This window comes from Tiliqua scincoides, chromosome 5, assembly GCF_035046505.1.
Source record: "Tiliqua scincoides isolate rTilSci1 chromosome 5, rTilSci1.hap2, whole genome shotgun sequence".
In the NCBI taxonomy this organism is placed as follows: domain Eukaryota; kingdom Metazoa; phylum Chordata; class Lepidosauria; order Squamata; family Scincidae; genus Tiliqua; species Tiliqua scincoides.
In genome coordinates this window covers 122,831,095-122,882,153 of record NC_089825.1, presented here as the reverse complement: position 1 = coordinate 122,882,153, position 51,059 = coordinate 122,831,095, and the positions used below count along the sequence as shown (strand labels likewise).

Here is a 51,059-nt window from a genome sequence, read left to right as displayed (position 1 = left end):
TTGCATCTAGCATTCAGTGATAGGCTATTTCTAAAACCCAGAGGTTGAATTTACCCATCATGGCTTGTAACCTGTGATGGAATTTTCCTCCAGTAATTTGTCCAGTCCCCTTTTAAAGGCATCCAGGTTAGACGCCATCACCACATTCTGTGGCAAGGAGTTCCACAGACTAATGACAAGCTGGATAAAGAAATATTTTCTTTTGTTTGTCCTAACTCTCCCAACACTCCATGTGAGTGCATGTCCCCTGGTTCTGGTGTGTTGTGTGAGAGGGAAAGAGCATCCCTCAATTCATTTACGCCAGACGCCCTCTCCACATCCTGTGGCAAGGAGTTCCATCATGTCCCCGCTCAGGCATTTTTTTTCTAGCCACCACAGAAGAGACCATAAACCTGTCTACTCAGAAGTCCCATTATTGTCAATGGAGCTTACTCCCAGGAAAGTATGGATAGGATGCAGCTTCAGAGCCCGAGCCCAAGCATGTCTACTCAGAAGTAAATCCCATTACAGTCAATGAGCTTACTCCCAGGAAAGTGTGGCCAGTATTGCAGCCCTAGGCTTACTTTTTTATGAGCCTGCAAAAGGCAGACCAACTGCCAAGCCCACCCGCAGCGCAGGCTATAAACACCAACCACCACCTTTCCCCCTCACCAGCTGATAACGAGACTTTCTAGCCGCAATCCTCCGAGAGCTCTATGACTTGAGTAACCCACCAGGAAGGAAAAGACAGGGAGGAGCCTTTCTAGGCGGGCGAGCTCTTCTGCTCTCCATTAGGACCAAACCAAAACAAGACGGGGGGGTGGAGGCCAGGATTGGTGATGCCCAGTAGGGGAAGGAGGAACGTTCCAACTTGCAATTGAAGACAGGAGCTCCCCCCTTTTTTGCTCTTGGTACAGTCCAGCTGTGAATCATGTTTTAAAGTGACAGCAGGGGCTTGCCTTTCTCTTTCTTTCTTCCCCCAACCTGAGAAGAGCAGCTGAAGGTTGCAGAGACTGGGTGAAGCTGGTGGGTTGGGGCAAGGGAAGAGGGGCAGGTGGGGAGGGGGGCTGGGAGTCCTATGGGGTGACAGTGGTGGGTGGGATGGGGTAGAGTGTGTGTGTGTCAGGACTCCTGGGTTCCCTGGGAGGGTCCTGTGCACACTTGGTGTGTTGGGTGTTGCACCATCTAAACATTGCATTGGGCAGAACTTGCAGCAAGACTTGGACCCCTGCAGAGCAACCGCTGCAGCCAGGATGAAGCAAGAAAACATCTTCCTCTTTGTCCCCAACCTCATTGGTACGTATCATTATGTTTGCACGATGGCACAGTCCATGACAAAGTGCTTTGCAAGTAGCTAGAAGAAGGGTTCTTATCTCCAGGCAGAGGCGTAACCAGAAGCCCTGCACCCGGGGCACTGACCCTGTGACATCACATGACTTTGTGATGTCACTTTCTGGTTCTCCCCAGAGGAGGAGGTGCTGGCAGCTTCATGGCTCCCTTCGCGGAGGCTCCACAGGAGAAGGAATGGGGGCGCGAAGCTGCAAGCAGCCCCTCCTCTGGGGAGAACCTGGGAGTGACTGCCTTGCATATAGCACCCCCCAGGCGTAGTGCCCAGAGTAGGTCCCCCTCAGGCTCCACAGTAGTTGCACCTCTGCCTTGAGGGGCTCACAATCTGAAATTGAAGAGGGAAGAAAATTGAACCCCTGCTAATTGGGTAAGAGGCACTTTTTCAAGTGGGTGCTCCTTTTTTTTAGCAGGGGGAGAGTAACTGCCCACCTCACCCCAGCGCTGTCTGTTCTAGTGGCTGTCTGCTGGTATTCATTTGCATCTTTTTAGATTGTGAGCCCTTTTGGGACAGGGAGCCATTTAGTTATTTGATTTTTCTCTGTAAACCGCTTTGTGAACTTTTAGTTGAAAAGCGGTATATAAATACTGTTAATAAATAATTAATAATAATAATAACAAAGAGGAGGGAAGAGCAACAGGGTTAAGGAAAGGTCTATGCAAAGCAATGAAATGTGCCCTTCTAGGGCAGGAGGATGCCTAGTTCCAGATATGGGGACCTTGTCTAAAGCTGGCCCCAACTAAATAGGTGTGCTGTGTTGCGAGGCTTATCTCCAAACACCAGATGCAGGGCACAGGTAAGAGTGTTGTCCTGTGATCATAGGTGTCCTGGAGTGATCTGGTTGTTGGCAGCTGCTAAAGGCAGGCTGCTGGGGACCTCAGGTCTGATCCAGCAGGGCTTCCCTTAAGATTTTGAGGTGCTGGGACTGGCACGTGTCCCGGAGCCCTTTTCTCCTCTCCTGGCCTGCCTTCCAACCCCTCTTCATCAGCACTCTGCCACCCAGTCAGCCCAGAGCCCACTTCCTGTGGTGCTGCTGTTGCTGCTTGTGTGTTCCTAAGTGGTGGTGCTGCTGTCATGATCACCACCACCTCAAGAGTTTCCTTAGAGCTTGCAAGCGACCCACCAATTGATTATAGGGTCCAGCGCGGACACTGTTGTAGTGCCTTTCTCTGATTAAAAGAGACAAAATTCCTCCTCTTGTCCAGCACAAAATTGCGGCCAGGAAAATAGCAAGTGAGAGCTGTGTGTAGCGGTAGGGGAGACTTGCTGAGATTTTAGCATCTGGGGCCCTTGATACAAAGTCAGATCATCAGTTCATCTAGTGTAGCCCAGTGCAGTCTGTCCTGGTTGGCAGCAGCTCTCCAGAGATTCAGGTAGAGGCCTTTCCCCCATCACCTACTCCTTAACCCTCTTAGCTAGAGATGCTGGGAACTGAACCTGGGTCCTTCTGTCTGCAAAGCATGAGTTATACCCAGTGAGGGACTGCTGGTGTTTTGGGGTAGAAGATTCAAAGCCATTGCCTTTCACCCCTCTCCTTCTGTTTGCAGGTTATGCCCGCATCATCTTTGCTTTTGTTGCTTTCTATTTTATGCCAACATCCCACCTGACAGCAACATTTTTCTACCTGCTGAGCAGCTTCCTTGATGCCTTTGATGGCCATGCAGCCCGGGCTCTTGACCAAGGTAGGCTTCTTCCTGGTCGCACATCATGGCAGAGGGCAAGTGTGTGTGATCTGTAATTTATTTGTTAGCCGCCTTGAGTGCTCTTTCTGGAGTGGAAAGGTGGGATATAAATTCTACTAATAAATAAATAAATAATGGGAAGGTATGTTGGGAAGGACTTGGTATGTTGGTTGTTCGAGAACTGGTATCTGGCACCAATAAAGAGCATGAACTATGGGACCCCTGACTCAAAACTCAGTTGGGTTATGAATTCACCAGTAGTGACACCGAGCAAATGTCACTCAACCTCATTCTCCACCTGCAAATGGTGGTAATATTGGCCTTCCCTCCAAGGTTTGTTTTTATTTTTCAAGTTTTATCGCATCTTTTATCACAGCCCCAAGCACAACACAGTAACAAATGCATTGTGTGATAACTTAGAAAAAGTACATTTTCATGTAGCTAACAGCACAGTACCATATATTCAAATAACTATGCACATTTACTACGTGTACAATGTACAACACAGTGCAAACAGTAAACCTTGGTGGGGGAAACACAATAGGAATCTTTCATAGAATTTGGTACATAGAGCAGAATTTTTGATTTTAATCTCTTTCATTAAAGCTGGTTTCTGGGTCTCATGATTATGAATATGTATTTGAAACCTGGAGGGACAGCAAAAAAACATTAGAGTACATGAGGCAGGAAGGCTGTGTCTGCCTTGCACAATCCCTTTATTTCCACTTATTTTTCCAACCCATCTCCTTCTTTACCCCAACTTGCCTTCTCCTGACAACATTGCTCTTTGTCAAGCCCCCCCCCCCCCAAATCTGCAAGAACATAGACATCTGGTTCAGAATAAACCATACCTGTTCTGGTGTACCCCTTATAGAGCAGAAAGGACCAGCAGCAACCTTAGGCAAAATGAATATTTCTACATATGATTTTGCCCAAATATTTGTGAAAAGAGGGAAACATTCTTAAGGCTCTGTGGTGTCCCCGCCACCTCCTAGGGGTTGGGGAACAACATCTCTTCCCTAGCTGGGGTCAGAAGGAGGCATGGTAGGTTCCAAAAAGTGCATTGCAGAGGCTTATTTGCGAGTGCAGGAAAGGGGAGGGGTTGCAGATATGTTTCCCAAGTTCTTTCTCACTCCCCTGTGGTCTGTTGTCAAGCGCCAGCCTGTCAGTGTCTCGTGCAGGGGACCTATCCCTCAGTGGGATTTTTTTGGCCCACTTGTTGCTCCTCACAGGCTCCTTTAAATTGAGTCCCTGTGGCAGTGCCTAGCAGCCTGCCAAAAGGGGGCACTTGATTAGCCATGCCCCCCTCTGGCCATGCACCACATTCTGGCCATTGGCTTTTGCAGGCTTCCATGATCTTCCTGCGGTATGAGGCACTGATAAAAGCATGTTGCCTTTCTTTCCATTCATCAGGTGCAGTGTACCCACACAGTTCCTTTTGTCTTTCAAAGCATTGCTTCAGCATGGGAAAAGCGGGATATACATTTTTCAATTAAATAAACTTGCATCCTCCCAAGCTCAGAGTCCAGTAGCTCTTAAAGACAGCCTGTTAGGGGCTGAATGAACTGCATGGTTTTGCTGCCTGCCTGGCACTCCAAAACTTGGTCAAGCTCTTGACAGGGCACAAGACACAGCTACTGAACTGTGTGTGACTTGACAGGTCATGAGTTGCATGGCCAACAGCCTAGGGTATGTGCACCTTTCTCCCCATGTGTATGTTTTTTCAATCACCTATACAGTTCCTTTTCATTCCTAATGTCTGATGTTCCTCCCAGGCACCCGCTTTGGCGCCATGCTGGACATGTTGACTGACCGCTGTGCTACCATGTGCCTGTTGGTGAACCTGGCCATGCTGTACCCTGAACATGCCCTCTTATTCCAACTCAGCATGAGTCTTGATGTGGCTTCCCATTGGCTTCATCTTCACAGGTATCATCTGTGAGAAATGAAGGGATTAGCACTGGGGGGAATGCTAGCACTGCATGAGACTCATGGTAGGACCGGATCAGATCAGACTCCTAACCTGAAACCAAGGCTTCAGTCTGGTACACCCTCCCTTGGGAGTAACACACTGGGGCATACTTCTCAGGGACCAAGCATAGGAGCGAAGTGTACACTCTTAGGCTGTCTGTTAGCTTTGCAATGTGCCAGAAAGCATTGTCTGTTCCTTCACGGTCTAGAGGGCAGGAGGTCTGGTCTAGAGAGTAGAGCCTCCGTTAGCTTGAAGATAACATCAGAAGGCCGCAAGTTCAAGGACACCGGCAGCTCCCTCAACGGCTGAGAATGGCGAGACCTTGAAGCAGCTGACAAGCCGAGCTGAGTGATTCCACCTGCTCTTGCTATGAGCAAGAAGCGTCTTGGCTGCCCTCCACGTGAGAGATGGAGCTGCTTGCCAGCCTGCGTGGGAGAACTGGAGGCCAGAAGTGAGACCAAACCAGGAAGATCCATTCTGAAATGTGGTTGGTTCTTGAAAGAGAGAACCTCTGTGATTGTAAAAATCCCCTTGAGGGATTTAGAAACACCTGCCTATGTAAACCGCCTTGAATAAAGTCAGAGGAGTAATCCGATGACCAGAAAAGCGGTATATAAATACCTAGTTTTTATTTATTTATTTACTTTAAGATTTGGTTGCAGCTGTGAATTGATTCAAACATACAGGGAAAGCACCTGGTATGCGCCTTCTTGGACGGTACCATTTCACATTGCAGATTGTGGAGCTGCATGTTTGAATGCTGTGCAATGTTAAAAAAAAACTTTATGAATGTAGTAGTTAAGAGACTGTGTTTATGAATCAAGAAAACCCTGGTCTGCCATGAATTAACGTAGTGGCGTTATGACATCTACATGCTCTCAAACTTAAACCCACTACCCACCTGCATTTCATTTACAATATGGAGGTAATACTGTCCTACCATATAGGGTTGTTGTAAGGGCTACAAGAAGATAATATATCTAAAGCACTATATAATTCTGGGGGGGAAGCTATTACCTTCGGCAAAAACTTCGTGGAACACATTTATATAGGTTGCAACTTCCATTCTTCTTGGTGAACATTTAAAAAAATTAAAAAGCATAAACAGACCTGATTTGAAGATGCGAAGAAAGAGGCTTGTTGTTGAGCAGAGATGGTTTTATTAGAAAGCTCTAAGAAAGATAAGATCTAGGCCAAAGTAGGGAGGGAAAATGAGAGGGGAGTGCTTGACCTTTGACTGGGAGGAGAAGCTGACTGCCCTTAACTCCTGCTTCAACTCCTGTCTTTGTTCCAACCAGCACAGTGGTGAAAGGTGGCGAGAGCCACAAGACCATTGACTTATCGGGGAACCGGATCCTACGGGTGTATTACAGTTCTCGGGTAAGTGATCTTTCAGCTAATCTCTTTGATTCCTCTCCACCTTTGGCCCTTTCCCGTCACGCATCATGCATTTAAAATCTCCCACCTCCCTACCCCCTCCCTGGCCCCCTCCCTTATTTCCATATTTTCTCCAAATGATGTCCCATTAATTCACTTCCCACTGCCAGCCCCCCATAGTCTGAATGGTGAGATCTTCTTCTTTCCTCTGGTATTTGGTGACCCTTTTAGAAAGACATGACAAGCGTGATTTTATTGGGAAACCTAGTTTTCTCTTTCATTTCTTCCCATTTTATTTAACTGCCTGCTAGGAGAGGGTTTCTGTCCACAACTGTGGCTGCTCTATTGTATACGTTGTAGCAAAGGACACCCTCAAAATTGGAAGGGGTAGGCTGAGAGCTTGGGACTGCCAATTCTGTAACCATTTTGTCTGAGCCCAATTTAAAGTGCTAATTTGACTTTTAGAGGGTCTAGAGTAAACCTAAGGTACTTTTTTAGAGTTTCCTCCCATTTGAGTCCACCCATATGTTAAGATCCTCCTTGGAGGTCTTGCACCTAGCACTTAAGTGCTCTGGTGGTGACGTGTAACAAGGCCTTTTCTGCAGTGACACCAAAGTTGTTGAACTCTCTCCCTAGGAAAACTTCCCTTGCTCTTCCCTCATTGACCTTCAGACAACAGGCTAAAAGCAGCCATTTCCCAAAAGTTCTTGGGATAAGCTTACTGCTCTTCTTTGTTAACAGGCTACCATTTTTATTTATTTTGTTGGATTTTGTCAGGTTTTTAAAAAATATAGTAATAGTGCAATACTCTATTACAGGGGCAGCCAAACATGTTTAGTGTAAGAACCGCATGCTTGAGAACCGCAAGAGAGATGTTTGCGAGCTGCAATGTCTAAGAAGCATTTAAATTCTTACGTATATTAACTGTGAACATTAATCTTGTGTTTTAATCCAATGTACTCACTTTACCCAGTAAATAATTATGAAGCTCAAAATTTTTTTATTTACCCTTTATATTAAGTGTGATTAAAAAAGCAGCGCAGCCATCATATTTCTGTGTCACTATGTATCAAAAGACCTGTGTGTGGCTCGTGAGCTGCAGTTTGGCCACCCCTGCTCTGTTGCTTTTGGTCATACTTGTAAGCATTGCTTTTGTTATATTAAAAGGCTGCCAATATTTGAATACATAAACCCAAATACATTTTCCTCTGTGTGTGTGTGCATGTGTAATGCTCACTCACTCTGATTCTCCATCTCAATTATCGCCATTACCCTCTTGTTCTAGCCTGGTTTGTCTGATGTAGTTTCTTCTGCCTCTTTCTTCAGACTGTACTCTTCATTATGTGTGCTGGTAACGAACTCTTTTACTGTATGCTGTATCTGCTATATTTTGGTGAAGGACCAGAAAGTAAGTAAACAGAACTAGAGGGATTGTGGGACAATGAGTTGAAATTGTAGGGGATATGAGTTCTCCCCCCCCCCCGCCAACCACCACTACTTTTTTCTTTGTACCTTCTAGTCCTTCCAGTACATCTGGGTCTCTACCGCCTGGTGCTGTGGGTTTCTGCCCCCATTGCCATCACCAAGAGTCTCATCAGCCTCGTCCACTTGGTCTGTGCCTCCTGCAATATGGCCGCTTTGGATGCTGCTGAACGTGCAAAGAGAAAGTAACACTTAAGGCAGAGATGGATGAGAAGGAGCATCACTTCCCTTGTGCTTTCCGTGGGACCAGCTGCCAATCGTTACTGTGATGGGACGGGCTTTGCCTCAGATTAGCCACTCCAATTGTGCAGTTGCTGTTGCTGTGATTCCCACCCTCCCTTCTCCCACTTGTGGCCTGTGGAATTATGGGACTGGTCCTCCTCCCCGCTTCATTCCCGTAATGCTTTTCATTCTTTGGCTCACATGGAAGAATTTACCTCAATTATGGACTGAAAGGGAGGAATTTAATCTGCCATTTGAAGGCAGCTCCGTGTTTTGGGATTTGCAGCTTCATGCTCCTCCCACCATTGGTGTATCTTTTGGGGATGCAAAATTCATACCAGAAGGTGCTCTGTGGGGTCTTCCAGAACTACACAGGAGTATTGCTTTGCAGGGGGAATGGAGCACATCATTACTAAATTCTCCAAGAATATCTAGGCCTTGACAGGTTGTGGATCAACCATGTAGTGGCCATTTACTTCTGACCATGCTAATAGGATATTAGTTTTCAAACGTTCTTATGGAATAGTCTATCCATAATAGTCTATCCACAGAGCCTTGAGGTCTCAAGGTCCCATATTTTCCTGGTTCAGTATTACCCCTTTGGGATTCTCACTGACCAGTTTAATCTTTGTGCATCATTTGCTGGCCCAGGTTTTCCTCCCCTGCAGTATTTTCCACCTCACACGAATGTTTCTGAAGAAGTACTTGACTGCAGCCGGCCGTATAGAAACAGCTGTTTGGGATCCTGTCCGGTCTGCATTTTCCACCCAGTGCTTGGCTTTCAGAGTGTCTATATGACTTTCTCATCAGCTGTTCTCTATATCCTGGGGGAGTGACAGGCACAGAGGAGCAGTTATGTGACAATACCATTGAGAATTTTTCCAGCGGTTTGTCTCTTTACAACCCTTCCCAAAATTTCACATACAATTTCAGGCTAACCATAGTAAAAACCTGCTAATTTTTTTCCTCCTCAATCATGTGTTTACATTTTTGAAGGTATGCTGTCAAATACGAGGCAAATTGTGATCGACTTTAGGATCCCTCTTGCTTACCTACGTTTCCTCCATTCTTCCAGTTTGCCCTGCAGCTTCCTGGCAGGCAGCAGATATGGCTTACCTTTATGTTTGATGCTGAGTTTTCAACGGTCCCTTGAGATAGTAGGGACCCCAGTCTTGCACTCTTGTCTTCTCTCTAATTTCCCCAGTCATTTGTATAGTAGCACATGTTGCCATACTGCATTATAGGTCTCTTTGTCCCATGTGATTTGCTGTCAATAATGGCTAGGTTTACAATGGTATAGTAGCCATCTTAGAATCGCCTCCTTTTAGGGTTCCCTCATTCTTTTTCTTGCAAAAGTCAGTTTTTCATATTGACAGTGGGATTTGGTAGTAGAGACAGAAGAAGGAAGAGGGGCACCAGGAAGAGGCAAGTTTGGGAACTGGAGTGGGGCTTAAGATTTGGCCCTGGTATTGGAGGAGCCAACTTTGAGCAATTCACCTCATATATTGAGCCAAAATAGATATATTTGCCACACACAGCTTGAGGGAGGGGGCTATTTAGGGTGGGAAAATAATTCCTCCTTGTTCCCCTGGAATGTCCAGCATTCTCCCCTTCAGAATGGGGATCCGTGTAACTTGCAATGCCCTCTCCTACTTTCATAATGTCACTGCCGTACTCCTCCTCCCCCCCTCCCCGTGATTATGTGTAATTCATAAGTGAATTATTTTTAAGAATAAGACTTGGTGCAATAAAAAGCCTCTCTCTCAGTGGAGTGGGAGCTGCAAAAATAAAGACAACTGTGTGACCATCCAATTGTGTTCCTTAATTTGACTGTCTCTGAGGTGATCATTTTATGTGAGGATCTGTAAGCAGAGAATTTAACTCCAAAGTTAACTTCCCACTGGAGGTACTGTCTAGAGGGGAGAGACGCACAGGCCTACAACGGGTTGTGATTTTGGCATGGTTTCTAACCCAAGTGTAGTCATGGATTATGCAGGTGCCTCTGGTTAATTCATTAGCCCTTCCCATGGTTCAAACTAAGTGGTGGGGTGGGATACCCATTGCGGACATTCAGTATTCAGGACCATGGAGAGAAAGTTTCCTTGGGTGCAGCATTTGTCCACTTTGATGTGCTTTTGCTATTACATGATTTGATCTGCATGTAGCTAAAGGTCCAAACAAGGCTTTTTCTGATTAATTACACAAGGGTAGAGACTCTGGATGCCTTCAGTCTAGTTCACGTAAACAGGCAGGGAAAACTCTTCATGGACCTGTTATTGTACAACTTCAGAACTGTAGTTATTATTATTATTATTATTATTTATTATTAACAGTATTTATATACCGCTTTTCAACTAAAAGTTCACAAAGTGGTTTACAGAGAAAAATCAAATAACTAAAAGGCTCCCTGTCCCAAAAGGGGTCACAATCTAAAAAGATGCAAATGAATACCAGCAGGCAGCCACTAGAACAGACAGTGCTGGGGGGAGGTGGGCCAGTTAGGGAATTGTATCACTGAATGTTCCTCCATGATGGTTGTGGGTTTGTTTTTAAAAAAAACAAAAAACCCCAACACATCCTTTATGTTTAAAGTTAAAATGTATCCTTCCTGGGTTGTTCGTTTGGTTTTTAAGTTTTGTATCTGCAGGGAATTCTTTTTTTCAGGGGAAAGCATTCAATCATGTCATTTGTGCTCCTGTAAGGGAGTTCAAAGCATGCAAGCATCCCTATCTCTATAAGAAAGTGGGAAGCTGTGCCAGAAGACCATACTGGCCTAGGTGGACCGTTGGTCTGACTCGGTCTAAGGCAGCTTCATATGTCTTTGTGTGGTGTAGTCCAGAAATACTTTAATTGTGTCACTGGCAGCTCGAGTGCAGTAGGCTCTTTTTTTTTTTTTTTTTAACAAGGTTGAGGGTTGAATGGGGGGGGGGTTAAGTGGAGAGCCTGTCAAATTGAAATGCTTTGTGTCAGTGGACATGTATAGGTGCAAAATGTGTATGAAGGTATGTTAAACCAAAGGTTCACTGTGTTTACACAGCAGCCCTTCTAGTTTGGTAATGATTCCTTATTTCTGGGACTTGTAGATCAGCGGGGCAGGGATGGAGAAATCTCCAACAGACTATGCTTAGGATTCTCTGGAGAGAAGCTTTACTAGGTAAACTAGTATAGATCTGGTATACACACCCTTCCCCATTTTTTTCTTTCTAAAAAAGAAAGCAAAAATGATGCCAAATACAATGTGGTGTACCATAAATCAAACCTCAGGTTGAAGAGCACTGGACTGATTAATCTGGGGTATAATCCACCAAGAGGTTATCCTGGGTAAACCCCATGGTTTCACCAGGTGGCAAAGAGTGGGCTTTGCTATCAGCTATGTTGCTATAGCTCCTAGACCTGACTAAAGCAGTTCAGCTGGGCTCTTATTTGACCATTATCCAAACCATCATATAGAATCTTCCTTTGTTTCTGTTGTTTGATCCTCTGTTCCTTCATAGTGTAAGAAATCATTGTCTGGATGCTGAAGGCTGCTTCTCCCCCTCCCCAGTGGCATAACTAAGCCATCTAGCACCCAGGGGCACAAAAATTAACACTCCCATAATACATACCCCCAAATTTTTAACATCCCTCCATATGACATATTAGAGGCCATTCTGAGGCCCCAGGTACCACGACTTGAGGGGGTGTTTTAGAGGCCTCCGAAAGGCACTTCTGATTTTCGGCAAAAACCAGAAAAGCCTTTGGAAACCTCTAAGAGGCCTTCTGAGGCTCAAGAAGACCAAAAACTTAGAGGCCTCTAGGACACCCTCTCAAGGTATGCAGCCTCCTCAGGCCTCTGAAAGGCAATTCCAGTTTTCACTGAAAACCAGAAATGCCTTTTGGAGGCCTCTGAAACACCCCCTCAAAGCATGGTACCTGGGGCTATCTACCCTCCGACCCCCCTCCCGGCTATGCCATTGCCCCCCTCCTTTGAGTTGCCTCTACTTGAGGCACGGATGAAAATAAATGCTGTCAGTTAAGTCACTCTTATTTTACTGCTTCATTTAGAGACCCTAGAGAGAGACTTTTTACCCCCTGCCCTTTATTTAGGAGGGCCTTGCTGACATCATGGTATGCATAATGCAACTGTAGAATCCAACAGAATTCTGCAGTATGAGGATTTATTTTTATTTTTTTAAATCAAATTTCTTGCCAGGTCACTGCAGCCATAAACCTGAAAATGTTTGGATTGCATTTCAGAAGCCAAAATGGTTTGGCAGGTCAGGCGGCATAATCTGTTTTTGTGGCTAGCAGAAAAATATGATGGTGTAAATTAAGTATTGTCCTTATTCTCATGATCTAATAAGGTTATAGAATTTTCATTTTCCATGTTGTGAAATTTGAATTATATGATTGTTTTTCATTCAAAATTTACCCAGCCCCAGCTAGGATAATTGGTGGAGAGCCCATCTTGGAGTGATCCTTGAAAGATGAATAGACACTGGATTCATGCATCTGAGTTTATTTACTCGATTCATGCATTGATACAAAAGTCTGTAGCAGTTTATAATTTGATCATGTCCCTTCTCCCACCCCCACCCACTTTTTCTTTATACAAACTGGTATTAGAATTTGTTCCATGAATCTCCCCCCCCCCCGCCCGCACATAATTTTAAATAACATGAAAGGTTTTTATTAGTGTTAGGTTCAGAAAGACCCTGCCCTTCTGTATTCCAAATAAAATCATTTTAATCAGCAACAAGCAACATTGTGGCATTGCACAACAAACGGAAAAAGTAAGAAAATGAACTGTAATTGGTAAGAAAAGCAAATACAGTACAGGATAGTAAATAAAAGTGTGGACCAGTTTTTGCTCAGTGCTGTGTATGTTTATGAGCACCGCAGAGATAACAACAAACTGTGCTTTGCTGTCAGAACGATGGCATGATTCGGAGTTGGTTCTTTGAGCAACAAAATTCCTGCTTCCGCACCTTCAGTGCGACAGTGTTGCAGAAAGACAGGAAGTAAAAGGCAGAGACGCTTCCTGCACATTCTGCAACACCGTTGCTTCTAAAGCTGTGCTCCGCACCCTGCAAAGCACTGAAATCTTGTAGGGGGAAAGAAATAAAAAATAAAATCTCCCTCATGATCCCTCCCCCTAAAAACCTTATCTCCCCATTGTATATTAAAGCGTACTTTTACTCTCCAGCATCCAAAACCTTACAATCCTCCCAACCAAATATGAAAACATCTATCAAGCAACTTGTCAAAGATATAGGTTATGTGGTTTTTCATTCAATAGCTGATATGTGTAAATGTAAAATCCCTCCCCCAATTATCTCTGCCCTTATATCCAGATAGTTCAATATCCTTCCACCCAAATTCTACATTAATCCCCTTTAATGCCCTACCCTCTTCTTGCCCCCCCCTCCCAGCTCTGGTTGTTGCTTAGGGCAAGTTTCTGAGGGTAAAACTGAAGGCAATCAATTAGTTTAAAGAATTGGAGGAAGGCAAGGTAGCTTTGAGCCAGCAATAAACTCCCTGTTCTGTAAATTACATCCTGAAGCCAAATTTGATGCAAAGTCAGCAGTTACTTTTCCAAAATGTTCCTTTTGAGTGGAGGGTGCCGAATGGCTGAGCCAGGCCCTTCCTCCAAGTAGACTCTGGATGAATCCCACAGCAGCAGATGCTATTCCCCTTCACTTACTCTTTTTTGGGCTCTGGGCTGCAGAATATCCTTCAACAGACTTGATTTGGCCCAATGGCTGCCCTTACTAATCCTATTTCTTCTCTCAGGGGTGCCTCTGTGAATTTCTCTAAACAGCTAATCTGTGTGTGAAATTTTGGGTTTAGGACTGGAAGGAACAGTTCTGTTCCTTTCTTCAGTCAGTATTCCTTTACCCCTCTCTCCCACCAGCTTGATCCCCGTTTTCTGCCCACCGAAACCCACAAAGCCCAGGCCCTCCATACTGAATGTCACTCACACCGTATCAAACCCTGAACTCTCTGCCCTTCCAGCTTCTGATCCCTGCCCTTTCAAGATTTCTTTTCCCCTTCATAACCCTGAACATTCTCTCCTTGCCCCAAATATAAGCATATAAAAACATGCAGATAGAATACTTGCATTTCAACATCAAAATACAACAGCCGTAACCCTACCATCTCCTTCCACCTAGAGATTAACCATCCCCAGGATGGAAAAAAACAAAATTGCCCTTCCTTCTATGCCAGGCAGCCATCAAAGGAAGGACAATTTTTGAGAGAGAGAGAGATGGGTGGGGGAAGGTTAGAGGTTAATAATTCGTGCAGATTCGTGCACCCTAAAGAAAGCCCTGTGCCTCCCCCAAGCACAGATTTTAGAGGAGGAGGACATTGGTTCACCCACCCTCTCCACCCCCCCAACCCCATTGTGTAACAGTCTGAGAAAAAAAATTAAAGTCACATTGTGCCGGGTGTAAATTCGTGTCTGACACACACAATTCTTTGCTGGTGCCCTACCCCCAACCCCACCCCTGCATCCCAGTTTTTTCTGTCCAGTGACATACACTGTTGTCCACCAGGCCCTTTTAATTTTTGTTTGGTATGGAGTGCATGCTCTCTCAGTGCCTTCTCATTCTTCCTATTAGTCCACCCTTCTGTACTCAAGACTGGTGCTCCACATCTGAATGTGCAGTTCCTGTCCTTCCATTCTTTCACTCTGGAACACTGTGCATGCTCCTCCCAAGTTTGCCTTATCGGTTTTGTTTTAGACAGCCATGCGCCTTCCTTCTCCAGTGGTTTTGGCTCACCTGTGCATCCCTCCATCAGTTCTTTTCTCGTTTCGCCTACTCCAGATTGTATTTTGTGACCAGCAGATTTCTCCTTTGGTGGCTTCTTCGCTCATCCATTCCAGTTGGTACCATGTGCACCTTCTAAATCTGCCTTTCTGATTTTGGCTGGTGTTTGTAGACCTCTGTTAGGTGCCTTTTATCATCCTGCATGCAGGTAGCTTCTTCTATCCAGCACTTTCTGATTCTGTTGCTCCATGTGGTGGTATATGTCATCCGGATCACTATGACACACCTTTTTCTTGCAATTCATGCTCAGATGACAACACCACATTGATATGTCTCTCTCCACTACCCCCTGCCCACTTTGCTATCACATCTTTTGAGGTTCTGTTGGTCCCCATTTTCTTTCTGATTATTACATTTCCAAACATTGATCTCTGCCTATTGTGTCTCTTACAATATCGACTTCCACTATTTGGTAAAATATACCCTTCCTACTTTTTTTTTTCTGGCCTTCCAAAGATAGGCATGTGTTTAAAATTAGCAAATGAGTTCCCAGTTCCGAACTTGTGGGCTAATATCAAGAAAAACTTGATGTAAACAGATTCTTGCCTTATATGCCATCCTACCAGCCACCGCTCTCCCAAGTTTGCCTATCGCTGTCTTGAATTCTTTCCATTCCAACATCCTGGCTGCCTCTTGCCCATGCCTGATGCTTTCGCTTTCTCAAAATGGCATTCATCTGCGATTCACCTCTTCCTGTAGCATTCTCCTAACTTGTTGACTTTTTCTATTTGTCTCTGTACTTCATTCATCTTTGTTTTTTTCTGCCCAAGAAAAAATGTTGTCACTCTACTTCCTTGCTAAATTGGTTCAATAGAAGAAGAAGAGAGAGCCATTTTGGACCACAACCTCTTAATGTTCTCTTATTTCAAATGGAAGTCTTGCAAACACGCAAACTCTCCACCATTCTGCCAGTCGCTTCCCTTTGCCACAGAGCTCTTAGATTATTCCTTCACTTCCATTACCGCTTCCACAGTCTCATCTTCATGCTCTGGCCACTACCACTTTTGGTTAAATTCTTTTACTCCAAGCTGTCCTTCTTTAACATTGATTTTACTCTTTCCTTCCAGCCAATAACAGGAATTCCTGCATCATTCCTTTTCCCATTAACTGGCTGAATGAATTTGGTTGCATGCACCTCTCTTCACACCTGTTATGTAGGCAACCAAATCTGTTCTGGTCACTCCTCTTGGTTAGCACACCTCCTGAGGCACAGGAACTCATCACGCCTTCCACGCCATATCCAATTTATAAACCAACCAGTGGCACTGCCTCATTCCCGTTTGTTGTCTTTGTAAACACAAGGGATGAGAGCAGGTGATCCAAGAAATGTTTTCTTTCTTCCTAAGCTGGTGCTGTGCATTTGTTTCCAGCAAACATGTAAACATGCTCCCCACCTCCTCAGGGGGATGAGGAAAAGAGCTTTTCTCCGGCAGCTTCTTGTAAACATGGAGTATCGAAAGAGTTTTATGTGCTGTTGAAATTTGGCAGTGGATGGAAAATGGGTGGGTGGGTCGTTGGCTGATCATATGACAGAATGAATGGAAGGAGAATGAGAGAGAGAGAGGGAGAGAGAGAGAGGGACGGATGGACGGACAGACGGACAAGAAACCGGAAAGATATACTTATTTACATCCCCTCCTTCTTTTGCTCCATCTGGTCTTTTTCTGTTTCCTCTTATTAGGTATCCAAGATCTCTAGCAGGAAGGGACATGTCTGAGAATAACAAAATGCTTTTTCCTCTCAGTTTTACTCTCTGGTGTGTCTCTTTTCTCTATTTTTGGTTTCTTCTCTGTCTCTGTCTCTGTCTCTCTCTCTCTCTCACTTTTCTCCATCCTTGTGCTCCTATTTTACATGGATCAGGGATGAATGGGGACATGGGATGGATGGATATGTATTGTAGTCATGCTGGCTCCCAGCTCCAAAGATGGAAATTTTGGTGCTAGGGTTGAGGTGGCAGCCGAGTACCACCTTCACTGGAACACTGGCGAAGGAAAGTTTAGGGCCATGGGAACAAGGGGAAAGGAGTTTGGAAGGGGAATAAAAATACAGGGAAGGAAAACAGAAAAAGGAAAAGTTTACTATCTGGAAAGAAACATGAGGAGGCATATTTCACACATGCCCTGATTCAGCCCTCCCACACCTGGCCACATCTGGAATCTGGAGCATGTGAGAGCAGGCTGTCAGGGAAATCAGTGTAGACATTGATGAGGGTTGAGGACGCTTTCTTTTTAACTACTTCAGCCTAAGTTGATGCTGGCAGTGGGAAAGGGGTAGATAAGAATGGGAGAAAGTTCTGAGGAGATGTTGTTGGCTACGAGGATGGCTTACTACACAGAATTAGGCTCCAATCTTCTGTGCACTGTCTTCTGGCAGCGCACCTCCTGTACTGGCACTGAATGCCATAAAACAGCATCAGTAGTAAAAGGCGCTCTGACAACGCACCACTCAGCATGCTGTCAGGGTTCCCAATGGGAAGGCCTGTGTTGCCCCATTGGCTCCATTACTCCTCTCACCTCTCGCTGAAGCATGTAAGTCAGCAGGAGAGGCGGGAGGATGGAACAGCGTGGGGGAGGGCGGAACAGCGTGGGGGAGGGCGGAACAGGGCGGGGGGAGGGCAAAATGGGGCAGGGACAGAGTGGGGGTGGGCAGATCGGGCCTGGGAGGAGGAAGGACTGGTGGCACCAGTGCAGCCAAAATCCTATCCCCCTTCCTAGACCTGATGATGGAGTGCAGGTCCACACAAACATTCACCAACTATTTAGCTAGTGCAGGTCTGAGTAGATACCCCCCACACTACAGAGGCTTACCCCCAGGAGTAACCAGTTTCCTCTGCAACTGCCCCCCCCACAATAGAATGCAGCTGCAGCGGGGGGGGGGATTGATAGGAATGGGCTCTTAGGAGCATGGTTATGGTTGGCAGTTGTAAGCCAATATATACCTACAAGAAGCCCTATGCAATGTGGAATATTTGAATTAAACATATCCGCTAGGATGGGAGTAGGGATGTTTCGCTTTTCTGAAGGCACAATAACTGACTTGAAATGCAGAACATTTAGCAAAGAGGGAACTGGACTCCTCCAGGAGACTCCCCCCTTCTCTAGATGATGAGGCCAAAGTGGAGAGAGTTTAAACCTCTTCATGGGGAAAAAGAATGTTGCTTTCTTAAGAGAAATTTGCTTCACTCATTGGACTCCTTTGCCAGAACTCTCAAAGTACCATTGTGGGTACCAAATTACAGGACTGAGTAGTTTGGACTGAATGACTTTCTGAGTGGTTTGGTTTCTTCATCACTGCACTCTTCATGGTGAGTGCTACTGATAGAAGGTCTGGGTTATAATCTTGTCTGGCAGCCACCCATACCACACAGGCTTCTTTGGAGAAGGCCAGCTGCGACTGACGCAAGAGCAGCCATCTTGAAGCAGCTGTGAGAATTCCTTGTGTTCAGCCCACCTTCTCTGTTCCAAGAGATCTTAGAGGAGAACAGTCTCATACTATATAAAAAGGTTGGCAACCTTCAGTCTCAAAAGACTATGGTATCGCGCTTGGAATGGTGGCTCCTAAAGACTACCCCTTTGAGCTTACTTCTGTGGTTGACTACTGCCAGAGCAGGTAGTTGTTTTTTTTAAGAAGTGTTTGTTTTTTGGTCCCTCTTGGCACCTCTCAAAGGTCATATAGTGATCAGTTTGCAAACTATCTGTGAGGTCTGGTGGACCCTATGAAGCTGAGCGACATAAGGTTCTTCCTCTGAGAGAGCAGGCTGCCATGCTTGGTTCACCTCTAGGAGCCCTGTAACTGTTTGTGCTTTGTGTTTTCTGGCAAGCCTTTCTTTGAGTGCCTAGATTTTCTACAAATGTACCTTTAAAAAAAAGTCTAAGTGTGCATTCTTCTGGGTTGAAATAAATGATTTGGCAAGGGGGGGCGCAAGGGAGCTGGAGCACAAAGGATGAGGTATGAAGGATGCAATAAGACTGTGGCAATAAGTTCATCCGCCTCTGGTTTGCTGCATACTCACCGCCATAGTTGATACCGATAGTGGCCACAATTATCAGCACACCCCCGACCAGCGCAACAATACTCAGCAGTTTCGCTACCCGTGCCAGGCGCCGTGCCCCGTCAATGTCTCCTTGCTGAAAGCTGATACGGGACTGACAAGGAGGTAAAAAAGAAAAGGGGTGGAAGATCAGGTCATTGTTCTGATGTCCTTTCTAGGAGGAACAGGGAGACTAGGAAAATGAATGCCCACTTAGCATTATCCAATATAATGGATATACGTATTCTGGAAAGGGGCCATGGCTCAAAGGTAGAGCACGTACTGGCATTCAGACGGTCCCAGGTTCAGCCCCCGGAATCTCTTTATAAATGGCTCTCAGACTCCTTTACTGAGAAAGACCTTCGCTGGGGCCTTTGCCACTGCCAGTCAGGTTACTAGGCTGAGACAGACCAATGGTCTGATTTGAGTAGAAGGTGGTCTGGAAGCTCCTAATTCTGCAGCAATGGGAAACTGCAGAGCGGTGATTTTAAGCAGTGCTTGAATGGGAGATTGCTTTTCAGTCCATGTGAGCCACTCTGAGCTCTCCAAAGGAAGAGCAGGGCATGGGAAATGAAATGACTTAAAGGGCTCACAGGTAATAAGCACACAAAATTAGATGTCTATTTTGTGGTGAGTTCTGACGGTAGGAGCTGCCCAAAGACATTTTTAATATGACAAAAACATGTAAACAGGTTGACTTGTGAGTGGCTGGAGACTGGACCTACTTATTGGTAAGTAAGCTCATTCTTTGTTTGCTGCTATTTGCACTTGTGAATTGCAAATGGACAAAAAGAAGGAGAGCGGACCAAACAAAGACAGCAAGGGAAGCAGAAATGAAAAGGAAAGTGACCAGGAACACCATTAGAGGAAACAGTTTTGGGGTGGGGGTCAGAGCAGTACATTGTTCTCCCATTCAATGGGGGGGGGGTAGGTCCCATAGTTTTCAGGGCCAGCCACTCCCCTTACGCTCACCATGATGGAGTAGACGAAGGCGACAATGTTGATGGGCCAGATTGGGCAGAAGCAAGAGAGGGCGGCAATGAATATGTAGTCTCTGGGTTTCTCCCCAGCCTCCCCAGCCGCTGACCCCGTTGTAGAGGGCTGCCGGCTCAGGCTGGCCCGTGGAGATCCTGCTGCTCCTGCGAGTTGGACTTGGGACCCAGAAAGGCTGCTCTTTCGCCCAGCCCGTGGGCCTCCATTGATGCTGTTCTGGGGCTTCAGATCGTTCAATGATGCCGACTTGGAACGGGTTGGGGGGCTAGTGGGTGGGGCTGGGGTGCTTCCCAGCTCTTCAGCTGAGCCAGCCCTCAGTCCCAAGGGCTCCCCATTCTCCTGTGGTCCCCCCACAGTCTCCTTCTCAATTGTCACTGTCACCATCATAGGTGATGCAGGGACCTCTGGTGTTGGGGGGCTCTCAGGAGGTGGCTGACATTTTGGTGACTCTTCTGGCTTCTCCTGTGGTTTTTCCTGCTCCTGCTCCGGCTCCGGCTCAGGCTCTTGCTTTTGCTCTGGCTCCTGCATTTGCTCCGGCTGCTCCTCCCCCTTGCCTTGCTGCTCCTGTTCTGGAGGAGCCTCATTCTTCTCAGCATCATCTGACATGGCAGGCAGGTATCTGCACTCAGGGAGAATTAAAAGGGGGGTGTTCAGTGTTCAGAAGAACCACCCAATTTCCCCTGCCTGACCGTTGGTTGAATTTGAGCCCCAAATCTACTTTGAGTCAGTGGTATCGCTAGGGGTGTGCGGGACACACAGGGTGACATGCACAGGGGGGAAGCTGACACTACCAGTGGCCAAAATTGTTAAAATCGCAGTCTCTGGGAATAATACAATCACCTTATATATCATTCGATACGTAATTTCATTCGGAATGTGAGGAAACAAACCGCATTGAAATATCTCTATTCTATCAACAGTTATAGCCAAAAAACCAGCAGGGGTGGGACGATGATGCATTGCCACTCCCACCACCGCTCCCTCCCACCACTAAATGGGAGAAGGTCCATCATGGGGGTGGTGCACTGGCCTCCAGCACTGGGTGACGCAAACCCTAGTTACACCACTGCTTTGAATACCAGGGCTCAGTGCAGGAACATGAGATGAACAAGGAAAGGATTTCCTCTGAGTATATGCAATGTGTCTTTCCCTAAACACTAAGTAGCCACAGGTACCTTCCACCCACATACCTGAGATTTGGGAAGAGGATTTTCTGGGTAGTCTTGAGCTACAGCACCTCTTCCCCCCTTTCTTTTTCTCTAGCATCTTCTTGTAAAAAAAAAAAAATCTTTAACTTAGGGTGGGAGGTTGAATTTCATTATCTCATCCATTACCATCTGTCCCACTCCCCTCATTTACAGCATCTGATATTCCCATACCACTAATTGGCACACAACAATTTGAGCATACACCACATCAATGACTGTCAGGACAGACTGGGCCCAACATACTGAAAGACTGTGTACGTATGTCATTTTTGCCCCATCGTGATTTCCAAGATTGGTTGTGAACAATAACGCTAAAATCAAAATGTTGAACCAAACTCAAATGGCGCCAATGAAATTTGGCTCTGAGGGAACCAGGGCCTTGAATTTTAGGTTAAATCCAAGACAAATCACGAGCCTTGTCAATTCACTTTTAAGGCAGACCATCAAGCAAGGATTCCATCAGATTTCAGTAGTCAGAAGTAGGGAGGCAGCAGGGCAATTCAACTAGGTCCAGAGACCAGACAGGAGATATATTCAAACTTATACTGTAAATATACACAACAAGTGCATTTTAAAGAACGTTTGCCATGATGATTACAGTATTTACTTTTCTGGACCTCCCAGCAGTCAAAAAATCATGAGCCCTCCCTTTAAAAAAGATGTTGGACATAAGAAATGTGTGTCTTTGGCAAGCATATCCCCATAAAGGTATATGCATTTACAGACCCATTATACCTCAATCCCTGCACAATGATGCAGTGGTGCTGGCACAGGGTATACTGCATATTGTGGGGGATTTCTGGCTGCCGGAGGTCTCCTTGGAGTAAGGGGACATTTGTCCCTTTGACCCTGGGTTAGCCTCAGCAACCACAATGGGTCACCTTGGATCTGCACTGTGATATTGCTGATGCAAGTCCGCATTGATCCGTGCAAGCAGATCAGGCCCAGGAAAACAGGCTGGTGCCTCCACCACCCATCCTAACCCCCTCCCAAGCCCAATACACCACCCTGCCCCCATTGCTGCCCTGTTCTGCCCCTTCCCTGTCCCATTCAACCCCTCCCTGCCCTCCCCTGAACTTACCTGCACCTGCAAGCCTCCAGAGAATCATCAGCACCAGTGGGAAGGCTCTTTCCTTCCCGCCAGTGCGCCTGGGTCTTGCACCCCGGCAAAGCACTTGACAGCATTTTTGCAACAGCGCATGCCACCAGCACACATTCCGCTGGCTGGCGCAGGCTCTGCTTAGGGTTGGGCTGTTAGATGTGTAACAAGAGTTCCAGTGACTGGATTAAGGCTATAGATGCTAAGGCATAGCAGGTATGACATATGGGGGTGTGGTCCTTCCTCCCTCTCCTTTTTGAATTTCACTCCTTATATCAATTTCCCAGAAGGAATATGAAAACATTTACACCATTTTTTTCCCATATACAGAACAGGAAACTGTCATTTAGAAGCTGAGCTCAGAAGGCACAGACTGAATTCCAGGCGACAAATTATGCCAAAAGCGAAATAAGTCAGGTTGCTACAAACCCCTTTCCTGTTTGTGTACTGCTCAGGGTGACTAGACATTCTCTTTTTCCAGGACATGCCCTCTTTTTTAGCCTTGTGTCCTGGAAAAGAACTTAAATGTCCTCCTTTTCCCTTTGAGTGGCCCCCGCAGGCAGTACAGAGCCTTAATAATAATAATAATAATAACAGGTATTTATATACCGCCTTTCTTGGTCTTTATTCAAGACTTTATTCAAGGCGGTTTACATAGGCAGGCTTTTTTATTTAAATCCCTTGTTAAATAGGGATTTTTACAATTTGAAAGAAGGTTCTTTCTTTCAAGAACCACTACATTCAAGGTGTTTCGTTCCGATCTGGCTTCACATTCTGGCCTCCATCCTCCCACGCTCAGAGCAGATGGAATCGCTCGGCTTCAGCTTGTCAGCTGCTTCAAGGTCGCACGGTGCCCGGTGGCCTCGAACTGGCGACCTTGTGGATGTTATCTTCAGGCAGACGGAGGCTCTACCCTCTAGACCAGACTCCTGCCCAGAGCCTTCTTGGAATTAATAAATTCCTTGTAATAAATTATACATAACAGTTTTAAATTTAATAATAAGTAACACAGGGCACAATCCAAACCTGCACTGGAGCAGGCAAGCCAGAGGGCTTGCGCTACATCCAATGCAGGTTTGTTGGGTGCAGTGGCTCAGCCACGGGCAAGGGGAAGCTCTTCCCCTTACCCCTGGGTAAGGGCTGCATGCCCCAATGGGTCTCCTCGGACCTGCGCCACCTCTGGATGCTACCTCTGGAGGTGGCGTAAGTCAGAGGAGAGCAGAGTGGCTGGAAGCCGCTCCATTCTCTCTGGGGACAGGGGCTGGGATCTGGCATAACCACTGGGTCCCAACCCTGTCCCCAGCTCCCCACACGCCCGCCCTGGGGCCGCCCTCCCCTGCCCAGAAACGTCCCCTCCCACCGCCTACGTTTGCTGCTTGCGGCGGCGTGAGAGCACCGACACAAGCGGCAGAGCGGGAGCCTCCACAGAGGCTTCTGCCTGCCTCTGCACATCAGCACATCTGAATGCGCCGATGTGGCTCCCAGCCACGGAGGCACAAATGTGCTTTACGGCATGTTTGTGACCCTCCTATGCTGCCCCAAGGGACTTGGGCTGGCATAAGGCGCACCTTGGATTGTGCCCACAGTGTTTAAATTAACCACATGAAGTCAATATACAAGTGTTTTTTAGCTTTTGTCTTGTCCTATATTTTTCTTGGATGTCTTACATTTTGAGGCATCTTGTTGGTTATGACATCTGGTCACCCTGATACTGTTCTTATCCGGGACATGTGCAAAACTAAAAAGAACCTCTCACCAAAGATATACCTGTTAACATTCATTAGAATCTGCTAGAATTTGTTTCTCAAATTGTGGGTCAGAACCCACTAGGTTGGTTATGAGCCAATTTCAAGTGGGTCCCCATTCATTGCAATTTTTTTTTAATATATTAGACTTGATGCTACCATGGTACTACATTTGGGAAATGTTACAGATCTGTCCTTTGAACAGGCTACTATATATATGCTTTTAACAATGATAGTAAATGGGACTTACTCCTGGGTAAGTGTGGGTAGGATTGCAGCCTAGGATTGTTAAAAAATTTCCTGCTTAATGATGTCACTTTTGGTCATGACATTACTTTCAGTGGGTCCTGACAGATTTTCATTCTAAAAAGTGGGTCCCGGTGCTAAAAGTTTTAGAACCACTATGCTAGAAGGACTGAGTTCCTACTGAAACTGAAATTCCAACATGCATGACACAGAGGTAACTACAAGTTTGACACCCAGCATACATGTGACAAAAAACTATAGCCAATCATGTCCCTATATGGTGCATGTTTGCAATGTGACAGTTTTAGATTTTGCTCTGACTTACTAGATCTATACAATTGTACAGTCACCAGTTCATCCAGGCAAATCTACACAGCAGAGCAGGCAGAGTATCAAACACCACAGGAGGGCTTGAATTCTTCTGTGTAGTCTACTTAAATAGGTTAGAGAACCATCTGTCAGGGATGCCGGAGACCACAGTTGTTCTTCCTGGCTTACAACCTGGTGATTGCCATCTAAATTTTTTTAGGCATGCACTTTAAAGAGATCTGATTTGCGGTGGCTTTATTGAGTGCCACTGCAATATATCATATATTACAGCTCACAAGCAGTGCAAACCTATTGGCATGCTATTCCTTGTGGGAATCTGGTGCCTGCCTCTAAGCTTTGGCTGGACTCTACTCTTGCAGGCACTGCAATGTAACTGGTTGTACGATACAAAAGCAGGCTCTCACAACATTCAGAATATTAATGTAAAACATGATTGGGAGCTGCCAGATGAACTTGTGAAGGGACAGCTCTATTTGCCTAGTAAATCAGATTAGACAAAGTTGGTAAGGCAGATGACAGAGACACTTTGCTCTAAAATATCCAGTGCAGCAAAGATCCTGCAGTAGATTACCTGGAGCCAAAGATGGCAAGGAGATTTTCCACCTGATCCAAGAGACTGCACAAACAGTATCATTTTACAACACCAGTTATTGGATGGTAACAGTTCTGCTATAGTAGGATGGACAAAACCGAAGCAGGCTCTTACCAAACACAGTGTAGGTATATGCAAAATTGAAAGAGGAAATGAATGGGGGTGGTGGTGAAGAAACACGGAGTTAGCTGAATCTCAACTGATGATGAAGATGAGTGAGGAAACATTGGTTGGCACTAAGATTCAGTCAGACCTCTTAATTTACCTTGCTTGGTTTAGTCCCCATTAATCAGATGTCTCCATCATAAATGCCTTCTCCAAAATTATCCAGGCTGGGAAGCAACTACTCTTAGTATTCTTCTCTATACCCTTGAGTTCGGTTTTTCTTCAGCATCTGATGAACAATGCTAGGGACCTTCTAGCTTCAACAAGGGGTGATAATGACTTGTGCATGTTCAGGGCTGGCCTATCTGCTGGAGAGCTGAGACACTTGACTTGGGAAGACTCAAGTGTATATGTACATGCAGAGATAGATCTTGGAAGTAATGATCAGGTACCAGGAGGGAGGGATTAGAAGATGGGGAAACCATAGTAAGAGGTATAGTACCAGTAGGAGAACATTACAGGTGCAGCCTATTTATCCACAGATTTTTTATCTGCGGATTTGTCTCAACTAGAATGGGGTGGGGAACTTAAAGTCACAAACACCTTTGCCTCCTTTGCCCTGTGCTGGGGTCTCACTCCATTTCCAAACAGCCCAAAACACTGCAAAAAGGCTCTACATTGCCCAGGCAGGGAAATAGCCCTGGAGCCCTGGAAGAGGTTCCCCTTTCAAAGGAACAGTAACACTCCTGGAGCCCCTGAGCCAACAGAAAGGATGAAGCAGGGAAGGGGGGGCCAAAAATCTCTGTAGCCAGAACACATGCAGCAAGGTGGAGCTCTCTCTCACTCACTCACACAGGGGCAGGTAGCAACATAGGGGATTGCTTTAAAAAAAACCCAGGGAATGTTTGCCAAATTCTCCCCCCATTGAGCTGGTGCAGGTAATCACTGGCACAAGCAAACCCCCCCCCCCCATGGTGCAGGCTATCACCAATACAAGCAAGCCTTCCCACCAAGCAAAGCATGAGATATAGCCTACAATCCTCTCCATACTTTCCTGGGAGTACTTTCTTACTTCTGAGTAGAAACGCATAGGGCTGAACTCTTAAAAGATCAGCATCCCAACTGTGAAAGAAGCCCTGGCAGCTGGCAATGGGGAGGGCTGAGTATGGAGCGGAGGGGAGGGGATTGATAACAGCTGCCTTAGTTTCCTTCCATCCAGAAGTGTCAGGCTGCAGCATATTTGCGTAACTCTATGGAATTTAGTACAACGCGTTTTTAGTTAATTGTGCCGAGTCACGGAACGGAACTAATGCAGATAAATAGGCTCCACCTGTATAAGAAAACATTAGAATTGAGTTTCTGCATAGGGTATTAGAACCAGAGGTGTCGCTGGGGTTTGCATCACAGGGTACAAGAGCTCATTATGGCACCCCCTTGATGGATCTCCTCCCATGCCAGACCATGCAGAATAAATTACAATCATATGCACAGCCTAAATGCAGTGGCATCACTAGGGTTTGTGTAACCCCCATTAATTTTATTTATTTTAATATGTAACAGTACCGGACACCCAACCAAATAAACTGAATAAGAGTTCTAGTATTAAATTTGATACATGGAAATGAGAACTGAGTCATACTAGCACTTTATTGGTTCCCTGCTGTGTCCTAATAACACCTCACAGCCTCTCAGAACCCTCAGTCTCATTGGTCAGTTTTGAGTTAAATTCACTTTTTGTTAACATGAGGCAGTTTTTTTCTCACTTTTCTGGATTTTTGGCTCTAACTTTTGATAGAATAAGATACTTCCATGCAGTTTGTTTTATTGCATTCTGCATTAAATTACCCACCAAATGAAATATAGCATGATGGTATTATTTGAAAATACCAAGATTTTCAGAATTTTGGACAGTAGGGTTGTCTCACACACACCCACCCAAGTGATTCACCTGGGGTGGTCCTCACACACATCCCCACATCCCCCTAGCAACACCACCTGTGTTAAACCTGTGCTAATTTTTGCCATGGAAATCAGTCAGACTTCAAACAAGCCACTTCTATTGTATCCAAATGTTGTATCAGGAGATTGTATCCAAATTTAATAGCACCATCCTGGCATAGATGGCTTCAGGGGGAAAGCCCCTCTAAACATATTTCTCCACTTTTCCAATGTGATTCCCTGCACCTGTCAGAAAAGTAGCATGGCTTCGAGATGCATACTAAATTACTGGTCAAGCAATTACAGTAGATTAATATACAAAATTTTGCTTCAATGCCTCACTTGCTCTGTCCCTCAACCCAGAAAGCAGAAGCCAACAAAGCTAGCTGAGAGAGATGCAACTGTCAGGGTTGGAAGTCTGAGTTCAGAACCCTGTTCCCTCCATACCAACTTGGGTTGGAATACAGTATTGGGGGGGGGGGGTTGCTCACACAGTGATGGTCTTTGTCGCCCCTCTGCTCCTCTGAAATTGTTGTTGTTTTTTAAGTTAAACTTGGCCATCAGGATAATCTCCTGCAGAAATGCCATTGAAATGCATGTGAACTGTGATATAGCTTCTGGCACACACACAGCACAATTCTATGCATATCTATTCAGAAGTAAGTTCCATCAGTGGGGCTTACGCCCAGATAAGTGTGGCTGGGATTGCAACCTGCATAACTGACACATGGTCACTTTGATTGCAATGCAATGGATGCCACAACAGATTCTCAGAGTGACACAGTTACTCAAATCCCAGTGAAGCCCTAGACAAGCAACTAGGATAAAGCAGAGCTAGGGCTGACTAACATGCACTGTTATTGACACGCTACACAAGGGACAATGCAGTGATTCATCCACTGGTCAGTCGGCATGCAGTTTAGACAGACCCAGGAGATGGTGACTTGATTGTCACTTTGCATGATTTATAGATCTGCACAGAAACAGGGTGAAAGCTGATTTGTTACTGAGCTTGAGACATAATCTAACACTTGATTTATGACAACCTCCCAATATACTGGACACTGATTTCCACCAGGCTGAGGAGGGGGACGGGGGACGGGTAAAATCCCCAGGGCCCAGGCTTCTAGGAGGCCTGGGCCATGACAAAACAAACTATACAGTACAAAACAAATTTATTACAAAATAAATTTGTGTTACTCAATCTCAGCCATGCAAGGAACTTGCATGCCATCATCAGCTTGGTAAATATGCCCCCTTCAAAACACACCTACGTACACTCCCTCTGTCTCTTCCAGGCATTACATCTTTCAGCGCTGCTGTCCTTCATAAGGAAAACACATGCACACCACGAGATGCCATTGCCATCTCCATCCTTCAGCAGTGTGTGCTGCTGGCAAAAGGCAAGCAATTCCTAGTTAGGATGGGAACGGAAGGTCTTTTAACAGCTACTTCTTAAAAATAGGGTGTGATTTCTTGTATGTGGAAGAAACACTGTGAAGCGTATTGGTTTCCTACAGGCCACAGACAAGGAGTAGCAGCAAGCTCAGAAACCACAAGGGCCATCCACTGGGGAGCAGTGCTTGATCCACTTTGGAACCGTGTCAGAGAAAGCACTTGGTAGGGCAGTGGGTCCCAAATTTTTATGACTGGCGGCTCCCTTGACCTACTGGGCCTCCTCATTAGAGCTACAATCCTATACATTGTATAGGGTGATGGGTTTTTCACCCTATACAATGGGTTTTTCCACCCTGGTTTCCACCGCCCCTGGGCAGCCACGGCTCACAGTTTGGGAACCACTGCAGTAGGGGACTCGGGATGGCACCGTGTTCCCCAGGTGCCAGCCCCCCTCCACAGCAGCTCCGCCTTGCACCCCACTGGGTAACCCCAGTCCTACAGTCCCCCAGGGGTCCTTCTACACTCCTCCGCCTTGCTGCGTCCCCCTCCTGGCCGGCCAAGCTTTCCCCGCACCACAGAGTGTCCTCCAGGCGCGCTGCCTCCCAGAAGTCACCTCTCGCCTGCCAGCCCTACTACTCAGCGGACTCACCGCCGACGGAGCTCTCCTCCTCCGCCAGCCTCCCCGGAGCCGGCCGCCCGCCCGCCCGCCCGTCCCTCCAGCACCACGGACAGCTCCTGCCGCGCCTCCCTCCCCGTCCAGCCGCCCTCCCTCGGCCCCCGCCTCGCCAGCCAGCCCCGCATCCCGCCCCTCGACTCCCCTGGCGCACTCTCCAGTGCCTGCTCACGCCCATGCCCGGCACACCCATTCCTGGGCTTGCCCCTGCGGCCCCCCTCGGCACACGCCCGGTCCGCAAGCCCCCCCAGAGCCTCCCCCGCCTCTGCCCAGCGGCGTCCCCGCTCCGCTCTCCCCCTCCTGCTGCCTCCGCCGCCCGTGCGCTTCAAACCTCGTTCCCTTCGCGCCCTCGCCCCCATAGGCGGCACGGCGGCCACCTCACTGGGGCTGGCTGGCTGGCATTCAGGGCGCCCCCCGCCTGCCCCTCCAAGCTGCAGCCCAGCACACGAGCCAGCGCCCCCCTGCAGCCCTACCACTCCCAGGGCCCCCGTTCCCGCTCACACCCAGCCCTGCCCGCTCACTTCGTCCCCCCGTCTCCCCCGCCCGCTTGCCGCAGCCCCGAGGCCCCTTTAGGCAGACCGGCCAGGGAGATCTGGCCAAGGGGGCTGGACAGCCTGCAGGACCCTCGTCCTCCTACCTGGGCTCCCGGCTGCGTCCAGATGGCAGAAGGGGGTGGGGTGGGCAATGGCTGGCAGGTCCGGTGCCCCCCTCACGCACAGATCGCACCCCTCCCTCTTGCTGCCGTCTCCCTCCTTTGCTCCCCCTCCCTAGTATGGGGTGGAGGAATGGATGGAAAGATTCCGCCTCCACCCCCCTCTCCGCCACAAACCCATCCCTCTCACTTGCTCACTCGGCGGCTTTGTCTGCAAAGACGCCCCTTCCCCTCCCTCTGCACTGGTGCGCGTCAAATCGACCCCGCTTCTGGGGGGGGGGGGAATTGTGGTTTATGGTGCATTAGCTCATCGGGCAGGGGCAAACCATTAGCAGAAATGGTGTCGGTACTGGAGGCGTCCCACATATTCTGCATCAACTGAAACTTCACATCAGCAAGCCACAAGTGCAGCCAGCAGTGAAGGATCGGAGTCCCAGCTCTGCCACCACCACCACCAGCCCCCTCCGAAACTGACTAAGCGCACCAACACGTGCAGAATACCAATGATGCTAGTAGAAGGGGCTGAAGGGTGCTGGGGAAGACCCCAAGATGGAACTACAAGGGGCAGGCAGGGCTCCAGGGGATCCCAGATTGGGCAAAGCAAGGGAGGGGAATGTGCTTGTCTGCTCAATAGAGCTCAGCAAGCTGCTGCAGAGGCTTTTCTGCACAGCCCAGTGTTTTGGGGGAATCCTGCTTCCTCCGCCCTGCCCCCTCCCCTCCGGGAGAAAATTATATAAAATCTCTCGCTTCCAGTTCCTCATCAATTATTTATAACCTGCCCTGGCTGCTGCGCAAGGGAGGGGGGAAGTGCCTACAAATTAACTCTCCTTGCACCACGGCGCAGCTCTGGTATAGCATTTGCAGATGTCTCCTCCGATCAACAAGCAACCCACCATCACTAGCACCCAGGTGCCAAGTAATAGTGGCAACTGCTCCATCTTAGATAAAGCAGACTTACATGCAACAGCAAAGGCGGGGGGGGGGGTTACCTTGGAAAGTTCCAGGAAACAAGGAAGTGCTTTGGGAAACCACTTAAAGCTGAGATTTGTGGCCTGCTGCCAGATCCATTTGACATTTTAATAGGCATAAATGTCCCACGAGATTCTGATGGTATGGTAGGTGGCCAGTGTAAGAGAGGTCAGGAAACGCAACACTTTCCCTCTACACTCAGACAGTCTGACAATAAACAGACAAGAGTATAGAATTTTTTCCATTAATGTTTTTACTAAAATCTTCTGCTGTCAAGACACAGATCCAGAAAGGATGCACAGAAGGGGTAAGGAAATGGGAGTAAAGGGGAGGGAACAGAGAGAGAGGGTAGATGGACGCTGCTTCATTACATTTCGTGTTAACAAAAAACAAACAAAAAAAGGAAAGAGGGGGGTTATTTTAAATGTCAGGGGCTTTTTAATATATATAATACAAAAAAGCGAGACTCTAACCCCTAGCTGTGGGGTTGCATGCAACAAGGAAGGTGTTCAGCAGGTGGGGCATCAATGCTTGGTGTGGAGGGCTGATGCGCTTGGAACACGAATCACGAGAGAAGCTGAGGGAATGGAGCATTAAAACAGACACCACAGAAGAATGAGGCGCTGGGGCAAGGAGGGAAAATCAGAACAGCTCAGTGGTAGGGAATGGAGGGTACCCCATACTGAATCCATGACAAACTGCAGCCCTTCTTCATCCCATCCCACTGTAGCCTCCCCCCTCCCAACTTGAGCTTTAGGCACCAAATGCCCCTCAGTTCAGCTTTGCATTTAACCTCTCTGTGAGCTCCCCAAGCTCCTTTACTCCCTCCATTGACATCCCCACATCTCCAACTCTGGGCTTTCCCCAGCTGCAATGTTGCCTCAAAACTTTGTCTCACAGATACCCTAGTCTTGATCAGGCCCTCCTCTTTCTGTTCCTGAGCTGAATCATTAAAGTCACTCTGTCCCCTAGTCTCACTCTCACTCTTTGTATGTGTATTTGATTGGGGGCCATAGGGGGCGCTGCTGGAATGAGCAGGAGACTTATGGCGACAAAGACTAGTTATTTGGCTAAGAAGGGGGGGAGGGTACATGGATTCTAGGGACTGTTGTGGGGACCAGACGTTAAGGATACTAGAGCAGGGGTGTCAGTAAAATTGAGGGTGCTCTCTAAATGCACACAAAACCCATCCATGGCCCTCCGAACAAGAGCTGCCTCCTTGGCTGGGCAGATGCTTTCCCAGCCCACTATTTTATGAGCACAGGCAGGGGGAGAGAATGAATGAAACCACCATTAAATTAGACACCCAAATATGGCCACTGCATATTCATCTGGGCTTGGAGGCTCCAGCTGCCAGTGAGGAAGAGGGACGGGACTGGGAGGGTCGGCTCCTGCCTCCCCACTCCCAGAAATCACCAGGGCTGTGTGGGGAGAGCTTGGCTCACAACCGAGGCTCCCTCCATGGGCAGCACCGTGACGGCGGCAGGAGGCTGGGCCGAGACGGCTGCCGCGAGGGGGCAGACCTCACCCGTACCTGTGGAAAAAGACCAAATGCAAAAGGTCAAAATGTTTCTCACTCTTGGGATGTTCATTTTTAAAGAATCTTGCTAGCACAAATTTCCCTCACCCTCCCCTGCTTTAAACCGAAATGCTGGGGTAGAAGACACAGTTGGTTTCATGTAGCAAGAGATGCAGCTGTCCCTTCCCCCCCAAGTACCATATTTATCCACATCCTGCAAGAAAATTCCCCTAAGTATCTTCTTAGATTCACAAAGTAAAACACAGTTGAACTGACTGGTTCGCATTTACTTGAGACTTTTAAGGCCTCCTGCTGAAGACAATATGGGAAACCAGTTTTATCATTTACATCACGAGATGCATCAAATTATGAAAAATTGAATGATATTTGTCTTCACAGTAGGTTAAATTCTCACAGGTTTCTCCAGGAAATTCCATTTCCCTTTGTTCTCCAGGATATGTGAAGGAGGATGCAGCCCAACAAAAGGAACACATCTGCAGCAATGACTGAGTTTGGACAATTTCCCATCACACCTTGTGGTATCTCCTGGAAATTAACTCATCTGATCAGTTTTACCTTAAAAGCAATGGCTATGAATGATGAAAAATATAGTCAGGCAAGAGGTAATGTCCATAGAGGCAGAAAAGAGCCCAAATTTCCCTTAGTGCACAAGCATCCGTTGCTAACTTCAAGATGTTACTGGTACTTCCGATCTCTACTGTATTTTTTGTTACATGTGAGAAAATACCTGTTACTTCACTTTCAAAAATGATAAGATACTCTAGAACTTAACGTTTAGACAAATGTGAAATTGGAAGGACTGTGTGAGTCTTTAATTTTTTTAAGAAAGGCCAAATCTTCAAGATGTCAAGTTCTGCACCACACACTGTGCTTTTATAGGAGGAACCTGCCAACAGACATTGTGACTACTGCACATAAAGACCCCAACTTGGACAGACACTGTAATATGCAGGCACTCAAATGCTGACAGTGGGAAGTTAATTTAGGATGCAGCCGCCCCAGGGGAGCTGGGGTTCTCCCTCCTCCCATCTAGGATATAAGGACACCTTGAAACCCTATGGGACAGATGGGCCTCCCCTCCCCATTCCCCAGCACAGAAGGAAGCGGCTCTTGCCTGGTGGCCCGGCCAGCGTTTCACCGCAGCGGTTGGCCCTCAGTGGCCGTGGCCCCTTCTCCTGCGTGCGTCTGCAGATGCCCGTTGAGCTGAGCCGGGGTCTTGCAGTGCACGCCACACAGCTTGCAAAGGAAACGCTCCAGCCGCGGGGCGGCCAGTCCGTGGTCCTTGACCGCGTGGACCCTGAGGTAGGCCGCTGTGGTGAACCCTACGGGAGGGGGAGAAGGACAAAAACCAGCCAGGTCAGTGTCCGGCCTAGTGAAAGAGTACCCCAGTGTCCAGTAATGCTTGGCTGTGCCTCACCCTAGAGGCGGCTGCGACTTGACATCTAATGAAGGATCCAATGCAACAGACCTCCCTGATAAGAGGAAAATTCTCCACCCCAAGTTGGCTTCATCTTGCCACCAGGCAAACTATCCTTGTAGGAACATAGCTGACCCCACCCTCGGGACAGCTGCATCTGGGGACTGAAAAAAATCAGTAGGAGGAATGTAAGTTTCTTCATACAAAAATACCAGAATTGCAATCCTACAACAAAAATGTTTGGAGTAATTTAGCAGACCTACCCCACCCCCTCCAACCTGATACCAGATCTGTTAACTTTGCTTCTCTATAACATGCAATTCACTCCAAAGCCGTAAGAGAATTCCAGCATATTAATAGCAAACTGCTGTCTTTTGCTTCTGAGAATCCAGATTATAATATGCTAATAATGCTGCTTTCAATATATGGGTAACGTATAATGGATTATATGCATTATTAAAAGAGATAATCCAGGAGCAACCTTAGAGAAAAGCACAACTAAAATTAAAAGATCTACTGAGATCTACAACTTTTGATGGTATGCTCAGTGGTGTAGCTAGAGGGGGTGCAAAGCACTAAGTTTTACAGGGAGCCTCACTGCAGCATGAAAGTAGACCCTCCCCTTTAGAGCGATTCCAGGAGGGGGGAGCAAAACGAAGGCATTTGCTCTGTTTTGCTCCCCTGCCTGGAATGACTCCAAAGGGGAAGGGCCGCTTGCATGATGCGGTGAGGCTACCTGTAAAACTTGGTGCTTTGCACCCCCTCTAGCTACACCACTGGTTATGGTGCTAACTTGCACATTAGTCAGTTGTAATTAGTTTTAAATCTATTAAAATCAGACTGGATAATAGGCATGCAAAATGGATATGGCTGGAAGAGATATATATATCCTGGCAAGGGCCAGGATGGTGTACTAGTGGTTTGGGAGTTGGCCTTAGACCTGCAGGATACAGGTTCAAATCCCCACTTAGCTATGAAGCTGCCTAGGTGACCTTGGGCCAGTTACTATCTCTCCACCTCATCCACTTCAAAGGGTTGTGGTGAGGACAAAGGGAAGAGCTCTGTACCCCATCCTAAGCTTCTTGCAAGAAGGATGGTATAAAAGTGTGAAAAATAATACATTCTAAATATACTCTTCTGACTGGAGTTAGCCTCTTTTTATTCATTTCTGAATTATCTTGAGAACATGCACATCTACTTACAAACTATTATGTGCCCATGATTCTGTCTCCAGAAGGTTAAGTTTTCAAAGAACACAGAATTGTGCCTCTCTCTACCTATACACATGGAAGGCTAATGATTCATGATATATCACACCACCTTTCACTTATACAGCACACTGAAGTCATTTAAGCTTATGGCAAAATGGAATTAATGATATGCTTGGACATGTAAACAGGAGCAAGAAAAAAAATTAGGAGCCATCTGCCTTGCCAGGCAGTTTGCTTTATTGTGGCTATGAGACAGAGAAGGCACTCTGACCAACAGCTACATACCAAAGAACATAAAAGATTGCGTCATCTAAATACATTTTTTTTTCAAATCTGGTTTGCTTCAAAGCATAGCACTGTATGTAAAGATACCAAATTAGGCCTCACCTGAATTTCTGTGATCAGTGCTCACACAGAGCAAGTTTGTGTATGTGTAAAGAATTTTAGGTTTCTTTCCAACCCAGTTTGCTTCCTCTGAGACAAGTGTATGCCAATAAGATGAATGCAGTCCACCAGATAATATATTGTGGCCTGTCAGAAGAGTTAACCACCCTACATTCTCCCCACCTGCATTCAGAGCCCAAGGCAAAAAAGCAAGTGTCATGTTGTTGTGGTGGGTCATCATACATGGTGGTTGGGCCACTTCTGAATGGTTGTATCATAAGCTGGCCAGGTCACTTCTTATGGGAAGCCAGGGGACAATTCAAAATAACTGATCCAACCTCTAGGTAAAATATTGGGAGTAGAAAACAAAACAGACTCAAGTTTACAAAGGAACAACTTAGTCAAAGATGACTTTGGTTGCCACGTGAAATATTCTAGGTAGTATGCTTATGGAATGGGACAAGCACACCTGCAGGCATCAATAAAGTCTTATAGCTTTCTCAAGTAAAGCTGATAGGCTTATTTTCCTCTTTCTCAGATGCCCTTCCACACACATACTTGATCCCTTACCTTTGTTGCACAGTTCGCAGACATGATTCGGCCCTTGGCTGTGTACTTTCATGTGGTCCGTGATGTAGGCAGCGCTTAGCATTTTTCCACACACATGACATGGCACCTTCTCCTCATGACGAACTGTGTGAGCACGCAGCCGATCCTTGGTGGCAAAGGCCGCTTCACACGTCTGTAGAAACAGAGGCAAAGGAACCATGGTGGTGGTGGGGAAACTGCCTCCTGTGGCCTGCTTCCTCATGCAAATGGAGGTTAGGGAATTGGACCATGGACAAGGCTCCCTTTAAGGACAGTGTACATTAACTTTGCTCTCTTGCACCAGGAAGTCAGCCCTGCTCTCCTCCCAATTGATAATGGAAAATGTATTTGGGGGTGATTGGGGAGGAGGGATCTATACAGCAGTACTGTCAATAAGGGAAGGTACCTCACATTTGAAGGGCCTTTCTGTTGAGTGGACCTGCCGCACGTGGCTGTTCAAATGGTCCGGCCTGAGGAAGGAAAGATAAAGTTAAGGAGCTGGTCTTGGGGATCCATTTATTCCCCCATACAAACCCCTACTTCATTCTTAAACTTCATCTTCTTTCTCCTCATCAATCCCAGACTATATTAATCCTGTAAACAGGTCTCAGTAGATGCTACCTATCCCCCAAATCACAATTCTGCTATGAAGAATCTGAAATTCTATACTCATGAAAAAGGAAATTTAAAAAACCACACCACATATTTAAACAGTTCTATGAGAAAGTCTGTCCCTGTCACAATTGCCACTTTTTTCTTCACTGACAGGGTTCCTGAGCCTTTAATAGCTGCATAAGACAGATATACAATAGGTACAGCTTTCCTCATCACTGCACCTCCATGATGGGGAAAGCTACACTTTCTGAGTGTCTTATAATGTGATAAAGGCTTAAGAGTCCTGCCATTTTCTGCCCCATGTTGCATAAACACAACAGGGATCAAATGTGTACACCTATGGGCTGGGCAGAAATGGGTTAAAATGTAGCCACCGTAATTCTAACAGATCCCCTGCTCTGCACTGTGACTAATTCAGAAGATTTGAGGTGATTTGAGGCACACCAATATGAATTATAATGGGATGGGTAAGGCATGTGAGGACTCTGAAAGTGCTTGCAAAATGTTTTGGGGGGAATTTAGCCACTCATGGGTTAACTGGCCACATGAGATGCTGGTGGATAATATATGATTCAGTCAAAGCTGGAACATAGCTCTGAAGAGAACTGGACAGAGGAAGCAATAAGGCAGTGATCAGACACCAGAGTCATGTGAAACTAGGAACTATAGATTGAGGATTTAGAACTAAGAGCTGAATCCAAAGACAATCCTGCGTACCACTGAAATCAACCAGGGTCCAATCCTATTCAAATTTCCAGCACTGATGCAGTTATGCCAACGGGACATGTGCTGCATGGTGCAAGAGGGGCAGTCACAGAGATCTGCTCAAGGTAAGGGAACAAATGCATAAGCACTGGAAAGTGGGATAGGATTGGGCCTTGAGACAAGTTAGCTGTGATAATCTTAAATCCCACCAATTTTAATGGGATTTAGACAGACTTCACTTTCTTTGAATATAACCCTTAGAAATGGGGAATTAGAATTATACAATGAATGCAACTGGAACTTTTACAGCTACTTCGCCTTTTTATACTGTTTATGTAATTTGTTTAGGTTTGTGACAGGTTTCCAGCCTTCATGTTTATTAAGATCCTGAATAACTATTAGCAGTGTCTCCTCTGTTAAAAGCAATGAATAAAAAGGGAGCAAAAGGAATTTCCTGTAAACAGCTCACAGGCCTTCTATGTCTTATGTGGTTCCTTAAACCTCTCCCCCTCTCCAGCATACCAAGTTTATTTTTTTTAATCGCAAACTAGACAATCTTTGAAGCTCTCAGGTTACATGTTTAAAAACTTCTTTAAAAGCCAACTCTTTAGCTTCTTTATTGTTGCAAATCAGCAGCTTGAGAAAACTGTATCATCCTGTGGCTCTGAAGCCACAAAGGAAATAACGTTTTGTAAAAATACGCATATTCCAGTACTCGTAATTTGTAAAAGGAGCTGTTGGACTGTGTTAAGTCTGTCATCTTGTGTACACTGATGCTTTCTGAAGTGACTCACAGAAAAAAGGAAATGTACTGACAAATCCGTTTCCTTGGCATACATTCCTATATATTCAAAGACACAAATTTTGATATTCTGGGTATTTGTCTAATGTGGCTAGCCACATAGTCTGGTGTACATGCCTATGGCTGAAAAACTGATGAAAGTAAGGGCAGTCTCTTGTAACAACTCAGAACCCAGGGAGAAGATCCAGGCCTCTTTTGTTAGGTTGTGGTATTTCAGAACTCAATACCGCTCCCCCACTCATCTGACATCCATAGTTCCTCTTCCTGTTAACTATTTAATTTTTATTCTTATGGCCTTGGCACTTTCTAACTGCCAATCTGCCTTTCCGACCTGCCTTAAAATTCTGAGTTCTCTCAAAACAGAAGTATAAAGCACAATCTCATGCATGTTTACTCAGGTGTAAGGACCTGTGGCTTCAATGGGGCTTATTCCCAAGTAAATGTACACAGGATTATATCCTTTAATACCTAAGCTACAATGCACTGTATAAAAAACTTTTCATCCTATGGGCTTCTAATGCTTCTTGGATTGGATATTTTGTAGAACATGTGATAGGTTATTCTAAATGAAGTGTTTAAACTACTGATGTTGCAGAGAGTTTAGAAATATGAAGGTGTCTGAAAATTAAGAAGCCTGAGGAATAAAAAGATAGGATACCAGCAAATTAGTAATGGGCAGGATGCAACTGTAATTATCTTTCTCCTAATTCCCTACCTTTGCTACTGCAGTCCTTGCCAAAACATTTCATGTTATTTAAAATCTCAAATACCATGCAAACATGCCTGATTAGTGTAACTCAGTGAACACAGAATTCATTCATATGAAGAGTACATAAAACCCTATTCTTTTAAACTGCCCCCTAGGCAAACTAGGGCTTCAATCCTCCATTCATGCTCATACCAAGCTGGTATGATTTCTATGATGTTTTCTAACTTATGGCACTCCAATATTTTAGTCTGTGGAAGATAGTCCAGATTTTTAAAAAAATTCTCTTGTGGTTCTTTTACTTTCTTCAGTTTTGCCTCTTGCATGTATTATGCTGGAGTGGAGAATATCTACAGTAACTTAAACTTTGACCTCAATAGACAGAAATGAATTTCTAGGCTGGTTGTCAGCATTGTCATAACACCACTACTAAATAAATGTGCAAAAGTTCAGTTTCGAAAATGTGGTATTTTCTCTCCCCACAAGTTGACCTTGCTACTTATTGCTAGAGCCAATTGAAATTTTGTCAGAACTGTGCACAGCTGGTGGTTCTTGGGCTGTAATGTTTCAAACTACAGATGGGGTATGTTTGAGTGCTTTGTCACATGTTAAACTCTGAATCTTCCTGTATATGAAAAGCTATGTGATAGTACAGGCTGCAACCCTATCCGAGCTTACCTGGAAGCAAGTCCCATTGATTATAATGGTACTTACTTCTGTCACACATAGTAGTGGGCTCACAGTCTTCTCCCCCACATGGTAGTTTGTGTGTATATATATATATATAGGAAGGTTTTTTTTACACTGAGCAACATTCAAATATACAATCCCCTACCTGCTGCCTCAAGTGGCAGTTCAAGAACTGTGCCATATGCTATTTCCGTGTATTTGCAAAAGGTGGGGGACACTTTGGAGGTGGAGGTAGTTGTTCGGTCTCTTTCCCAATACTTTTTGCAATTCCCCTATTACACAGTTGTCTGAAATACCTCTCAGGTCTGACACGGCAACTCAACTCCAAGGCTTTGGTAATGGGTGCAGTTTAAAGATAGCCAAGAAATACAGTACTACCTATCATGCTTTTGTATTATGATTCCAAAGAACTAGTGCCAAGTATGGGAAAACATTCTGAATTGAGTTGTAAAATTAGTCAGCTGGCCACACCAAGAAATGTGCTCTTAGCTCCTTCCCACCCTCATCTTTGTTTGTTCAGCTGGAATATGTGCAGGAGGAAGCTGCTAATAGAAATGCAATGGGGGGAAGGGTGACTATCCCATACAGACTATCATTCTGAAGACCTGGAAGCAAGCTTTGTCAGTGTCAGAGCTTTAGAAACCCCAGATGCAACCAAAGTAATCAAACACAGGGGCATAGCAAAGTTAAATAAGAATTAACAGGGATTTGCATGAAGGAGACTGCCTGATCTGGGACTTGCTAAGCCTGGCTTATTGGGAACTTCTACTAGTCTTTCTTTTTATACAGTAATACCCTCCTAACCAAACTTGCTCAATTGTGGCCAATTTAAGTCTTGTACTAATCGGAATGGGCACTCTAACTCAAAGTTAATGTCCTCCTTGTATAAGACCTGCAACAAACCCCAATGAAGCTGACTCCACCCTGCACCCTTGACTCCCTCATACCGGGAGAAACTCTTCCCACAGTGGCTGCAGATGTACGGCTTGTGCACAGCACCATCATGCGAGCGGACGTGATAGCTCATGCGGTCCTTCCGCTTGAACCGCTGCTGACAGACTGGACACTGGTAGGGCTTCTCGTCTGAGTGCGACAATTTATGCCGATTGAGGTGGTAGACGTCCCGGAAGGCTTTCCCACACATCTCACATGCATGGTTCTTCCGGATGCGTTTGCCTGACGCCGTAGTGGTCACCAGCCCAGCGCCTGACCCTGCTGTATTTCCTGCCCCCTCGGCAGAGGCAGGTGTTGCTGCAGTTGTCCCACCGATGGCAGACACACTAAGCAAGCTCAGGGGAACCATGGTGGGCATCTTCATGGTTGTGGGTCCAGCACGGGAAGCTTTGGCCCCCGTGTGAATGGCTTCATGGCGCCGCAAGTTGTAGCCGTTCTTGAATTCTTTTGCACACAGGGAACAGATGTACGGCCCTTTGCTCTTCGGCTTTTTCTGGGCCTCACCTGGCTGTGGCGTAGTAGGAGCTGCCTGGGGGGTTGGGGCTTGGGTGGTTTGCGTGGGTGGTACTACCTGCCCACCACTACTACCCTCGGAGGCAGAAGGTTGCTGCTGTTTCAAGGCGGCTGTGTCTACCGTTGAGGCAGTTGGTGCAGAACCAGTGGCGGCAGCAACCACAGCAGCGGCTGCTGCTGTTTCCTGGGCTGCAGCCAAAACAGGCAGAAGGTCCACTTGGAGGGACTCAGCAGGGGTGGCTGTCTGTTGGGGAGGGGCTGTTGTGGTGGTAGTCTGAATAGAAAAGAGATTGTATAATTGAACAACAGTGATAAAAAACAAATCTTGAAATCCTGCAGTATTCTAGTAACTTGTATGTGTAGGAGAGGATTAGTAAATTCCCACTTCAAAATCTGCTATCATTTATTTAAAAAAGTTAACCTAGAAACACAGCAAAGGAGCACTGAGTATGTGCTATAGAGTAGGACCATACTAAAGCTCAGGTTTTTAATATAATATATAAGCAGACCTCTGTGGGAAATATCTGTTTCCTGTTTACTGCACAAGGTTTCTTTAAAATTTCCCAAAAAGTTAATAAAATAATTTCCATATTCTAATCACATAAGGGAGGTCACATTCCCTGAATTTACTTGTACCAACAGAATGAAAGGAGCAAAATTAGTATGCAAAGAAACAGTAGCAGATTTAACATGTGCTGAGAGTGAAATTCCTACTGACTAGAATACCCATCTACTCCAGGGGTGTCCAAACATTTTGGCAGGAGGACCACATCATCTCTCTGATTGATTAATTATTTTCATCTCAAATTAATTTACATTTCAAATTTGAATAAATTTACATAAATGTATTAGAGATGAAACTTATATGAATGACTCCAAGGCCTATAAAAGCCTTTCCTTTGCTGCCAATGCTGCATCACAGATGTGAAACAAGTAGTGGAGGGAGCCCTCATCCCACAGCTCACACGAGAGGTTGAACAGTTGCCCTCATGCTGAGAGCAGTTGTGCTGGGTCAGCCTGGGCTCTAGCAAGTCTCTGGAGGACCAGAGGCTCCTTGGAGACTGTGTTTTATTTACTAAAGATGACTTTGTACAATACCAAACTGAGGCACTTGCACCCAAGTCCCATCTCTGCTATCTAGAACTTGCAGAAACATTTGTTCATATTAATAGGTTTTGCTCAGTCATATAGTTGGCATTCTTCACTCTCACAGATCCTAATCTGAGCTTTCTACACACCTAGTAGTTTTATACTGTACTATATGACCCTCTTATAAAGTTCGCAGACAAAATCTACTGTACTGGTAACTGTGTTAAATATTTGTTGCACTTAACAATGCAATTAAAATGACAGAAAGTGACCCCTTCCCTAAAATAAATTATTTTATTTACTTTAGTATGAGGACCAAATTACTTGTTTTATTAAGCACATATTTGGAGTCAACAGATATTCTCTAAAAAGCAGCAGTGTGCAAGGGAGAAGGATGATTGAGACTGTGGCAAAGGGGGCTTTAACCCTTTGACCCCACCATGGTTCCAAACCAGATCAGAACTATGACAGATGCAAAAAGTGAAAGTCCCCTCTTTGCTGTGATCCTGATCCAGATATTCATCCCCCCCCCCCGCCGCTCCATGACTACTACTTTCTTAGAGAATAAAACATAAGCATGTCTGGTCCAAGCACAGGCTTAACCTAACATATATAGTCCCCTTGTTCTGAGGGCTAAACTACAATTGTTAATTTTATTCAGGTTTTTGTGGGTGCTCTTAAGTAACTAGTTTAGACAATCTCCAAAAATATTTTGAGGTAAGTCTTGCAAATGAATCTACAAACATGACAAGCTGAATTGCTCATGCATATCTATGTTAAGTCATTTGTGATACATTTATAACTTTAGGGGCAGGAAAGGCCTGCCATCTTCCAGCATACAAGATCTTCCCTGTCTGATTGTCTCAAGGCAGTTGTTACTCACCACAGGTGATTGACAAATTAGAAATTTGGGATTGTATACAAAGAAAATTGTTACGTATTACCAACATCACTGGAATCAATGAGGTTAGTCACTGTTAATTTAAGTCCCATTCATTTCAGTAGGACTTAGTCAGGACTAATCTTTTTCTTTTTTAAAAAATAAAACCCCTGGATTATAGACACTAGTATCTCGGAAAACTCTTGCTTGACTTAATAAGATGTGAATTCTCAATTCTAGCCATACACATATCTGTAAGTCAGGGGTTCCCAAAGTGTATGTCATGGCAAACTCACGGGTATGCCACAATGTGGACCCTCCTACCTGTTCCTCCTGGGTGCCACCATCTTGGATCTTGCAAGATTTTGTGAGATCCAAGAAGGAAGCACCTAAATCTCACAAGATTTGGGCATCACAATCTTGGGTCCTGAGAGATTTTGCAAGATCCAAGATGGCAGCACCTAGCTAAGCCAGGAAGAAGCTGTGGGGGAGTCATAATCCAGGTAAGTTTAGGGACCACTGCTGTAAATTGTTAGAATTTTTGCTTAAGATCTCAGTGAATGAATGGAAATTTCTGAGGCTATAGTCCTGCTGAAGCTAAAACAGGTACAAACCAAATTGTTTCCTTGGATAGGAGATCCCTGGGAGTCACATGCAGGAGCAAGACATAAACATATAAAAATGAGCACCTAAAGGAGCTTCTTAAGTATTTGCTTGCTTTTGGAGACAAGATATGCTTAGATTTGGGGCAAGAATTTTCCTATGTAGGAAAATCAAAAAGCAACTACTTCTTAAATAACAATTTAATGTTAATTCTTTGTCAAAATACTTACCTAATTTTTAAAAGATTAGGTAACTGTACAAGTTACAGTGTTGAAGAATGACAATGGGCTAACAGACCTGTTACCAACCTAGGAAAACAATCATCTAAAACCCAACCAATTTAGAAACTAATCCAGTCAAAACAATTTTACTTTGACAACCTTTACACATTTATGCAAAAGATTTAATTTGGGAGATGCACTTTCAGACCAGAAAACACAACCTCAGTGCTTCAGTGCCTGTTCATGGTCAAACACAAGGAGATGGAATCACCACAATCTTCATCTTAGGGTAAAGTCTATAAACATGTAGACAAAAGGGAGGATGCAAGAAGTTTTACTGTGATTAAAAAGCAGGGAAGATATTCAGGGATGTCAAACTCATTTCATACAGTGGGCTGAATAGCATTCATGGTGCCTGCTGGGGGCCAGAAGTGATCTCATTAAGCAGGTGATGATCAAAAATAAGGTTTTTCTCACTTAGAAACTCATTAACTGCAAATGACAAAAGAAAAAATATGCAAACCTTGATGAAATTTTCAAGACATGGGTGAGCCCAATTATCATGCAGGCTGCCCTTTCAGCAGCCCCACTTCTGCATTACTTCATAGCTCAGCAGCTGAGAAGTGTTCTGCAAAGTAATGCCTCAGCAGTAGAGGTGCTGCTGAAAGGGCAGGTTGTGTGATAACTGGGCTCTCCCAATACCTTGGCAGCTTCTCCTTTTCTCAACCCTCTTGATCTGCCTTTTCCTTTGCCTTCTGAGGCCTGCTCCATCTCTCTTTCTCAGTGACTCAGCAGAAGTGACACTGCTAAAGTGACACTGCTGGGAGAGCCCAATTATCATGTGGGCCACTCTTTCCTGCACCAATCTTTCAGGAGTGCTGTTTCTGCGGATGCCTCACTTCACAGCTCAGCAGCTGCTGGTGGTGCTGAGAGAGTCCAATTATCATGAGGGGGCAGACAGAGAGCTTCTGGGGGGTGTATTTGTATACCACAGGCCTTATGTCTGACACTCCTGAAGTAATCTGTTAATTCTTCAAATTATGAATATCAGGGAGACCTGAAATCAAACTCTATTTATGACCTTGGATAAGTCATATGTACATCCTATGCATGTTCACTTGGAAATAAGCCCAATGTAGCCTAAGAAATGCATGCAGAAATAAGGTGGCATTTTGCATTCTTACACATACAGTTGCACAACCACCTGTAGAAGAAATTGTGCAAGCACAAAGCAAAGTCAGAATTCCATTAAGATTTCTGTGTGCAAGAACTTTACACTGACACACCTATGTTGGAAACATAAAATACACCTCATTGCGTTTAAAAGGGCTTACTCTCAGATTAAGTGTAGATTTCTGCTTTCATTGTGGTACATTGATCAATAAAACATTCCTTACAGGGTAATCAGAAAAAAATGACAGCTCAGAGCACTATATTAAACAATCTTTTACTTAGAATTTCACTTATCCTCCATACATTTTAAGACTTTCTTATAATCCTTCACGATGCCTTAAATCATCCAAAAATGTACATGTACATTTTATATTTGGGTTCAGAAACCTGCTATCAACTTTGAGTGATCTTGGCCAAGATAAGGACCTTTGAGCCTCAGTCCTCATCTGTAAAAATGAACTACAATTCGCCTCAAAAAATTGTTAACAGAATGTCTAAAGCAATTGTAAATACATATTTACAGTAGATGTGACAAACATTAATTTCAAAAATAAAATATTTGTGCAAGGATAATCTCTTGAAGTGGAAACATCTGCATACAAGAATTTGGCCTCCAACACTGAGATGCAGCTACCTTAAGGAATATTTTCAACTGGAGACCATCCCTTACTGAGCTCACCTGGAAGGGACTTTGACTGCAACCCTGAGTGGCAAAAAACCTGGATTGGATTTCGGTCCCGACCTGCAGAGGGTTCTGAGTATGACTCTGCTAAAGAGACAAAAGGAAAGGAGATCAGGGAACTCTAAGAGAAAATTAACCCTCCCACTCCTAAAACCTCTCAACAGAAACTGCAAGGAGTTAAACTTGAAAAAGCAAGTTAAGAAACAAGGGGCAACAGCAGGAAGTCAAGGTGTTTGAGCAGCTGATGTAAGCCAAGTAAATGAAGGGCCTTATATGGTACTGTATATAAGGCAGCATCAAGCTTGAGGGAAGCATTTTCTTTTAATCAAGTGACTTCAAGTATTGATATAAGCTACAGAAATAACATGCAAAGAAGAGGGAAAAGAGATATTTGGCATGAATCAAGGGGGCACTTTGAACAGGGTGGATAAATAAAAAGGCCAAAATGGGAAAGAGAACTAGGGAATCTTCCTTCTGTTAGAGATGAGGGGACTAAAGTAAGCAGAGGATCCTGAGGAGCAGTAGATACTGACAGGGCATTCTGAAGTGCATGAATGGAATCTGTTAATGTAAAAAGAACAAGAAATAGGGTATGATGGAGTCAGATTATTTGGTAAAGATGCTGCACATGAGGTTACCAGGACATAGGAAAACAGTAACAGAGTTGGTACAAATATACTGTGGAAAGAGGACCATGAAGAGGTAGTCACACATGAAAGTGAGCAGCTGCATAGCTGAAACCCAGAAGACCTAGGTTGAGCTCTGCAAGGAGGAAACCGCTGGGGAGGAGGAAGGATGACTGGAGGAAAAAGCCCTGAGAGCTTAGTGACAGACTAGTGGTTGAAGGTAGCAGGTATGTGGATGACCTGGAACTGATGGCTGCAGGCAAGTTATCTGGAGAAAAGGCTTGTAAGTGGAAAGGAGCTAGGCCAGGAGGCCAAATGAAATAGGAAAGGGGGGTTGGGACATGAGTGAAGCCTGACATGAGAGAACCAAACCAGAGTGGGATCATATAGGGCATGGGTGAGCAAACCTTCAACTTTAGGGATCCGGACCTTTAAAAATTGTATAGAAGAGGGAATTTCAGCATGTGCAGCTTCTCATCTCACAGATGCTGAAATTCTCTCTCCTACACTATTGTTAAAGGTCCAGGATCCCTAAAGTTGAAAGTTTGCCCACCCCAATATGGGAGACAGGAACTAGTCTGTATATGTCCTCTGCTGTATATGTAGTGTGAGCATGAATAACGCATGGTAACCTACTTCCTACTTGTTGTATCTACAGTGCATGCATAAACAGCAAGGGGGAGGGGGAAAATGGGTTTTTTTGGCATGTTATGTAAAAAAAAAAAGACTGCCCACCCCTTAATGTTCAGATGTGACATCCACACCCCACCTGTTGGCACCCGAGGGCTGTAAGTAGCTACTCACTACTAGTAACTACTCACTGCTAGTAGCTACTCACTGCTGTGTGCCTGGACCCCGGTAAGCAACTCTTGGGGGCCGGAAATAGCCCAGAGGGCTCTTTGGGGGCGTGAGGGCCCAACCCAGAGTGCAGTGGGGGGAGAACCCCCTGGATGTGGGGGGAGAGCAGCCTGACGGGGGGGGACGTTCTCAGGAGAGAGGACCGCAGAGGGGGGCTGGCCAGGGAGGCGGCTGTGGCGCCTGTGTGCCTGGGGGCGCCTGAGGAGAGGCTCCCTGCGAGTGGGGCTGGCAGAGCGAGCGAGAGGGAGGTGACCGTTGGCGGGGGGGAGGGAGAAGCAGCGCGAGGCGCAGGGAGGGGCTGAGCGCAGAGCGCGAGGGGGCAGGGGGAGCGCGAGACAGCGCTTGGGCGGAGGGAGGTGACCGTTGGGGCAGCGCGAGGCGAGGGGGGAGCGCGTGCCGAGTGCGCCCTGCCGGCCCGCGCGCGCGAGGGCCCCCGCCCGCTGGGATTCCCGAGGGGAGGGGCGGGGCGGGAGGGTGTGAGTGAGCGAGCGAGCGGGGAGCCTCGAGCTCTCGCTCGTCCTTGCCCGCTCGCCCCCCCGTGTGAAGCGGGGAGGGGGAGGGGGTTACCTGGAAGATGAAGCTGCTCCAGTTGCTCGGGTCCATGGCGGCGGCGGCGGCGGGCGGGGGGCGGAGGGGGCTCAGTTCGGCGAGAGGGGGGGTCGGGAAGGGAGGGGGAGCGAGCGGGGAGCCACAGCAGCGCCGCGCGGGCGGGGGGAGTGAGGTGGGAGGGGGGATAGAGCGAGGAGGCAACGGCGCGAGGAAACCGCGGCGCGCACGCTGATTGGCCCCTTCGCGCGCGCGCCCCCCGGCCCGCCCTCGCGCGCGCGCTCCCCGGCTCCACAGGGACAAGGCAAAGGCTGCGGGGAGCGATTGGGTGGGGCCGCCGTCCTCGCCCCCGGGGCGCGCGCTCGCACAAAAGACCCCACGTGTGGTGCGCGCTGATTGGGCTGCGCGGCCTTTCTTTCTAAGGAGGCCGCCGATTGGCTCGCTGCGAGGCGGCCGCGCGCGAGTAACGGTCGGGCCTTTCTCCTCCCCGTTAGCTCTGCTGAGCGACAGCGGCCCTCGCACAAAATGGCCGCCGTCCGCAGCCACTAAGCGGGACCCATTTGCTCTGCGGCCTCAGCCCCTTTCTCTGCGCGTCTGCTCAGAAGGGAGTCCCATTACAGTCAGTGGGCCTACTCCCATGAAGGTGTGGATGGGCTGCAGCCCTCACACCCAATCCTACCTAGATCTACTCAGAAGTAAGTCCCATGATAGTCAATGGGGCTTACTCCCAGGAAAGTGTGGGTAGGCTGCAGCTTCAGAGCCCAATCTTATGCATGGCTACTCAGAAGTAAGTCCCATGATACTCAATGGGGCTTACTCCTAGGAAAGTGTGCATCGAATGTAGCCCTAGCACCCAACTCAGAAGTAAGTCCCATTGTGGTCAATGGGCTACTTCCAGGAAAGTGGATAGGATTGCAGCCTTAGACTTGACTATAATGGGACTTACTTTTGAGTAGACTTGCATAGGATGGGCTCTTACACTGATACATCCTTTTCTTTTAAAAAGAATACATGTTAGTTAAGGCTGATTAGGTGACCTTTTACTCTGTTCATGCTTTGCAACCTTACACCTATATCCCTTATTATTATTAATAATAATATTTATTATATTTATAAATATAAATATTTTATATTTAAATATTTATAAATATAATAAATTATATTTATTATAATTATTATTAATAATAAAGGATACAGGTGTAAGGTTGCAGAGCATGAACAGAGTAAAAGGTCACCTAATCAGCCTTAACTAACATGTATTCATTATTATTATTATTATTATTATAGCAATTTGTTAATCTTTCCTATAATATGTATTATTATTATTATTATTATTATTATTAATAATAATAATAATAATAATTAATACATATAGGAAAGATTAACAAATTGCTACTTTTTTTAACCTGCAACTTTTAACAGTATATAAGTAAATCAGTACAGGGTATTTTGTTTGTTGCCTTCCTGTCCTAAAGGACACACTGCTCTGTGCCGGAAGATGGAAGGTGTTCATTACTGCTCAACACAAATCAAGATAACGCAATTTCTTTTTCCCCATCAGGTGTTCTATTAGCTTCTTACTAGGGGTTTCTTTTTTAAAACATAAAAACACAAAACACTGCAATTTTGTGTTTGATATATCCAAATTAAAACACAAAACACTGCATTTTGGGGTTTTCAAGATATTTTTCCAGGAATTAAAATAAATTACTTTGTTAGATCTTTCAGATCTTTCCACAAGGACATGAAGGGCACTGTTGTCTTTGATGGCTCCACATCAGACCCTTTTGACATCCGAAGCGGAGTGAAGCAGGGCTGTGTTCTTGCACCAACCTTGTTTGGGATTTTCTTCGCTGTCCTGCTGAAGCAGGCCTTTGGAACTGCAACAGAAGGCATCTATCTCCGGACCAGATCAGACGGAAAGCTCTTCAACCTCTCCAGACTGAGAGCAAAATCCAAAGTCCAGCTGAAATGTCTGCGTGACTTCCTCTTTGCCGACGATGCAGCTGTCACTACCCACTCTGCCAAAGATCTCCAGCAGCTCATGGATCGTTTTAGCAAGGCCTGCCAAGATTTTGGACTGACAATCAGCCTGAAGAAAACACAGGTCATGGTTCAGGATGTGGACTCACCTCCCTGCATTACAATCTCTGAGCATGAACTGGAGGTTGTCCATGACTTTGTGTACCTTGGCTCAACGATCTCCGACACTCATTCTCTCGATACCGAGCTAAACAAGCGCATCGGTAAAGCAGCTACCACGTTTTCCAGACTCACAAAGAGAGTCTGGTCCAACAAGAAGCTGACGGAACATACCAAGATCCAGGTCTACAGAGCTTGCGTCCTGAGTACACTTCTGTACTGCAGCGAGTCATGGACTCTTCGCTCACAACAGGAGAGGAAACTGAGCGCTTTCCACATGCGCTGCCTCCGACGCATCCTCGGCATCACCTGGCAGGACAAAGTTCCAAACAACACAGTCCTGGAACGTGCTGGAATCCCCAGCATGTATTCACTGCTGAAACAGAGACGCCTGCGTTGGCTTGGTCATGTCGTGAGAATGGATGATGGCCGGATCCCAAAGGATCTCCTCTATGGAGAACTCGTGCAAGGAAAGCGCCCTACAGGCAGACCACAGCTGCGATACAAGGACATCTGCAAGAGGGATCTGAAGGCCTTAGGGATGGACCTCAACAAGTGGGAAACCCTGGCCTCTGAGCGGCCCGCTTGGAGGCAGGCTGTGCAGCATGGCCTTTCCCAGTTTGAAGAGACACTTTGCCAACAGTCTGAGGCTAAGAGGCAAAGAAGGAAGGCCCATAGCCAGGGAGACGGACCAGGGACAGACTGCACTTGCTCCCGGTGTGGAAGGGATTGTCACTCCCGGATTGGCCTTTTCAGCCACACTAGACGCTGTGCCAGAACCACCTTTCAGAGCGCGATACCATAGTCTTTCGAGACTGAAGGTTGCCAATACATACTTTGTTAGAAATAATACTGTGGCTGCATCTGCTGATGCTATATCACCTACCTAGTACACTTTAAAAAGTATTTAAAATGAATAAAAATGATAACTTAGAATAAAAACACATAATGCCACTTTCCACCTTTCAAATCATGAAATCTGCAAAAGTAAAAATTCAAACACCCCTACCTATCCTTATGTTGATTTTTCAGGCCAGCTTACATGATTATTATTTCTGACCCCTTCAGCCTGCTTTAAGGAAATCACATGCATCAAATACATGTTTTACTTTTATATTCTGGATTTAGGGAGCTGAATCAGACTATTGGTTCATCTAGCTTAGTATTACTGGTGCTATTACTAACCCTAGCAGAACTTCACCTGGCCCTGGACTCCCTCGCCTCTGGCAAGGCACCTGGGAAAGACAGCATCTCTGCTGAAGTCC

General features: G+C 46.0%; 3 protein-coding genes across 6 annotated transcripts; 1 reads left to right on the top strand and 2 right to left on the bottom strand.

Annotated features, from left to right (window-relative positions):
- Positions 1 to 918: 918 nt before the first annotated feature.
- On the top strand, positions 919 to 9,862 carry CDIPT (CDP-diacylglycerol--inositol 3-phosphatidyltransferase). Its single transcript, XM_066627991.1, has 7 exons — positions 919 to 1,005; positions 1,185 to 1,275; positions 2,872 to 3,006; positions 4,782 to 4,935; positions 6,277 to 6,358; positions 7,682 to 7,763; positions 7,875 to 9,862. Exons 2-7 carry the CDS (start codon positions 1,233 to 1,235, stop codon positions 8,024 to 8,026), a joined length of 648 nt encoding a protein of 215 aa, XP_066484088.1. The 5' UTR covers positions 919 to 1,005; positions 1,185 to 1,232; the 3' UTR covers positions 8,027 to 9,862.
- Positions 9,863 to 18,182: 8,320 nt separating this feature from the next.
- On the bottom strand, positions 18,183 to 30,818 carry PRRT2 (proline rich transmembrane protein 2). Its single transcript, XM_066630374.1, has 5 exons — positions 30,774 to 30,818; positions 30,079 to 30,149; positions 19,874 to 20,513; positions 18,884 to 19,016; positions 18,183 to 18,340 (listed from the first exon to the last, which is right to left on the bottom strand). Exons 1-5 carry the CDS (start codon positions 30,816 to 30,818, stop codon positions 18,183 to 18,185), a joined length of 1,047 nt encoding a protein of 348 aa, XP_066486471.1.
- A 261-nt stretch (positions 30,819 to 31,079) lies between these two features.
- MAZ (MYC associated zinc finger protein) lies at positions 31,080 to 47,927 on the bottom strand. 4 transcript variants are annotated; one of them, XM_066630978.1, is made up of 7 exons: positions 47,674 to 47,927; positions 45,620 to 45,709; positions 40,455 to 41,248; positions 36,396 to 36,459; positions 35,972 to 36,143; positions 33,504 to 33,711; positions 32,295 to 32,383 (listed from the first exon to the last, which is right to left on the bottom strand). In XM_066630978.1, exons 1-6 carry the CDS (start codon positions 47,707 to 47,709, stop codon positions 33,524 to 33,526), a joined length of 1,344 nt encoding a protein of 447 aa, XP_066487075.1. In that variant the 5' UTR covers positions 47,710 to 47,927; the 3' UTR covers positions 32,295 to 32,383; positions 33,504 to 33,523. The 4 variants fall into 4 exon arrangements, with proteins under 4 accessions (XP_066487077.1, XP_066487078.1, XP_066487075.1 ...); XM_066630979.1 differs by having other exon boundaries at positions 45,620 to 45,706; XM_066630980.1 differs by lacking the exon at positions 33,504 to 33,711 and having other exon boundaries at positions 31,080 to 32,383.
- Between the last annotated feature and the right edge of the window lie 3,132 nt (positions 47,928 to 51,059).

Bases quoted from the DNA above. Each gene is read 5' to 3' on its own strand.
- CDIPT (XM_066627991.1), top strand. From the start codon at position 1,233: ATGAAGCAAGAAAACATCTTCCTCTTTGTCCCCAACCTCATTG. The intron at 1,276-2,871 runs GTACGTATCATT...TTCTGTTTGCAG, and splicing joins CTTTGTCCCCAACCTCATTG to GTTATGCCCGCATCATCTTT. The intron at 7,764-7,874 runs GTAAGTAAACAG...TGTACCTTCTAG, and splicing joins TTTTGGTGAAGGACCAGAAA to TCCTTCCAGTACATCTGGGT.
- MAZ (XM_066630978.1), bottom strand. From the start codon at position 47,709: ATGGACCCGAGCAACTGGAGCAGCTTCATCTTCCAG. The intron at 41,249-45,619 runs GTGAGCTCAGTA...TTTTCTATTCAG, and splicing joins GCAGTCAAAGTCCCTTCCAG to ACTACCACCACAACAGCCCC. The intron at 36,460-40,454 runs GTATGAGGGAGT...TTCCTTCCTCAG, and splicing joins TGTGGGAAGAGTTTCTCCCG to GCCGGACCATTTGAACAGCC.
- PRRT2 (XM_066630374.1), bottom strand. From the start codon at position 30,818: ATGGAGCAGTTGCCACTATTACTTGGCACCTGGGTGCTAGTGATG. The intron at 30,150-30,773 runs GTGGGTTGCTTG...CCCCCCCCCCAG, and splicing joins GCACCTGGGTGCTAGTGATG to AAGCGGGGTCGATTTGACGC. The intron at 19,017-19,873 runs GTGAGCGTAAGG...CCTCCTTGTCAG, and splicing joins CCTTCGTCTACTCCATCATG to TCCCGTATCAGCTTTCAGCA.